We start from the raw sequence: 59,791 nt of genomic DNA, 5'->3' as shown, positions 1-59,791 counted from the left end.
GGTTGTTGTGGTATTAAAAGACAGTTTCCAATCATTTTAGCTGTTAGAAAATTTTGTTTTTCGGGGGAAGAGGAGGAGTGCATCTTAAATTCTAACAAAAGAAGTAAAGAAATGTTCTTGTGTTGATAGTTGATGGGACGGAACCCATAATATTAAATGGGAAAAGGAAGAGAGGAGTACTATATTTAATTTCCGGAAGGCATGACATTGTGTCCTGCCGTCTAGAGGTACGTCTCCACACCATACCACTCCTCTCTCTATATATGTTGCTCTCGCATTCACGATTCTCGCACCTTCCAATTCCATAGCTTCCTCAACTTCCATTCTCGCATCCGGTACGTTCTCCTTCTCCGAAACTTCGTTAAATTCACTCTTCTTTTATGGTGTGTTCATTTGGGGTTGATGGAAGGAGATGATTTGGGGGAGAGTGATTGAATGGATTTGAGGGAATTTGAGGATAATTTTTTTTGTGTTTATTTGAGTAGATTTGGAGGTAATTGAGAGTGGATTTAGAGATAAAGTTTGTGAGAATTAGTGTAGGATTTGATTGATGTGACAATTTTAAAAACTTTGTTTAATTGGTAGAAATTAAAGATTACCAAAATGCCCCTAAATATTAAGGTGATATAAAATGATATTTGTTTATGTTATATTTAATTATAAAAAAGTTTATAAAGAGTAAAAAATTAACATTAATTTTTAAAATTATTTTTATTATTGTAAAAAAAATTATTTTAGTAAAATGAATTTATTTTTAATTATAATATTTTTATTAGGCAAAAAGAAAAAAAAAATCAAGGAATCATATTGTGTTGATATATATTAGAAGTATGATTTTTCCAAAGGCTTGTTGCAGTTTTCTTTGCAGTTTCCAAAGGCTAATATTTTGAGGTTGCGGTGCTAATGTCACAAACTATAGGGTTATTCAAATTTCTAAATATTGAGTTTCCTTTCACAATGCCTGTTATATAATACTGAAATAGGTATTTTTATGGTGAAATAGTTATAAAGTATCTAAGTTTTGATTCTTTCAGGAAATCAATCATGCTGGTGCTGGTGGATTGTGGGCAGAGCTTGTAAACAACAAAGGTCATTACTTTCTTCTTTTTCTCGTCCGTCACCACCGCTAAAGCCTCCTTCCTCCTTAGGCCTCCACCAGCCGAAGAAGCTCAGCCACCTCCACTTCTTCTTCCACGACATTGTTGGCGGCCGCAACCAGACCGTAGTGCGGATCGCGGCGGCACCCACCACGGACAAGTCCTCGACGTTGTTCGACGCGGTAGTGATGATGGACGACCCGCTCACAGAGCTCTCGGATGCTCACTCCACGGTGGTCGGGAGGGTGCAGGAGATCTACGCATCGGCCATGAACTAAACTGGGGTTTCTAATGGCCATGAACTTCGCATTCACGCAGGGGAAGTACAACGGGAGCAACTTGGTCGTGTTTATGATTCACGCATGCAAAGGATAATTCAGACATTGTATGGTAAATCCACGCAAATCTCTCCACTTCAGCGGGTGACAAAAAATACCCCAATCTCGTAAATATGTGCCTTTCCATCGTCGTATTTACCTTAAAGTGAACATGCATCATTCCGCAAATTTGCGCTCTCATTCTCTCTTAAACAGTAAAATCAGCTCAAGTGAACAGAGCCTTAATGTCAATCAATCATCAATTAATCTCTTTCTTGCAGAGGCCGTGCAGGTTCTTCTCTCCTTGCTCGACTCTTCCTCCGTCAGAGAGGCCTCCATGTCCTCTCTCAAGAACATTGCCGCACTGTAATCACTTCTTTTTTTCGTTGCGTTTCTTCAATTTCGCTTTCTATTTCATCCTCACAATTCTTTGTGTCTTTCTCAGGAATCCTCTTCTTGTTCTTGATTACTGTGCCGTCGTGTCGCGTGGTGGACTTCGGGTGCGTTTTCACTCCTTCTAATCCTTTGCATGCGTGAATCATAAACACGACCAAGATGCTCCTGTTGTACTTCCCCTGCGTGAATGCGAAGTTCATGGCCATTAGAAACCCCAGTTTAGTTCATGGCCGATGCGTAGATCTCCTGCACCCTCCCGACCACCGTGGAGTGAGCATCCGAGAGCTCTGTGAGCGGGTCGTCCATCATCACCACCGCGTCGAACAACGTCGAGGACTTGTCCGTGGTGGGTGCCGCCGCGATCCGCACTACGGTCTGGTTGCGGCCGCCAACAATGTCGTGGAAGAAGAAGTGGAGGTGGCTGAGCTTCTTCGGCTGGTGGAGGCCTAAGGAGGAAGGAGGCTTTAGCGGTGGTGACGGACGAGAAAAAGAAGAAAGTAATGACCTTTGTTGTTTACAAGCTCTGCCCACAATCCACCAGCACCAGCATGATTGATTTCCTGAAAGAATCAAAACTTAGATACTTTATAACTATTTCACCATAAAAATACCTATTTCAGTATTATATAACAGGCATTGTGAAAGGAAACTCAATATTTAGAAATTTGAATAACCCTATAGTTTGTGACATTAGCACCGCAACCTCAAAATATTAGCCTTTGGAAACTGCAAAGAAAACTGCAACAAGCCTTTGGAAAAATCATACTTCTAATATATATCAACACAATATGATTCCTTGATTTTTTTTTCTTTTTGCCTAATAAAAATATTATAATTAAAAATAAATTCATTTTACTAAAATAATTTTTTTTACAATAATAAAAATAATTTTAAAAATTAATGTTAATTTTTTACTCTTTATAAACTTTTTTATAATTAAATATAACATAAACAAATATCATTTTATATCACCTTAATACTTAGGGGCATTTTGGTAATCTTTAATTTCTACCAATTAAACAAAGTTTTTAAAATTGTCACATCAATCAAATCCTACACTAATTCTCACAAACTTTATCTCTAAATCCACTCTCAATTACCTCCAAATCTACTCAAATAAACACAAAAAAAATTATCCTGAAATCCCCTCAAATCCATTCAATCACTCTCCCCCAAATCATCTCCTTCCATCAACCCCAAATGAACACACCCTAAGTGAATTGCATATGAATTCACCTTTTTATAAATTCCATGACATGTTAGGGCATAGAGTAATACTGATAAATGTAAAATTGGAAAACCATAATGTATTAAATATAGTTGTGATGAACAATTTTAGAGTTTTAAAGGACATGTGCATCTTGTGGTTTCTAGAATTTTAAAGAGACCTTGGCCAAAAAAAAAAACATTTTAAGATAAATTGGTGTTATTAGTAGGCTAACATTTTGAGTGGATGGTAAAATTGGAGATTTCTATCACCATGGACGTGAAAATCTTGGCTACCTGGTTTTGGAGCATGCCAATTTTGGTAATTTTATTTTCTTTGTACGTTTTTTTAAAGTTCACTCTAGGTTTAGTTGGTAATGTGTTATATTGTACTATAAAAATTAAACTATTTTTATTAAAAGCTGAATTATACTACTTTATGGTTCAATTTAAAAAAACTGAAACTGAACTTTTGAATTAGTAGTTCAGTTAACTAGTTAACTGCTTCAAATAAATGAGTTTTATAAGGTGACCAAAACTGTCTCAAATAAATGAGCTTTACAATAAGACAAACATATCAAACGCAAACATAAGAAAAACACACTTTTATCATAACTCAAATAAATGAACTATTATTTGTTTTCTTATTAAATAAAAGTTATTGAAAAGTGTTTTTGAATAAACAAATATCCTAAATTAAATTTCTAAAATTACAATTTTAAGTGTTAGTTTAACAAAAAATACTTTAAGAATTTAAATTAATTTTCAAAACTTATTCTGAAATAATTTTAAGACAAAAAATAAAAGACAAATTTAATACTATTTACAAATTGGTATGAATTATTTTTTTCTAATAAAACATGTAACTTAGTCATTTGTATGAATTTATATTTATATATCATACTTTTCATAATTATATATCATACTAATTCATTATTATTTTTCATTTAAGTATTTATTTTTATTGAAATTTATTATATTATTGCAATTTATAAATGGATAGATTTTGTTAAGGTTTTTCTGATAAATTTTTTTTATGTAACTTATGCAATTAAATTTTATCTAAGTTTTTAGTATTATAAAGCAAGCAACCAGTTAACTGAGTTAACTGCGGATATAAAAGTGGTATGGAGTCCACACCATACCACTCCTCTCTCTATATATGTTGTTCTCGCATTCGCAAGAATCTCCGGTACGTTCTCCTTCTCCGAAACTTCGTTAAATTCACTCTTCTTTTAATGTCAATCAATCATCAATTAATCTCTTTCTTGCAGAGGCCGTGCAGGTTCTTCTCTCCTTGCTCGCCGATGACTCTTCCTTCCGTCAGAGAGGCCTCCATGTCCTCTCTCAAGAAAATTGCCGCACTGTAACACTTCTTTTTTTCGTTGCGTTTCTTCAATTTCACTTCCTATTTCATCCTCACAATTCTTTGCGTCTTTCTCAAGAATCCTCTTCTTGTTCTTGATTGCTGTGCCGTCGTGTCGCGTGGTGGACGTCGGCTGCGTTTTCACTCCTTCTAACCCTCGTAAAGATACATGTAAAATGGGTTGCAGTAAACAGGTTGTCTTTTTGAAATTAGGGTTTTAGATTTGGTATTATTTGTTAGAATTTTTATTTTATATTGGACTTATTCCAATATAAAACAATATTGTGTTATTGCGGTGTTTTGTTGTGTTGGGTTTATAAATAAACTACTAGTGTCAACTTTTATGCCTTGTTTTTGAGGGGAAGAGAGAAACGAGTCAGATGGAAGTGGGAAAGATAGAAACGATACAGATGAGTGAAAATACCTGAGAAATAAAGTTACATGTGTTTGGTTGAAGAAAATATAAAAGAGACGTTGCGAGAGAGATGTGTAGAGATAAGTGAGAAATAAAAAAGTGGATGTCGCTGTTTTTAAAATTATTTCTCCATCTTTCTCTCCTGCTAAACAGCTTACATTAGTTTCACCCTCTTCATTTCTTCACAACCAAACTCACCATTAGTACCACATGATTATGCGACATAGATTTTCTTTTTTTCATAGTATTTGAGACCTTTATTAGATGAGTACTCCTCATATTTCTGGTGTTTCCTTTATTTGAAATGATGGTAAGGGTTTGTTTGTATAAGGTTCGCTGTAGACGCTTATAGGAAAGAAAAATGTTTATGGAGAAGTTTATCTAAACATATCCTTAGTCTATTATACTCTTATTGGATCCTCCCTTGTGTGTTATTTTCTTGATATGATGGTTGAACAAATGGTGATTCAAGGTTTGGAATGTGGCTGTCCCTCCCCCCTTTCATTGTCCATCTGGACAAATAATTTGGTGGAAATTGAATGGTTTCAAATTGTCCACGGGAGAAGATTCAAGGTTTGGAATGTGGCTGTCCCTCCCCCCTTTCATTGTCCATATGGACAAATAATTTGGTGGAAATTGAATGGTTTCAAATTGTCCATGAGAGAGGATTCAAGGTTTGGAATGTGGCTGTCCCTCCCCCTTTCATTGTCCATATGGACAAATAATTTGGTGGAAATTGAATGGTTTCAAATTGTCCATGAGAGAAGATTCATAGTTTGGAATGTGGCTGTCCCTCCCCCCTTTCATTGTCCATATGGACAAATAATTTGGTGGAAATTGAATGGTTTCAAATTGTCCATGAGAGAAGATTCAAGGTTTGGAATGTGGCTGTCCCTCCCCCCTTTCATTGCCATATGGACAAATAATTTGGTGGAAATTGAATGGTTTCAAATTGTCCATGAGAGAAGATTCAAGGTTTGGAATGTGGCTGTCCCTCCCCCCTTTCATTGTCCATATGGACAAATAATTTGGTGGAAATTGAATGGTTTCAAATTGTCCATGAGAGAAGATTCATAGTTTGGAATGTGGCTGTCCCTCCCCCCTTTCATTGTCCATATGGACAAATAATTTGGTGGAAATTGAATGGTTTCAAATTGTCCATGAGAGAAGATTCAAGGTTTGGAATGTGGCTTTCCCTCCCCCCTTTCATTGTCCATATGGACAAATAATTTGGTGGAAATTGAATGGTTTCAAATTGTCCATGAGAGAAGATTCAAGGTTTGGAATGTGGCTGTCCCTACCCCCTTTCATTGTCCATATGGACAAATAATTTGGTGGAAATTGAATGGTTTCAAATTGTCCATGAGAGAAGATTCAAGGTTTGGAATGTGGCTGTCCCTCCCCCCTTTCATTGTCCATATGGACAAATAATTTGGTGGAAATTGAATGGTTTCAAATTTTCCATGAGAGAAGATTCAAGGTTTGGAATGTGGCTGTCCCTCCCCCCTTTCATTGTCCATATGGACAAATAATTTGCTGGAAATTGAATGGTTTCAAATTGTCCATGAGAGAAGATTTGGATGAAGGCTTTCAAAATCGAAATTCACTTTACTAGAGGACAAAAAAAATGGCAGCTTACATGCTGGACTTGTTGTCAGAAGGTTTTTACCTTCACAGTTTGGGTAATACCAATTAGCAAACCTTCTAACCCTCATAAAGATAACAAGAAGGCAGCTTTTTTCCATGAACTTGACACAGATTAATAATCCTCGAACAGTGTGGCATATGTGTCCCAATTGCAATCATTCTATATCTGCCTACTTTTGCTAGAATTTAATTTATCAGACTGGCATGTAATATGGATGTTATCTGTGATGCTGCATTGGCCATGGTCAATTTAAGAGCCCGACAAGAGAGTTGAGAATAGGAGGTTTGATAATTGGTTTTACTTAACATTCAATTGATTTGTTCTACTGTCCTCCGCAGTAAGAGAGGTAAGGAAGCTTAAGGTGACGGTGACTATGTTTATTTTAATTTGAAAGATGATTTCCTAAAATAAAAGCTTGTCTGATTTTTGTGGGATTGGAGGTTAAGCTGGTTGACATAAAGAGAAGTTGTAAGTTGTATGATGGTTTTGATAATTGGTGTTACCTTAACATTCGATTGACTTATTTTACTGTCCTCTGCAGTGAGGAAGCTTAAGGTGACCATGACTATGTTTATTTTAATTTGAAAGATGATTTCCTAAAATAAAAGCTTGTCTGATTTTTGTGGGATTGGAGGTTAAGCTGGTTGGCATAATTTTTCTTTTGATAGATAAGCACCATTCCTCGGTGTTCATCTAATAGATGGTTCAACAAATAGTGATTCAAGGTTTGAAATGTGGCTGTCCCTCCCCCCTTTTATTGTCCATATGGACAAATAATTTGGTGGAAATGGAATGGTTTCAAATGATCCATGAGAGAAGATTTGGATGAAAGCTTTCAAAATCGAAATTCACTTTGCTAGAGCACAAAAAAAAAGGCAGCTTTCATGCTGGACCTGTTGGTAGAAGGTTTTTACCTTCACAGTTTGGGTAACACCAATTAGCAAACCTTCTAACCCTCATAAAGATAACAAGAAGGCAGCTTTGTTCCATGAAATTGACACAGATTAATAATCCTTGAATAGTGTGGCATATGTCTCCCAATTGCAAACATTCATTATCTGCCTACTTTTGCTAGAATTTAATTTATCTGACTAGCACGTAATATGGATTTTATCTGTGTTGCTGCATTGGCCATGGTCAATTTAAGATCCAGACAAGAGAGTCGAGGATTAGCAGGTTTGATAATTGGTGTAACCTTAACATTCGATTTATTTGTTTTACTGTCCTCTGCAGTAAGAGACGTAAGGAAGCTTAAGGTGACCATGACTACGTTTATTTTAATTTGAAAGATGGTTTCCTAAAAAAAAATAGCTTGTCTGATTTTTGTGGGATTGGATCCTAAGCTGGTTGACATAATGTTTTTTGAGAGATAAGCATAATTACTGGGAGTTCATTTAATAGATGGTTGAACAAAAAGTGATTCAAGGTTTGAAATGAAGCTGTCCCTCCCCCAATTTATTTTCCACATGGACAAATAATTTGCTGGAAATTGAATGGTTTCAAATTTGCCATGAGAAAAGATTTGGATGAAGGTTGTGAAAATTGAAATTCACTTTACTAGAGGACTCGAAAAAAAAAGGCATGTCACATGCTGGACCTGTTGATGATTTTAGACACACTGATGCCAGCTGTGGTCAGATGATTAAAGTATGTCAGTGCATAAGCTGGAGTTTTGTCAATATGATCACTATGAACTTCAAAAGTGTTACTATATATATAGGTGGAACTAACAAAGTTAAGGAATAATTGGAGCTAATTTATTCTTGGTCTATGTTATTATCACTCTTATATTGTTGGTGGGTACAGAAGGTATGAAAGAACATTTCTATCAAAGAAAATGTTTATGGCTAGGCCTATGGTGTCGGAACTTGTTATTTGAGTCATGCGAGAAATCAGATGATTACTGCTAGAATTCAGAAGTTAACGAGGAAGGAGCTAAAGAGAAGTTGTAAGTTGTATGATGGTTTGAGTGTGGGATTTTGATTAATTAGGCAAGGTATGTTGGAATTTTTGTACTTTTAGACCATTTGGTTTATATGGGTATGAAAACTAATATGCTGGATTGTGCAGCTTGATTTTCTGTTCCTAACCGTTTGAGGTTTGGCATTGTGCAATTCTGATTTCGTTTTTCATAAAGGGAGAGTGCCCGTGATGGAAATAATTTTTTTTTCCCAAGAAATACTCTAGGCAATGAAGTACAGTTTGATTGATCATAGGCAAACATTTTCTTAGAACTACAAACTTTATGACCGTCTAATGTAAAATGGGTTGCAGTAAACAGGTTGTCTTTTTGAAATTAGGGTTTTAGATTTGGTATTATTTGTTAGAATTTTTATCTTATATTGGACTTATTCCAATATAAAACAGTATTGTGTTATTGCGGTGTTTTGTTGTGTTGGGTTTATAAATAAACTACTAGTGTCAACTTTTATGCCTTGTTTTTGAGGGGAAGAGAGAAACGAGTCAGATGGAAGTGGGAAAGATAGAAACGATACAGATGAGTGAAAATACCTGAGAAATAAAGTTACATGTGTTTGGTTGAAGAAAATATAAAAGAGACGTTGCGAGAGAGATGTGTAGAGATAAGTGAGAAATAAAAAAGTGGATGTCGCTGTTTTTAAAATTATTTCTCCATCTTTCTCTCCTGCTACACAGCTTATTTTCTTGATATCATGGTCATCTTAGAATATTCGAGCTTATGGCTTTACCAGATTTGCTAAGTTTCAACTAATGCTTTATTTAATTCACAGTGGTTGTTTTCTGCAGGAACTAAATTTTGACTGGCAACGAGCAGCAACAAGCCTACTTGTTGCAATAGGCTCACATTTACCTGATCTCGTAAGATATCTTGTTTTTCTTTTTAACTATTGAAATTGGTTTTTGTTTGTATAAAAAAATTTAGTTCAATAAAGAATGGAAAGATAGGTTTACAGAGCCATTGAAACAAGTATGACAAGAGAAAGAAAGATCAGTTGCATGCAACCCTACTCTAGTACAGTTTTTTTTTACCAGTTGAATCATAAGTTAAGAACTGTTGTCCATACTCCATAGTTTTGCTTTATCCTTGTACTTAGAATTATTGAAGTATTTTTCCATCAAGCTAAAATAATATCTCCCATTCATTTTACTTTCATGGGATGTACCACTGCCTTCCATATATATTTTATATAAACTCTTTTTTGCACATCCCCTAGTTTTCCCTGGATTTTTGATCTCATGTCTTTGATCTACCTTTCCCCTGGATTGGTGTTGCAGATGATGGAAGAAATTTTTCTTCATTTATCTGGGACCAATTCAGCAGTACAGGCTATGGTTCAAATCCTAGCAGAATTTGCTTCTAATGATCGTTAGTAATCAATTTTAACTATGTACATCGGCTGCCAAATTTTTCTGTGGGATCACACATTCAATTGTAAACGCTGATGAGTTTTTCTTCCATATAAATCTGATACAGCCATGCAGTTCATTCCACGTTGGAAAGGTGTACTTTCCCGAATTTTGCCAATTCTTGGAAATGTACGAGAAATGCATTGCTCGATTTTTGCAAATGGTATGGTGATTTTTCTGTTACTTTGTTGATGGATATGTTTCTTCTATCTTTGATGTCTTTTATGAAGCACTAGATAGTACTCTTATTGGCTTCACGTATATGTAACCAATTTTGATACTCTTGGATACTTCATTGATACCTATTTGTCAAGTATCAAGGCTTATAATTTTTGTGTGAAAATCTAATACAACTATGCTGGTTGTTATATAAACATACAATATGGAACCATGGAAGCACTGTCCGTTTATGAACAAAAAATGGTGACTGTCCTCTTTATGGTTGATTTCAAGAACCAAATGAGATTAATAGTACTATTCCTTTTTGTAAATAATTGGAAGTGATTTATGATGACAATATTTATAATTTATTTATTTATGTATGTTCTTAATTTGGATGGAATTGAAATTATATGTTTATTATGTTTTAGGATTCATTAATAATATCTAGATACACATACTAAACTTAAACGTATCTTATTTATTATTAGAACAATCATATCACCATATTGAATGCATATCATGTACGTGCTTAGTATGCATCGTAGGTGACTTTCTTGACTTGGTTGAGATTGCTGACAAGGGCAGTTTATATCTCACAGGTCCAGCCTAAGTGAATTGCATATGAATTCACCTTTTTATAAATTCCATGACATGTTAGGGCATAGAGTAATACTGATAAATGTAAAATTGGAAAACCATAATGTATTAAATATAGTTGTTTCAGTGGTACAGGCTGAATAGGGATGTTTCAGTGGTAAAAAATGCTCATATTTACTGAGACGGTCCACCACCACCAGTACAACATCATACCCTTGGGATTTGGGCAACTTCACTAAAATCTATGCTCACATCCTCCTAAATGGCGTTGGGTATGGGCAAAGGTTGCAGCAACCCCTGTGGGGAGGATGACAAGTATTTATGTTGTTGGCACACCAGGCAGCTTGCAACGAAATCTTTCTTCATTCTTATCCAACAAAGTGATTGAGCTACCTTGCGATAAGTCCGATAAACCCTAGAATGCCCCCTGTCTGGGTCATGTGAAATTCAGCTATTAGTTTAGGTACCGAGGCTGATTGAGCTGAAATCACAAGCCTTCCCTTTTAGTGCAATCTGTCATGCTCCATGGTAAAAGCTGGGTGTGAGTTAGGGTCCCTTTCAATGTCTCCCATTATCTTCTTCAATGCTTCATCCGCCTCAACCTCCTTCAAAATCTCCCTAAAGTCTTGCCAATAAGGCCTGGCCACAACCCTCAACTCCTTCTCTTCTTCCGTACCCTCCTCTCTCTTTCGAGATAGCATCTGCAACCTTGTTGGTAACCCCAGACTTATACATAATTTCAAAATCATACCCTAGGAGCTTTGCAATCCAATTTTGTAGATTCTGGGTGGTGATGCGTTGCTCCAATAGGTATCTAAGGCTCCTTTGGTTAGTGTGAACCACAAATCTTTGGCCCAATAGATAGGGTCTCCAGTGATGTATAGCCATGACCAAGGCCATAAGTTCTTTCTCATATATCGATTTATTCAACAATCCCTCCAATCAGCTTGCTCTGTCCATGTAAACTACCCATTTTTAAGCAACTCGGTCAACGGTTTGGCGATCTTCCCATAATCCTTCACGAAATGCCTGTAGTACCCTGTCAAGCCCAGAAACCCCCTTAAAGCCTTCAACGTCTTGGGCTTTTCCCAATCCATCACAGCCTTCACTTTATCTTGGTCCATCTCAACCCCCCTTTCTGAGATCAGATGACCTAGATATCTTATATGGACCCTACCAAACTCACATTTTTTCCTATTAGCCACCCAACTATTCTCCTCCAGCTTCCTCAACACTAACCCGACATGCTTCAAATGTTCCTCCCAAGATGGACTATACACCAATATGTCATCAAAGAATACTAACACGAATTTTTGCAGATAGGGCTGCATCAGACTGTTTATAGCACTTTGGAAGGTTACAGGAAATTTGCCCAATAATCACTAATCCTAATCCCTTAATTTTAGGGATTACACATAATTGCAGGATTACACATAATTGCTATATTAATTGTGTAATAAATTCACATATTTTGACACCCCCCTCAAGCTGAGGAATAGATATTGGTCATTCCCAGCTTGCTTATAAGATCTTGGAAGATAGGGCTATTGAGACCTTTTGTTAACACATCAGCTACTTGTTGCCTGGATGGGACATATGCCATGCATATTAGACCTTCGTCTACTTTTTCTTTGATGAAGTGTCTATCTATTTCAACGTGTTTTGTCCGGTCATGTTGAATCGGATTATGTGCAATTTCTATTGCTGATTTATTATCACAGTACAGTTTCATGGGACCCTTCAAATCAACTTTCAAATCATCCAGAATAATTTTTATCCATAATAATTCACATATTCCTTGAGCAAGTGCTCTGAACTCTGATTCAGCTGATGATCTAGACATTACATTCTGTTTTTTACTTCTCCAAGTTACTAAATTTCCACCCAGGAAAGTACAATATCCAGTAGTTGATCTTCTATCCAGTATTTAGCCTTGTGGGTTTTTTTAATAAAGGGTTGTTTTGGCCTTGTGGGCGTTTTTGGCCCCAACCCACATGGGTTAGGGCCAAATCTTATCAAATGGACTAACTTGACAACTCTAGCTCTAACATTAAGTGTTCTCTTTTGTAAACGGAATGGAAACACATGTTAAATATTGCTTTTTGTTACTTGAGAAGTTGTTTGGTTTATATTTTATCTTATATATACAAAATAAGGCAGATGAAATTGTATTTGTACGGGTAATATTCAGGTTCACTGCAGAATATGAAATTATTAGCTTATGATTAATCATTATTTCTGTTAAATTGTTAGGCACCTTTGAAACAAAGACCAGAAAAACAAGACAGAAGAACCAGAGATAAACTCTCAAACTGAATTATTCACTTATTAGCTGTTAAAGAACAATGTTTACAAAGGAAAAAGCTTCCTTTCACACAAGTTATTCCCTGTCACCGAAGTCAAAGACTTTCAATACCAAAAAGATAGCCCCGTAACCGCTTCCAAATGGAAACTATTTATTGACTGTCTTAGAAAGTCTCTCCTTGAAAACAACTAAATAAATAACCCCTTTTATTTCTAAATGCCCTTGTGTAATATGCATTTCTCTATCTCAATATTTCCTTCCTAACAATACCCACTACTGCCAAAACAATCTTGTTCCCAAGGTTGAATTTTGAAAATTGATCTTTAATGGTAGAAGTGTTTTCCCTCGTGCCAGTCTTTTCTATATTCTTGAACACAGTTCAATGAAATCATGTTCATGGGAAACTGGAGAGAAGGCTTTGCTACTTGCAAAAATTGCTCTAATCTCAGTTGCAATTTCCTTGCCAACTCTATCATCAATGAATATAGATCGAACAATAAACTCAACTTCAACATGTTCTTTACCCTGGTACATTCTAAAAGTTTGGTATATCCATGAATCAATCTGTTGATGCACTTCATGCACAATTGGTGCTCAAAAAACTATAAGAGGTGTTAAACAAGAGGAGACTTCTTGTTGGAATTGCTGGGAGATGGTAAACCGTCAAGTCTAAAAGTATGTGCTGTAGAAGTCTGACCAATTCCATCAAATCCATTATGTGTGCTCTATTGAATCTTCGACCTTGCTTCTGGTGGTATATTCATTAAGTTTCCCTTCCTTCACAGAATAAGTTAATTGTTCTAGACTCATTGTCATTATCTCAAATAAGAGGATTATAATCAACAAGTACCAGGTTTTTCCCATTGGAAAAGTCTACTTTTCCCGTTTTTCTCTATTGAACAAGCAAGAGATTCAGATACTACATCATGATGTTGAGCCATAGTCACAACTTCAGCCAAAGAGTCTGCTTTTGGACCTATGTCATTCTTACCTTTAAAATACTCAAACTGCCTTTTGCCAACAAATCTTTTACTCATAACAGTTGTCAACTCCTCCCAAGATGGATTCATGGTCTTTTGGTGCCAGAACTTGAACTAGTGACTAGTGTTTCCCTCCATGTTGTTATGCGCCAGGTGGAAATCTTCCATTTAAGAGATGTTTTGTACCTCAGAATCTTTTACCTCAAGTTATCCCTCCTAAAGGACCAATTCCCACAAACATTGACAACTCCAACCTTTTAACCCAAGGGTGAATTGGTTCTTCCTCCTCTTTATTAAAAGCATTATTGTCCTTGTTCTCCTAATCATAGTTGTTATTCGGGACTGATTGTTCTTCCTTCTTCTCTTCTACATCGGTCGAATTCTACCACCCCTTCGGACCCCTTTTCATTCTTCTTGATAACTTTAAGCAATTCTTTAAGTTCTTTCATATTTTGTATTGAAGATCCCATATTAACAAGAGATAATATTAATACTCTACAAAAATAATATAATTTAAGAGGGGTTTATTGCCGGCGTTTTTTAAAACCTCCTTAAATTCCCGGCGGTTTTGTTAAAACCGCCTTAAATTCCCAGCCATTTTGTTAAAACCACCTTAAATTCCCGACGGTTTTGTTAAAGCAAATCATATTTGGAAAGATTTTTGTTAAAGCAACAAATAATACTTTAGCATGGGTAGTGTATGATTGGCCTACAACAATTTTGTTCTGTCTTTTTTTCTTCCCTTTATTCTTTCCATTGTTCGAATGTTCTGCATGATTCTTGTCTAGCTAATTATCAGGCTCAACTACATGCTAGCATATTCTTGGTGGGATTTTATGTTAAATCATTTCTATTCTACTGCTTATGATTAGTTGTTTTCACCCTACCTGTCAAGGGTGGCCAATGGGATTGTCTCAATTTTTAGTTTTAAAGTCAAGGGTGGCCAATGGCAACAAATTTAAGAAGTAATGTTAGAATCATCAATGTCATGCGGACTTGACCCTATGCTTTCTCATGAAACCTGTATTGCTTTCCATGAATTGCTTATATCAATTGTTGTTGTTAAATCCTGATTCAGATCTTGAGTTGTATTGGTGGCAGGATTGTAATTTCGTGAGATTCACAATCTTGCCCTTTATATTTCTAAAGAGAAAGTTATCTGACCAATTATGAGTGGTATTGGATTTTGAGCTTATGAATTTTTAATTCTAGTTCAATGATAAGAAGAATTATGTGAGACATCATTTGATTATTGTCTATGATTACAGAATGCATATGTAAATGGTTCACAGTCTTGATCATATGGTTTAGGTAGCTAGAAGAAATGTGGAAATTATCTCATGTGAGAGTAAATATTTTATATGTTTGTTTTTTCTTAATAGAAGTGGAATTTAATTTAACATATTGCCTACTTATGCAGCTGGTTATCTTCACATAATCAATCAAATGAAAGAGCTCATAACTGGCAAGAAGGCCTATTTGGTTATGGGAAATCCACCAGATAAACTTTCCTCGAGGTGAAATTTACTACATCCGTAGTATATATTTCAGTCTATCTTTTTGTAAAAACTTTCTAACATTAATATATTAACAATTAGAAAATTATTTTCTCACTGATATATATATATATATATATATATATATATATATATATATATATATATATATATACACTTTATTTTATCATATTTTCTCATTGATATAAATATTTTATGATATTTTTCTCATTTGAATAAAGTTATTGTTATTTTACTTAGGAGTGGAACATATATTGATCATTTTGTCTTAATAAAGTTAATGCATATTATTAATATATTAACAATTAATTATTATTTTATTTTTATATTATAGGTATCTGTTCAAAGTATACCAAATGATGAAGGTAATGAAGAACAACAAAATTGATAATTGTAATTTAGAAAATGTTTATTTGAATTTTTAAGATTCAACATGTTATTTCTTAACTTGAATAATTAATTGTATTTTTAACATTTACTAGTACAAGCCAAAAGATGGCTAATTATTTTCTCAATGCACAGAAAAAGAATTTTTCATAAAAATGTAAGAATTGTTATCCAACTTGATGCACAAAAGAGTAGCATAAATATTACAAATTGCCGTGCACATTGGTTTCTTTCGTTCGGTCAAAACCAATAAATCCAGTCAACAGAAACTAGTCCACATGCCTTGGGGAAAACTCAATACTTTCCCTAAATGATCAAATCTTTAATGAAAGAAACAATTGGAGTACAAGAACAAATGGGGAATCAATTCAATTTTTCACTGCAATATATTACATTAGTGGTTCCCTTCTATTAATTAAAAAATTGTCATGTTGATTTCAGAAATGTTCTTGTTGGGAAAAAAAAATTAAGTCCCACTTTAGTTAGAGATAATGTTAAAATACACTATATAAGTGGGGGAAATCCTTACCTATTAAGTTGGTTGAGTTAAGCCTAAAATCACTTTGTAAGATGTTATGAGAATTTATTATAGATCAATTAAAAGAGTTACTTGTATTATCCATGTACGAACGTTTCATGTTTTTTTTTTTTATTATTACCGGTCTGAGCATAAACACCCATATACCATAGTATTTATTTCCAACTTTTGGAATAACCACGGATTCTCCAATTTGGTTCTCTACATGCACGTGCCTTTTGAAAATTCAAGTTACCATTACTTAAGATTGGAAAGGGTGTGAAAAAGGTATTGTACTTGAACACAGGTGCCTAGGCATTCTGCTTCAAAAGGTTAACGAAAGAGCTTATGTCCGTGATAAAATAGATTGGATGTACAAGCAGGCAAACATTGCAATTCCAACAAACAGACTTGGATTGGCAAAAGCAATGGGATTGGTGATTTAATCTTTTTATTTTATTTAGTTTATTTATTTTTATCTTGTTGGATTCATTTTCCTTTCCTATTGCTTCTTAAACATACTTTCTATTTATTAAGGTTGCTGCATCACACTTGGATACAGTATTGGACAAACTGAAGGACATTTTAGACAATGTTGGGCAAGGCATATTTCAGAGGTTTATGCCAGATTTGTAGGACTGAGTGTATACCGTTTTTCTTTTTCAAAATGTTATTTGATGAAGTTTTGATGTTCAGATCTTACTGCTACACTTGTGAATTGTTTTCATCCTCCTTTCTCTCCTTTATGTTTTGTTTTCATGTTTTTGATGTTTGCAGTTTAATATATATCACATTGGAATTCAAAACCTTAAGTTTTTTAATGATAGCTTATGAAATTGTTGCTCCTTGTATAATAATGTCAACTAAAACAGTAACTATGCTTTTATATCACCATAATATTACTGGAATTTTTCTGTTTTTATTAGTAATTTAAATGGCATCAGAAACCGAGGAATCTATTTACATAGATCCTCTTTAGCAGGAAAAGAAAACTATAGAATGTTAATAGGATTTTAATCTCTTCAATGGTTTCTCTGTTTCCAAATCTTTTTATTCAATCACGTTATGCACATTTCCAAATGCCTTCTTGTTTTTCTCCCTTGTTTTTCTAGACTATGTAAAAGTCATTCATGTAGATAGTAGAGAAACTTTGTTGAGATGACTCCATATCCCTTTTCTTTTGTAAATTAACCTAGGCTAGATTTCTCCTTAGTGTCTTCCTTCAACCTCCTTCCTTTAGTGTTGGCTTAACCTCACTTAAGAGCTTCTCCTTCTTACCATCACCGAATCATATTTCTTTATACATAGCTTCCACACAACCATTCCTCCATAGATTCCTATCTAAGCATGCACATAACAAATAGCTTGAAAATGGACTCATTACGAATGGTATGCAAAATTTAAAAATATGTGTTGTATCCAACCATACTCGTACCATACAACCTCTGACAACATGACACAATCTTGAGTGTCAGTTTTTTCTACAAGTAACTTTTGTGTCGAAAACCAAGGAAGAATTGAACCGAGATCATTAGCCATAAGAGAAGTAGTTAGGACCTAATAAGAGGAAGTAAATTAAAGGTCTTGCAGGATTATTTTAATATTGTAAGAACAGAAAAACTAAAAGTTTTCTTTATTATAATTACAAAAATTATGATTATGGTAATTACGAATGTTTTAATATTCTACATCTATATAAAATATTTTATAATATTTTTTAGGTTTAATGTCTCATTAGATTCCTATTTTCGTCAAGAATCTCAAATAGGGACCTTGCTTTTTGGCGTCTCAATTGGGTCTTTTTTTTTTATAAAATTGATGCAAATAAAGGTTTTCCGTCAAATTCATCAAACGACGTTAAGGAGTGCATCACGTGGCAAGCTGACAGTGTAGTTTTAATATACGTGTTAATATACGTGTAATTAAAAACGTGTGTGAATTCTATTTTTTTAAATATTGAATTAAAAAATTAATTAAACAGAGTGGAAATATAATTAAAAAAGGGCAAAGTTGGGAAATTGTATTCTACTTTCTACTGAAAGTCACATTCTCTCTGCAATTGCAAAATCGAAATGAAATTGGGGAAATTTGAGTTTTAGGGCTCGTCAGTCATCCACAAAATTGTTGTCCTTTGAGTGGATTCGTGAGTGTTGGTGGGTGAAGAACATCGGGTTGAAATAACGGTGCATGTGCGATTGGAACAAGTTGAAGCACGATGTGAGCTGTGGGATCTTGTGTCGTTGAAAGCGCGAGACTGAAGCACGTGGTGAGTGGAGGTTAATCTGAAGGAAGGTCAGTTTTTGTGGTTTATTGTCTTACTTTTTATAGTTGGGAAAGTACAATATTCGGTTGTGGTCCCCCATGGTTTGGTTTGTTGATTGCGTTTTGATGGTCCCTCATGTATGTTTAAAGTTATTTGAGTCTGTGTGAGTGCATTTTGTTATTGTTTTAATATATTCTTTTTTGTCGTCATATGTTTTCATAATAGGTGTGTGTAGATATATTGATATTGTATTGTGCGTAATGGACGATGCTATTGTTTGTGTTTTCCACCATGGAGGGAAGTTCATTAATGATGATACCTTGAAGTATGAAGGGGAGACAATAACTTTGTCCTTTGACCCTGATATGTGGAGTTATTTTGTGGTTGTTAGTGTGATGAAAAGTTTTGAATATGATAATTTTAAACATTTATGGTACTGTGTAGGAGGGGGTTTAGTGTTGGAAAATAGGTTGAAAGAATTGATTGATGACACTAGTGTCATGCATATGGCTAACTTAGCTAGGCTCAATGATGATGTTCATTTATATATTGTGTATGTTGTTTCTGAGCCTGAAGTGATACATATGCTTGAATATGTTACTAATGATCAAGGAGAAGTTGAAGGTCATGGTGAAGTAGAAGAAGAGGGTGAAGAAGATGGTGACGGTGTTGAAGTAGATGATGAAGTTGATGGTGACTTAAAAGGGTGCATGAAGGTGAAGAAGATGGTGATGGTGTTCAATTAGATGGTGAAGTTGATGGTGACTTAGAAGAGGTGCATGAGGGTCAAGAAGATGGTGATGTTGTTGAAGTAGATGGTGAAGTTGATGGTGACTTAGAAGGAGTGCATGAAGGTGAAGAAGATGGTGATGGTGTTCAATTAGATGGTGAAGTTGATGGTGACTTAGAAGAGGTGCATGAGGGTCAAGAAGATGGTGATGTTGTTGAAGTAGATGGTGAAGTTGATGGTGACTTAGAAGGGGTGCATGAGGGTGAAGAAGATGGTGATGATGTTCAATTAGATGGTGAAGTTGATGGTGACTTAGAAGAGGTGTGCATGAGGGTCAAGAAGATGGTGATGTTGTTGAAGTAGATGGTGAAGTTGATGGTGACTTAGAAGAGGTGCATGAGGGTCAAGAAGATGGTGATGTTGTTGAAGTAGATGGTGAAGTTGATGGTGACATAGAAGGGGTGCATGAAGGTGAAGAAGATGGTGATGGTGTTCAATTAGATGGTGAAGTTGATGATGACTTAAAAGAGGAGCATGAGGATCAAGAAGATGGTGATGTTGTTGAAGTAGATGTTGATTGTGACTTAGAAGGAGTGCATGAGGGTGAAGAAGATGGTGATGGTGTTCAATTAAATGGTGAAGTTGATGGTGACTTAGAAGAGGTGCATGAGGGTCAAGAAGATGGTGATGTTGTTGAAATACAGGTTGAAGGTCATGGTCACGTACAAGAGTTGCATGAGGTTGAAGAAGATGTTCATGGTGTTGAAGTTGAAGTTCAAGTTGAAGGTCATGGTGACGAAGAGCAAGAGTTGAATGTGTGTGAAGGAGTTGTGGAGGATGAAGTTGATCTTTGTGGTTGGAGTACATCTACTGATGAAGGTGATGTACATGGAAATAATGAGTGCTTAGAGGGGCTAGTGGATGTGAGTGTTGAATGTGATATAGATGGTGAAATAAATGGTAATGTGGAAGTAGAAGTAGAAAGTCTTAAAGACAGTGATGATGTGAGTGTTGAATGTGATGATCATGATGATAGAGGTTTGTCAGATGGGGAGTGGAAATCTGAGGAATTAGTTACTGCAACAGATAATGATGAAGAGGTTAATGACAGTAAAGGTTATGAGAGGTTTAATGCTTTTTGTATGTCAAAAAGTATGGTGGACTTTACATGGGAAGTAGGGACTTTTTTTCCAGATAAGCAAGATATTTTAGATGCTGTGAAAGGGTATGCCTTGGAAAATGGGAGGAATATAAAGTTTGTAAAAAATGACAAAAGAAGATTGAGGATGAAGTGCTTTGGTGCAAAAGGAAAATGTCCATGGACCATATATTGTGCTTATATGGAGGTTGTGAAATCATGGCAGCTGAGAACTAAAAATGGCATTCATACATGCAGCAGGGAGTTCAACCTCAACTTACTTGACGCCAAGTGGCTGAGCTCAAAGTTGGAGAAAACAATAAGGGAAAATCCTAAAATGAAGGGTGTAGATATTCGTGAAAAAGTTCAAAGGAAGTGGAACATAGGTATATCTAGGTCTATGGCTTATAGAGCCAAAGGTATTACTTCTGAGCACATTGATGGGTTCTTTAAGGAACAATATAAGAGGATATATGATTATGCACATGAGTTGTTGGGAAGAAATCCTGATTCTACAGTTAAAGTGCATGTTGAGAATAATGAGGATGAGATAATTTTCAAGAGATTTTATTGTTGTTTGAAGGCATGCAAAGACAATTTTGTCTGTTGTAGGCCAATAATCGGATTAGATGGAGCCTTTTTGAAAGGGAAGTATGGTGGTGAGCTGTTAATAGCTGTTGGGAGAGATGGAAATGATTAAAATTTGCCCATTGCATATGCGGTGGTAGAAGTGGAAAACAAAGATTCATGGTCCTGGTTTTTGAATCTTTTGATTGATGATCTTGGTGGTCAAGAAGTATGTTCATCAATAACTTTTGTGTCAGACCAACAAAAGGTAATAATCATATTTAATTTGGTTTTTTCCTACATTAATTCATTAGTTATATATGGTCGTAACTGTTCTTTTTAATTTTAAAACCACAGGGTCTACTACTAGCCATACAAGAGTTATTCCCTGGTGTTGATCAGAGGTTTTGTGTGAGACACTTATATTCAAACTTTAGGAAGAAATTTTCTGGTAAAAATCTGAAACGGTTGATGTGGAGGACAACTACTGCTACTCATCCACAAAATTGGGAGGGGGAAATGAGAAACATTAAAGATGTCAATGAAGACGCATTCAAGCACTTGATAGCCATCTCTCCAAGGTTTATGTTTTGTACTTTTTTATTTACCTTTTCTAATTTATACCACTTATTGTATTAAGTATGTTTCTGCAAATGTTTGAATATTGATCATATCATGTTCATGTCAAACTACATATAAATATTACATTTTATAAATCATAGAGTAGAGTTAAATCTAGAAGTAGTTCATGTTCGTATAGATTGATTTTCACATGCATTTATCCTTTTCTTAGTTGCAGGTTTGATTTGTAGTTACTGATGTGAGGACTTTTAGTGCTTTGAGTGTTTTATTTTAATAGGTTGTTATGACTTTGTAAAATATAACCACCAATATTTCCAAGAATTCCATAATGCTAGTTTCAATGCAGACTCTGGATTATTAGAACTATAAGTCATTGTTGCATACATATACTCTTAACATTTGTCTATATTATATGGTGTAGATATTGGTCAAGGTCCAGATTCAGTCAAACACCAAAATGTGACACATTGGTCAACAATATGAGTGAGGCTTTCAACAGTGTCCTAGTTCATACCAGGACTAAACCAATCGTAACAATACTGGAAGAAATCAGGGTGTACATCATGCAAAGATGGGCAAAAAATAGGTCTAAGATACAGTCCTTGACAGGATCAATTTGTCCAAAGATCCAAACTAGATTTACAAAGGAATCCCAATCAACCAAGAACTGGATTCCTAGGTAAACTTTCTTTGCTTCTCAATTGTATTCTACTTTTTTCATTCGTAACTAAACTTTGTTCCTTTTTGTTATAATTTGTTCACAGCTGGTCAGGAAAAAAATTGTTTGAAGTCAGACACGTCTCCCATAGTGGAGACAAATTTGTTGTAAACATAGACGACTTGTCATGCTCCTGCAGGAGATGGAGCATCACAAGAATTCCATGTTGTCACTCCCTAGCCGCAATGAAGTTTTTGAATATTGATGGACAACAGTTCATTCTAGGTTGTTTTATGAAGTCCACCTATGAAGAAACATATGTATCAATCATATATCCCATCAACGGCAACAACATGTGGGACCTAACACCATATCTGGATGTCATGCCTCCTACCAAAAAAGTTATGCCTGGAAGACCTAAAAAGAAAAGAAGATTGGAACAGTGGGAAATAAAAAAGGATGATTCCCGATTGAGCAAGGCTGGTTTGCGCAAGAGATGCAGGCTATGTAGGGAGGTTGGGCACAACAGGAGTCGTTGCCCCAAAGCAACCCAACAACCTACCCATGAAGCTTGTCATGACGAAGAAGCTCAACCATAGTAGTGTCTATGAATGTTGATGCAAACTTTAAGGATATTTTGATGTAATAGTACACTTGAAGAACAATTATTATGCTTTTGGATGTACTGTTTCACTACAACTGCTTTTAAGACATATATAGCACTTTATATTTGTATTTGACACTGAACAGTGCATTGCCTTTTTTGACAAAATATTGATCTGAATTGAAGTGTTGCTTATGTTGAAGGCTTATATTGATAACTTGTAAATGCTGCTATTGATTGAACAAGATGTATTCTCATTTTAACATTTTGACTAGAACCTCTTATATGAAGGGTGTAAATCGAAGTGTTGCTTATGTTGAAGGCTTATATTGATAGCCTGTAAATGCTGCTATCATGATTGAACAAGATCTATTCTCATTTTAACATTTTGACTACAAGAGTGTATGTTAGAATAACGCCATACAATTTGCTCTCAAACCACATTCAAGCTGGTTTATGGAATTATTTACTTGTGAAACAATAAAAACTTAGGATCAATAATAGTTCCCTATTTATACGTAACAGAGAATGAGCATATTGATCAATAAGTGTTATGTTGCTTATGTTGTGTAGTTCAAGCAGAGAGTGCCTGAAGGGCTTATTTTATAGATGGCCAAGATAATAGATACAAGCACAAGCCACGAGAACTAAAACGTGTCACTCCTGTATTTAAGAGCAAATCTTGTAGTAGAAATATTACACACACCACTGAAATGTCCTTTTCTTCAACACAATGTTAAAAAGCCTAATTAAAACTCATTACAGCTACAAAACATCATCATAGTATGGCACTTAATCATAACAGGTACAAAACATCATCACATTAATTGAAGATAGTCAAATAATTTAATATCGAAATTACAATTATATTAACCACGCTACATTATGGATTTGTCATCCATATTGAAATTACAATAATATTAACCACACAAATAACACAAACCACCCCTATCAACAACTTTATCCATTTTTCCACAACCTTAACAGATTTTTGCAAATCAATCAACATATTCGTTACACCTCCCATTTCTTCTGTCTTTGACAAACACTCATGCTTTTCTTCCTACTTCAGATTTGTATAGCTTTTTTCAATACCATCATCACAACGCCATTTAAAGAAATTGCAACCACCGTTTTCATGTCTGGTCTGCAAAAAAAAAAGAAAAACCCAATCACAACGACTTTCTAGAAACATAAACAACTACTCACCCACGTTCTTTTACCTTGTACTTAGGGCACCCCCAAAATTGTTTGCCTCTGTTCTTAGCAGTTCGAGCTATTCTGACCATTGTTTTCTCTCCACACAAGGGTGACACACCACGAAAAACAACATTGGGGTTTCCATTCTGCCACCCATTGCATGTCGAAGAAGAAGTTGAATGTGAATTCTGCATTTCATTATCCATTGCACTTCTACTCCAAGAACAACGATTTTGTGGATGAGTGACGAGTCCTAAAACTCAAATTCCCCTAATTTTATTTCGATTTTGCAATTGCAGAGAGAATGTGGCTGTCAGTAGAAAGTAGAATACGATTTCCCAACTTTGCCCTTTTTTAATTATATTTCCACTCTGTTTACTTAATTTTTTAATTTAAAATTTTAAAAAATAGAATTCACAATCGTTTTTAATTACACGTATATTAAAACTACACTGTCAGCTTGCCACGTGATGCACTCCTTAACGTCGTTTGATGAATTTGACGGAAAGTCTATATTTGTATCAATTTTACAAAAAAAAGGACCCAATTGAGGACGAAAATAGGAACCTAACGAGACATTAAACCTATTTTTTAACATCCATAACAAATGGTATGCTAAATTTAAATTTAGGAAAGGTGTTGTATCCAATCCATATCAAATTTAAATGGTATAAACCTATTTTTTAACATCCATAACAAATGGTATGCTAAATTTAAATTTAGGAAAGGTGTTGTATCCCATCCATATCAAATTTAAATGGTATGCTATTTTGGTGGTATTTTGCATGCGTAAATCAACTTTGTAGAAAACCAAAAGAGTGAGATACAAAAGAATAATGGAAAATTTCATAATAGAAATTATACATTGACAATGACAAATTTTTTAATTAATTTAATATTATTGTTTTTTATTTTTTACTTTCTTCTTTTTTTCTTCTTTTTTTAAATGAATGTAAATGTGTCATCGGACTCATTCCATAATCTTTTAGATTTGTAGTATTTACAAAGTAGACAAATTTTACATATGTATTTCCCAAATATGGCATTGAATTAATTGAAAAGGAAAAGATAAATAATTTGAATAAGCGTCTTGCAACAATGTGAACCTAAAATAGGAAAGAAAGAAAAAAACAAAACAAAAAGAAGAGCAGAAACAAAGCTTTTCACAAAATGCTGCTTTCTTATCTCAAACTAAGACAAATGCAATTTCGTTCTCCACATTTCTCCAACGACCTGTTTTGGCTGAGGGTTATCTGGTCCTCTGTCCCTCTGTCCTGATGTGAAGTACAGCCACCCATTCCAAAAACCAGCTAATGTTGTTTTTATTCTGTAAGGAAGCTTTCCAATCACTGACCATGTCTGCAAACAGTATTAAGAAACAATATTACAAAGTGACACTTCATCACTTCAATGAACTCTTTAATCTTAGGGGACACATTTTCATTCAATGGCTTCATGAAGTTTATTGTTGCTTCTGAAAATCAAGAGTCTGTGGACGATGGACTGGTTGATTACATTTATTTGATCAGTATTCATAAAATTACAATGACCAATAAGCAATGTGAGAGAGTTGGAGGTATTAATGGATAAAGAGAGATGCACAATCCATTTCTCATGAGTAAAAGACTGAAAAATGTACCATGGTGTTTAAATCAAACCGGAAAACCTCCCCAACAAGCATCATCCTTTTTGTTACTGGGTGCTTTTCTGTGGTACCTCCAGTGATGACAATGGAATTGTTCACAATAACCCATGCACATTCTATGTGTGAATTTGCTTTTGGCATAGTTGGCAAAATTTTCCATTTCATGTCTGCTTCCAGCATGTAAACATCTCCGTAGACCACCTGAAATGTAACAAATTTAAGTCAAACCAGTTCACTTGAAATGATCATATATCCAATAAATGTGGTCCTCTCAGCATAAGTATGTGATTGTGAAAAAGACAATTTAAGCATACAGGTAAAGTCTAATTCCTATGTCATTCATCTTCAGAAAAACAACTACCAAATCATAATAGTTTCTCTTTAAATCAATTTTGATGTTGACAAACAGAGAAAATCATACCTCGACCCTGCGTGAACATTTGAATATGGGTGAACCAGGTTTGGCCATAAAATCACCCTCTTGTCCACCAATAACAAAAAGTCGATCACCGACTGCAACGCAAGCCCTGCACCAAATAACTATAGTTTGACAACAATGAATATGACACTATAGAAACACAGTATTCCTACACTCCAAAAGGTTAAGTGAGAACATCATATATAGTTAACTATTGAAAAGGTATTGCAGCCTAGTAGTAGAATGAGTAATTTTGTAACCTATGCGGTCCACCGCGTGGAACGGGAACTTCGTCTCGCCATTGTTGTTCCAATGCTTCTCCATCCTTCACAGCCAAACTCCAATGTTCAAGTCCAGGTGTATGGCGATTCTCTTTGCTACCACCCATGACATGGAGTCTTCCTTTCCACAATTGAGTAGCAGGAGCATACCTGGTACAAGAAAGTCTCATGTTAAAATCGTCCATTTCACAATGTTAAATCGCAGTTTGCTACCACAACAGCATCATGGCCACAATTGCATTTATCTATAATTTCCAGAACTCAAAAAATAACATGCAATTCACAGTTTCAAACAGAAAAATGAGTAGAGGGAGTGCAGTTGATGCATATGTTCCAAGTTGTACCTGGGTTCGGGTAATGGTGGCAAAGGTTTCCATTTCTTTGTGACAGTGTCTAGCGTAAAGGAAGCTGTCGTAGGCCCTCGGCATTGGGTGCCATATTGTCCTGAGACAATGTATATATACCTCCCATCTGTGGCCACACCCAAATGGGAATTAGCCATTTCCTTTGGCATTTTAATCTCATATACCCACTTGTTGACGTTGAAATCGAACACATCAACATGGGAGTGCACCTAAAGAAACAAAATTAACTCGCGAAGCTCATTAACAAAAAGTAGTTTATTTGTGAAATGATTAAACAAGAAGAAACACTCACATGGTCAAGATGTTCATATCCTCCAAACACATAAAACATATTATTAATCTGTACAGAGTACCCATCTAGCCGAGGCACCGGAGCCGAAGGCATCTGCTCCCAATGCCAATCGGGAGCAGGCAAGTCTGCAAATGTAGATGAAAGGAATCTATCAGGACCCCTCCTTTTTCCACTCGTCCCACCTTTTCCCTGCAACAAGAAAAATAACAGATGTTGAAAGAAGGTTGACTTGAAGAGTGTTGAAAGAAGATCCAAGCTTGAGGAGGAAAATAAGAAAAATGGAGTGCGTGAATAGAAGAGAAAGAGGTAATTTGAAGAAAGAAAGGGTTAGAAAAGGCTCACGTGGTGTTTGTCTTTGGTGTGGGGTGTGGCGGTGGAATTGGGGATGAGGAGGATGGGGGCGTTGGTGTCGACCCAGTTGGTGGCGATGGAGAGATAGTGGGAGGAAAGGGAGGTGCGGAAGAGGTTGGCGACGAGGGCGAGGCCGAGAAAGGAAGAGAGACAGAAGATGATGATGATTTTGGAGGCGGAGTGAGGGTTTGGGTGGTTGTTAGGATGGTGGAACCTGGTTGGCGTAGCCATTATGTGATTTGCGACAGAATCATCAAAAGAGAGGCATTTATATATTTGCTTGTTGGGAGAGACAGAGAGAAGAAAAGAAGAGAAATTTGGATGGCAGAGGAAACAAACAGCGGTTGGTTGGCGCCAATGGTTTTGGCTCTTCGTTTCACTCATTATAAAAAGCAACGTTTATTTGGTTCTCTCTTCACCGCTACACCACGCGCCCCACCGCCAAAATCTTCCCCTTCCTTTTTATACTTTGCTATTCTCTTTTCTTTTCTTTTTTTCTTACACCGTTTATTATGAATTAATTCAAACTTCTTTATAATCTAATTCAACATTTTTTATATACAAGATGAATCTCATTCACTTTTATTATCATTCTTTCTTTTAACTTGCAAAAAACTGTATTTATAACAACAACAAAAACATAATAATAATAATAATAAAAGTAATCATTCATAATTTTTATTTCTAATTTGACGAGAAAAGAAAAAAATATTTGTCTCACAAATTTATTTTGTGTTTATTTAACTTTTTTTTTTTTTGCTTTAGTTATTCTATGTTATTATGCTAAAATAATACAAACATAATATAATTACCTATCCCTCCTTGTCCCTTGATAATAATGGAATTTCCATTTTAGGAGAGAGACAATTCCCAGAAAGTTGAGTTATTTTGTTCCATTTTATTTGAAGGAAAATTGTATAGCAGTGACCTATATTTTAACCTAGTATTAAATTTAAGTACATTTATTTTAATTTTGACAGAAAACAAGGTTTATTGGGTACAGAAATTTCTATATTTTTAGTTTCTAATGAAAAGTGGCGATAAAGAAATATTTTGTAATTTGTTATATACCCAAATAAAACATTTGATTTAAAACCTGAATTGAAAACGTGGAGATATGAAAATAAAAGAATAAACAGAGAACATATTTTTTGAGTTCGCGAATCACGTCATAACACGGAGTACTCATTGGCTCGATAGCGAAGTATTGTGAAAGTCAAAGAAAAAAAAAGCAAAATGAAGGTATTCGATGTGGGGATTGTGCATCAACAAATTTTGAACTTTCCACACTCTTTGTCAACATCACCACACTAACATGCTCATTTCAACGCGCCACGAGCCAAGATAATTAGAAATTACACAAGTACATGATAGAAATTTGGAATCAATTCGTTGGTTTCTGATTTGAAAGAATGTAAACACAAAACAAGAGTTTCAATCTAATATGTGATTTTTATTTATAAAAAAAATTATATTAACTTTTATATTTTGAAAATTAAACAATTTTGATTCACTGTTAATATTTCTTTTAATTACAAATAGAAATATTAAAATGATTATCATGTCTGCCATCTTATTATTCACAAGTCTATCATGGATGAGATCATAATCATGATCGTAAATAAAATAGTATTTTGGTTATATAATTTTGTAAACAAGGGATATGTTTTATCTACTACATGCCATTATTTTTTAATTTTGGTAGTTATAGATTATCTTCATGGAGTATTTTGATCTTAAAGGTGTCACAATACATTGTCGTTCCAATTTGCTTAATATATAACCTTGTATACATTATTTTTTCATGAAATCCCAAAGCTTATATAACATTAAATATTTATCTGTGTTAAGTTTTAGACATGAATATATTTATTGTAGACAGGCTTATAAAGGTAGTCATGTAATCATTTACCACATCTTCAACAACTAGTTCTAATTAATAATATCATCATATTGAGATATTCTATATTCATTATATTTCATTAAGAAAATTATAATTTATTTATCAATTATTACATATTGATACAAGATCTTACCTACGAATCTAATAAATAATGCATTACTTTCCTACCTTATATCTCTTGCATTTTTCATTCTTTTCATTTTAATAATTATAATTTTCATTGTTAAATATATCCATCATTGTGAATTTTGATATCTTACTTCTGACACTAAAGTCTATTTATCATTTGCTATCACATGAAAAAATATTATTAGAAATAAGAATAAGGATAGAATAAAGCAAAATTTGTGGAGAACTGCACTAAACCTATTATAAGAAATTACACTGCATGAAATACAGACAAATTATATCTATTATGAAAAAAATCTAAAGAAATTAAACTACTTATACTTCTCCCTTCGTGTAAAAGCCAACAAAACTAATTTATCATTATAATGACTACCCTAACAAAAAACATAAGAAAATTTAAACTGTGTATGCTGAATAAAAGACAAACATGTGTCATTTTCCTTTGAGAGCCCAAGAAAATAATTGTCGATCCATAAAACCTTAACAAACTAAAGTAGAGTTTGTCTCGGACCAAAGATGCTTAAAACCCTATCTCCAACCATAAATGATCCCCATAAACAAAGCATAAAGAGAAGTATGCATCCTTAAAAAGAAAAATAACTACTAACGTATTCTCCTCGAGTAGTCAAACTAGGACAATTCCTAGTTGAACCATCAATATTAAAATATGAATTTCTATTGTTAAATTGATGTGTTGTGAATGAGGATGTGGTAATTCTATGCAGGGTTATTTGTTGATTTGATGTTTGTATGGTTTCTCATATGAAATAGATGATTTCAATTAGAGCTGTCAAAACGGGTAACCTGGCCCGACCCGACCCGACCCATCACGGGTTGGCCACTTAGTGAGCCAACCCAACCTGGCTCATTTATTAGCGAGCCAAAAAAATTCGAACCCAACCCGACCCACCACGGGTTGGTGGGTTAAACGGGTTGGCTCATTGGCTCACTTAATTAACTTTTTTTTCACACTCTTTTTCTCAGATTTTTATAACATGTTACTTTGATCGATCAAATTGAAACAATAATAATTGGACCAATTGATATAAAAGAAAATGAAACAAAAAGAAATATATTGTTATATATATTCTAAGCTATCAAACATAAAATTTTGCCAATTTAATTTAATGAGACATACACAACCGTTTGACCAAGAAATTACATATAGTCATTAACAAAAATATATAGCACAAGATAAAACTGTCATGCTTGTAGATAGGTCTAAAAACAAGATAAAACAAATAATATATTCCTGAATTATCCAATCTATAATATTATTCATCTATTAAATTGGAGTTCTGAATGGATAAATCCACAGTATTATGCTCTCTTGAAACATCTCCTTCTTTATCAGGTTGTGCATTTTGAATAATTAATTTGATTTCAATAAAAAAAAATAAGATTTGAATAATTAATTTAATTTAATTAAAAAAATAGGTGGGTTGGTGAGCCAACCCGACCCACCACGGGTTTAACCCGTGTGAGTCGGGTTCTTAGTGAGCCGGGTCAAAATTGGCTCGCATAAAAAATTTTGCATTTTTTTCCAACCCAACCCGTGGTGAGCCGGGTTGGCTCACGGGTTTCAACCCATTTTGACGACACTAATTTCAATGAGTTTGAGTTTTGGGGGTAAATAGTGAAAGACGGTCTATGCATATGTGGAAAGGTGTTTATGGTTTTGTTGTGTCTGTTATATGAGATAAATTCGGGTTTGATCAAACAATTCAAGATAGGATTAAATAGACATGTCCAATGTTGAGTAGACGTGCGAGAGATGGGACAAACTTTCAGTAGGGATTTTATAAAATCTATGTGGTTATTTATTTTAAGGATGTTTTATAGATTTATGTATTTGCAGACAAATGAATTTGAATATTTGAGTTGTAAAAGTTAATTGGATTTAATTTATTTGAAAAATTACTCTCAATTGTGAAATGTTTTTATTTTAGTGCATTTTAATGACACCTAGAAAATTGGGGTGTTACAATTGTAACCACTTAAAGGATTAGAAAGAATCCTCATAAGTTGAACCATCAAATCAAAAGATGAAAACCTCAATAAATGAGAATGAGATTCAACATCATATCCGTATAAGTCCATGACTCCTCATAAGAGGATAGAGGACCTTCCTAGGAGGATAACTAGGAGCACGATAAGAAGGAGCATAATCTCTTAGTTTATTTAGCATTTGCTTATGATGACTATATGTTGTCGACTTTTGTTTGAGTTGACTTGACTTGATGAGTTGATTTGTTGACATTTTTGTTTGTTTGTTTTATAAGATTGGCTAGGACTATCTTAGAGGAAAATAACACTTATTTTGAAAGGAGAATAAACTATGGCTTAGACCACACACGAAGGGCCTTTTTAGAGAGCTTAGAGTTAATCTTCCCTTTTAGAATGTAAATTTCATAAGGAGAGGCTTGAAGGACAAGCTATGTCACACCTCTCTCAAAGGATTCTCCTTTTAGATGACCTAACTTTTGTAAGAATTTCTCTGGTATTTGTTGAAGTGCCTGAAAAACACTAGAAGAGGGGGGGGGGGGGGGGGGGGTTTAATAATGTTGCTGGAAAATCTTTTTCGCAACCTTCTATCAGGATACGACAAGCTTGTTATAAGACAAGCTCGTTACAAGACAAGTTTGTCTAGTAAAAACCTTAGCTTTGGTTTTGAAGTTTAACTAAATAACATGAAACAAGGAATCTGTATGGAAAGCTAACTCTAAGCTAGACTAACACTTAGCAAAACAACCACTTCAAAAACAACAAACACTAAGATAGAAAACCCTAAATTAGGAGACCAACCTCAAGATAGAAAATAGTCAGCAAACACTAAGGTAGAACATTGAACATCAAATACTAGGATAGAAGACCCCAAGACTAACCTTAGGATAGGAAACAAACATGAAACACTTAAGTAGAATATCCTAGATTAGAAAATCAACCTTGATTTAGAAAAACACTAGGGTAGAAAACTGTAAACTAGAAAGATCAAATAAAAATCACAACCTCACAAAATAAAGAACAAGACATAAATGTTTAAAACACTAAGGGAAAAACTGCAAAGGGAAAAAAGATGTGGATGACCGTTTAAGAAAGAGTCAAATATAGAAATTCACTAAAAGATCAAACTAAGCTAAGAAACTCAGCAGAAAAGAGGAGAAGAAGATAACTCAAGACTCTAATAGGGAAAACAACATAAGAAGAAAACACAAGACCTAGAACCATAATCCCCAAACATAGAAAACCTACAAAAAAAAACTTAGAACTAGAATCCATAACATAGAAAAGCTTAGGAAAACACTTAGGATCTTAGGTAATCGAAAAACATGTTAGTTAAAACACCCATACGCATGGCTTAACGCTATTGTACCTAAAATGTCTAAGAGAGTTGGGGTCAAACGCTTCATGCTCATCATACTTGAAAGAAGTATTCAACATAACTCTAAAAAACAAAATAATCGAGCCGATGTCTGTGACAAAACACATTAAAAGACATTATATATTAAAATATAAAAAGAAAGCTCAAACAAGTTAAACGCCATCTGTCTAAGAAGAGACAAAACTAAAAGAAGTGTTTACTTGACTAAACGATACCATGAACTTAAACAATACTTCATTCAACGATGAAGTCTCTATACAACATTTGGTATCTTTAGAAAATAACTTAATTATAAAATATTACCTAATGATAGAAAATCAAAAACACTTTGTTGTTCCGATCTAGAAACTCATGACTACTCGAAACTAAAATTTAAATGTAAAAATGAAACCACTACCTATCTTAATTGATCTTCCCCTAAATTCAAACGGTTAAAATCTACTTCTCAACACCTCCATATCCTTTGTAAATTTTCAAGAAAAAAAAAACTTTTGGTTTGTATAACAAGTATTGTTTAGTAAAATAAGAAAAGAAAATAGTCTTAGTATAAAAAAATTTAATTTCATTAATTTTGTTGAATTTCATTATTAGTAGTTAGAGGTAATTAAAGATATGTTTAGTTCTTAATAATTATCATACGTGTTTATTAAAAGGAAACCATTGTTAATATGCAATTAACCTTAAATAAAACCTTTTAACCTTCTTTGTAAATGTAAAATTCTTAATGATTCCTTCAAAGTTAGTTACATGTTAACGTTACTTTTTTCTTTAATAAACATAATTAACCGTTATTAAAAATCAAACACACGCTCAATTGTGTTAATTATTAATAGAGTTCAAACAAAACTAATAAAATTAAAGTTATATTAATGTTGTAATTTTTTCTTTTACTGAAAAAGACATATGTAAATACTTGTATGGAACCCACTATTTATCCAAGCAAAAACTCATAGTTAGTGTGTCTACAAAACCTCCATTTCATTTAATAAAATAAGGGTAAAGTGAACATTTTCTTAAATATATGGGGTGAAGAAAGAATTCTGATGTGCAAAAACCAATTTCCCTTAAAACTGATGGATGTGGGCCGTAAAATGAAAGCCCAAAATGTAGAGCAACTGCGTTCAGGAGAGCGGAACGTGTGGTGGAAACACGATTGTTGCCGCTGCTTCTTGGTTTTTTTGTGAATTTTGTTGTGTTGGCTTCAACTGAATCTGCGGCAGAACAGAACAGAGCACCCTCACCTCACTTCCCTTTGACCATTCAACCTTTTCCTTTGCTTCGATTTCGTAAGTCCCGTCTTTTACATTTTCCCGCATCTATTGTTCCAAACTCTTCTTCGATTCCAGGTTTCTTTTTCCTTCTCCGTTTAATCCCTCGCAATTGCGTTTTATCTTATCGGCTTTCCGTCTTATCTTTGTTTGTGAATATGTAAGATATTCCAAGTTTGGCGTGTGTTATTATAAAATTCGATTTAAAGCAAACGATAATTTTTCATTTGGGTTATCAGGAAATTGTGAGAGGCACTTATTGGTGATAACATGATCTTGATTCGGAAAATATGCTGTTTTGAATTATATAGTAGAGGTTATCCAGTTTTGTGTCATCGATTGGATTATTGTCTGTACTTTAGCTGTGGTGTATGTAGTTGATGTGCTTGTGGAGCTACATGATTCCCATTGTGTTGCGTGATGGATATTGTTGTTGCTGTTGTATTATCATTATTTTTGTTGTTGATATTGTTCGGATACAGGATTAGTTTTAGATCTATGATTGCTTGCATTCGTAGTGATTAAGAAGGTACCATTAAAGCCATGGCTCTTCGGCATTTAACATCTCATCCCATTTTCCTTTGTCAAGGGTTCTCTTTGTTGATATATATATATTTTATAATGAACATATAGATTGAATTTGAATTTTTTTCAGCTACCAATTTACATTTTTTTAAAAGCTTTACACTTTCTTATGAAGTGTTTAAAGCTTTTTGGAATGGTAGGTCATTATATCTTAATCTTGCAAACATTTATAATTATGTTAGCGTTTCCTCTGGTACTGCACATCACTCTTCTTCATGATTGTTCTGTTGCATATCTAATTTGGTGAACTCTGTAAACTTCACTTGTATGCTTATTTCTGTAACTTTATGTCCATTACTTAGTTTGATGATGTTACTTATTTATTATCTATTTGCATATTTTGTGGAATCAACAACAGCGTGACCGAGATGACGGGGGGTGTTTTTCAGCTACTGAGGAGGAAACTCCATCCTCAATTTACTGTAAGCCACTGACCCTCCCATCATGTTGATTGGATGCTAGTGCAATTAATTTTTGGGTTCCTATATATAGTGGGGATCTTTAGAATACAATTAGGATGAGGAGGGGGAGGAGTTCCCTAAATATGAAAGGCTAATCTCAGACATTTTCTTCACAGTTTTCTTGAAATATCTATATGGATTAGTCCATGTGCTAGGTGTTTTCTTTACCTTGTCAATTATGTGTTTGGATTAGCTTATTTTGAGATTGATTTCTTTGCCATCTTTTTGAAAAAGTTTCTAGAGAAAGTGACTATTTTCCCAAACAATCAGTAGCAAAAAAATGCTAGAGGGTGCATAAGTTAGATTTTATGAGTGGTTTTTTTTGCTTCGCATGGAACAACTTCTGCTGCTATTACTAATAATTGCTGTATACTTACTGCAGAACTCTTCCGTGTTGTCACCCATTATAGCAAAGAAAGATGGTGCTGGCTCTACTGGCAGTAGGTCCTTGAAAGTACTTGCATTAATTGGAGCTGGTGTGTCAGGCTTTTTCAGTTTTTCTACAGTGGCAGTAGCTGATGAAGCTGAGCATGGCCTGGCATGTCCTAGCTATCCATGGCCTCACAAGGGAATTCTTAGTTCATATGACCATGCTTCGTAAGTTTGGCTTCAATTTTCCCTATATTTTGTTATCTTTTGTGCAGCAATAATGTTTACCGAAGATACTCAATCTTATCCCTCATGAGTAACATGTAATGAAGTTTAATATTTTCCCCTCTCTAACTGATATTTATATTTCATTTTCATCCAATCCTTAGATCAGCAGTTCATCTGTCTTTTCTCTTGTTATTTCATTTTGTTTGATGTGATATGACAGGGTTTGAATCTTGTATGTGGCTCTGCTTTTCATTGGTCCTCCGTTTTATCTTTATCCCATCCTTAGCTCAGCAGTTCATCTTTCTTTTCCCTTGTTATTTCATTTCTTTCTTATGTGATATAACATGGTTTGAATCTTGATATGGGCTCTGCAGTACATTGGTCCTCCATTCATATTCAACATCAATTAAGTTTTTCAATTAACATAATGATATCACATTCATTCAAATGCCCATGATCTTTGAGGAATATATTACTGTCTGCTATATGATGTGTGTTATCATCATATTTTTTGCATTACGTAGTAAGGACCAATGTGATGACACTTGTATATGTGAAGTACCAACATGGTGGTTTGTTCTATTTATTATACATTGATTTAATTTTGCCAAAGATTTAATTTCCTGATTTAAGTATATTAGTTGTGACAGGGTTCATTCTGGTGTATACATTTTCAGCTGCTGTCACATATCTAATCCAGATTCACCTTAAGACTATATTAACATCCATAATTTAATATAGTTAATGGCTTAAATTCTTAATGTTTTCAATTAATTTTACATGGGCAGGATCCGTCGTGGTCATCAAGTTTATACAGAAGTCTGTGCTTCCTGCCATTCTATGTCTTTGATATCATACCGTGATTTGGTTGGTGTTGCTTATACAGAAGAAGAGGTAAAGGCTATGGCAGCTGAGATTGAAGTGGTTGATGGCCCAAATGATGAGGGTGAGATGTTTACACGCCCTGGTAAACTTAGTGATCGTTTTCCTCAGCCATACGCTAATGAAGCAGCTGCTAGGTTTGCTAATGGAGGAGCTTATCCTCCTGATCTAAGCCTTATTACCAAAGTAATTATTTATTTAACAGTAATGTCTTTGGAATTTTCGTATGTAAGTCTACCAGAAATATATATTCTTTTTTATTTTTCAGGCCCGCCACAATGGTCAGAACTATGTTTTTTCCCTTCTAACTGGTTATCGTGACCCTCCAGCTGGTGTCTCGGTAAGTTCTTTTTTCTTAGCTTTCTTGAGTGTTCTATTATATTTAGTAAAGTATTTTTATACATTTTGCAAGTTGAATGATTGAAATGCATTGCCCGTAATAATTAGTTCTGAACCAAAATAAAATGTGTTGCAAATCTGTTATAGTGGTTTTGAAACAAATGCATGCTCAACAACTGTCAAATATATATTCTTTTTCTTTCCCTTTTATGAGAACATATTTGTATGAATGGTGTAGTGGTGGGTAGGGAAGAGTTGAAAAGCCTTTGGATCTATCTTATGATTTATTTTGTGTAGTGTTTCACGGAAAGTTTGTAGCACACCTTTTGATGTCCCTTACATATCATATATGCCATTTTCAGGTTCAATCCATTGCATAAATGGTAAAGCACAAACAAACACGCACAAACATGCACATACGTAAAACAAGAAGTTCTTATAGTAAGAGGAGAGAATGCTATCCTTTAGATTTATGGTAGATTGTCAAAGTTTGGACATAAATGCAAACGACTTGTTCACGCAATAATGTGGCCACTAAATAAAATATGATTTTTACCATCCAAATAAATCTAACAGTCAAGATGGATTTTCCTCTCCTCACCATAAATACTCCTCTCACTGCTTGTGCTCACGAGACACCATTTGTAAGCAATGGTATCAAAAAATGACCATGGTGGTGTCATGATGGAAAGAAGAATTCTTGTGTGTCCAGCATGGTGGTGGTGACTTGGGTTTAATCTGGAGGCACATCACCACTGGCTTGAGCCGTAGTGTAAATGATTCTGCCCTTGTATTGTTGCAAGGAAGAAGCCTCAGGTCAGTGTGATCCAACCCCAGACCAACGAAACCCTAATCTGGCTTTTTAAGCTGTTTTAGGTCTTATATCCAACCCAAGTTAAATAGACTTTCTCAAAAAAAAAATGGTTGGGTCAGTAACTAAGTAGTAGTTATCCACTGAGTACCGTCTAAAATAGTCCTCACTTACTTGGTGGATGTCCATTTAAACATTACCCGTTGATTATTTATACATGGGTACTCACATATTTTTAAATTTTATTCTTTTGGTAAAATTTAAATAAAATTATTTAATAGCTATTCATTTTAAATATAAATGAAAATAAAGAGTATAATTAATGAGGATCTTAATAGGATTTAGCTTGAAAAGGTAATGATTATTAAGTTTTGTTTAATTTTTTATGGATGAATAACAAGAATAAGAACCTAGGAAACTTAGCACTAAACACAAATTTAATCCAAGAGGATCATATAAATGTGACAGTTTGTTTCCAAGAGATGAAAATGATTAAGCAAACAAAACAAGATACAAAAGACATGAAGAATAACTTGTAATTGGCAGATTTTAGAACATAGGAACAAGAACAATTAGGAAAGACAATCAAAAACGAAAACAAAGAAGCAAAGTTACTTATAAAAGTGGAAGAGCGTCACTTCAAGATGTTCATCTTCATGATAAGCTCAAGGAAGAATTGCCACTTTACTAGAAGTCCAAGAGAAGATCTAAAGTAGTTGATCAGTGATACAAGGGTTCTCTCACAAGCTCAAATTTTCATGAATTCCAAAGTAACATTACAAGTGAGATGGTTGGCTATTTACAAGCGGTACGAAAATTACAATTCTAACGACACTAAAGTTGTGTCTCTAATTAAATGCAAATGAAGGATTTAGAATCTACTTATATTTGGTTGAAATTTTTTAAAGAAAAAGAAGTGAAGTTGTAAATATAAAAATAAAAAAATGATTTAAAAGAAGCTCTCCTATTGGTGGAAAATGAGAGGCATGCTTCCCTTGCTTGTTCATGCTTTCTTGAACATGCCTTCCTTGCCCTTAGTTGACTCTCCTTGGCCATGAAAGTAGAAGTCAAAATTGGCTTCAGTTGATATAGGTCTTCTATTCTTCATGTCCTCTTGTAGATGCCTCTTGGACATGAATTTGGGTTGAGAAAGCCCAATTAGATATTTACTATTTACACTACTCAGAGAAAAATAAATCTTACACTTATCAAGTCCAAGAAATAAAGAATAAGGAGAAAGAAGGACCATTTTGTTGAAAAAGAACAATTTGTATTTTCATGCTACTTGTGATTTTTCTAGAAAGGATGTGTTCTTGCTTATTTTCTTATTGTCTATTCATGAACTCATCAATAATCCAAATAAAATTATATCCTAAAACATTGGTACAAACAACAGCAGTCTTTCTGTAAAATAAATTCAAATAAGTTATTTCTTGTGATTCTTCTGGGAAGGATGTGTGTTCTTGCTTATTTTCTTGTACAATGCATTATGGAGCTACGTATGAATTTTTTTTCATCCCTGCATACAACTGGACCCAAAATTAAAAAAATCTAACGTACCTTTGCTGCAAACCACAACCTAGTCCTCCTCCTTTTAGGATCAGCTACTATAGCAGCTGCTGTCAGCCACTGGTGTGACCCCGCTTTTGACTTGTTTCACCATTGCCTGTGGCCTATTCTGTTGTCAGAGCGATATGTTCTGTCATCATCGGCAATTGCAGTGCCACCCCCTGCCCCATTCTCCTGATGCAGTCCCACCTGACCCAAACTTGCAAGGTCTTCACGTTTTTCATTTTTCTATTTCCTCTTTCCTCTTTTGTTCTTCAGCGCCACCCTCTCTTTTTATTCTTTTTTCCTTTTCTATCCAATACTAATTCTTTATAAGTCTGAAACACCTGAATGTCTACTTTCTAGCACCCCAATCGCAATCAAACTAAGAAATTTAGGACACTTTTATCGTCTTTTGTTTTCATTTTAAGTTTTGAACTTGACCTTGGTGGTGTTTTGCTTTGATTTTATTATTTAAATTTTTAGACTTATAACTGTTATTGAATGTACGGTTGTCTTTCATTATTTATGTATTTTAATTATATTTCTGCATTTTATTTATTTATGTACATGTATATATTGTATTTATTTGTCTGCAGTGTTTCTTCCATAACCTGTTATGACTTCCAATTATTTCTGTAATTGAGTTTTGAATCCGCAATCTTATTCCATATCCTGTTATGCTTCGATTTATTTCTGCAGTGGATTTTTGAATTGTGGATATTTTCCATTATCTAGCGCCCATTAAACTGCTCATGGGTCGTACATACATACCCATCTAGTGATGAGCTTTTATATACTTCCTGTAATTTATAATTCTCGTGAAATCAACATTTATAATTTTGCCCCTGTAGAATGTTCTAATATTGTATTCTTAAATTTTATTCATGGCTATATATAAAATAATAATGTAGATAAGGGAAGGACTTCATTATAATCCTTACTTTCCTGGTGGAGCAATTGCCATGCCTAAAATGCTTAATGATGGTGCTGTGGAATATGAAGATGGTACCCCTGCTACAGAAGCTCAGGTAGCAAATTTGTTTGTGTAGAATGGTCTAATAAATCTTACAAATTCATCGTTGTGGACATTAGAAAGAAAGAACTCAGCTTTTTCTAATGTTTTGTTGCAGATGGGGAAAGATGTTGTGTCATTCCTAAGTTGGGCTGCCGAACCCGAGATGGAAGAGAGGAAACTGGTTTGTTCCTTTAATATTATTATGTTTCCAACAGATCAATAGAGACCATAATAACTATATCATATGTTTCTGACTATACTTTTGTATATGCAGATGGGATTTAAATGGATATTTGTACTGTCTCTGGCACTACTTCAGGCTGCCTATTACCGTCGCTTGAGGTGGTCAGTTCTAAAGTCTCGCAAGCTGGTTCTTGATGTTGTCAACTAGCTGCCCCATGTTTGATTTTCTCTTAAGCAAAATATACTGTTGGCAATAATTTGTCAGACAGATGATTAAGGTTTTTCCTCATTTCAAATTCGTTCAGCTAAGTTAATGGTTTAGTGTAACGACAACCGGAACTGTTGTAATTTTGTTTGAGATAAAAGTGTTCCATGCACGAGATGCGTTTACCTTTTCTCATCCATCTCGGACCCGTGTATTGTTTCATTTTACGAGAGATCTTTCTATTTAACTATTGAATTTTATGGAACGAACTTCCCTGACATTGGGATTCATGCCGGTCGTAAATTAAGAACCATGGACATAGGAAGAAGATAGATTGTTTTATCGTTTGTTTGTTTGATATTCTGTTTCGTGTATGCCAGTGGTGTTTGATTAGTGCTATTTAGTAGCAGTTGCTTAGAATAAGCTTATGTTTCATAGTTGCAAGAGTTATAATTCTTTATTCTTAAAGAGGGATGGTTGCATGAAGGAATGTCACTTTTTCATATAATTGTAATATATCACTCATTGATATTTCTTTTTCGGTATTATGGCTTTTAATATTTAATTTGGTGATTGAAAATTTTAGACTTTTCGTACTTTTATTTAGATTTTATTTTCTCTTTTAAAAAGTATATCTTACATGGTTTTTAATTTTTTAAAATAGTGTTACTTTCACAGTTACCTCACCTTGATCTAGTTAGCGACCTATTTCTTCCTTCTATCTTGTGTATGTGTATAAACACGAATTATGGATTTTAAGAAAAACACTTGTTAATAGTATACTTTGCATACGAAGTTTAATCATAATATAAGTCATAATTAAAAAAATTATTTAAAAATATAGAATTCAAATTTAATTCAATCTTATACAATTGATTTGTAAAATAATTTTTTTATTCATCTATCAATTATAATTTAATTTTATGTCTAACTGATGTTTACTCATTTATTACGAATTTAAACAACATAAGCTAATATTTATTTCACATAAAGTCCATAAAAATACTAAGTATATCATTTAATTACTTTATATATATATATATATATATATATATATATATATTAGAAATTAAGTTTCCATTTTAAGAATCTTGATTAAATCCATAATTATGAAACTCTGGTTATGTATTTCAAAATATGAAAATAAGTAGATGTTATGTTTTAGTCTATATGACTTTTTTTTTATCAATTGATGCTCCTTATACTTCCTCTATTTCTGTATAATAGTACTTTAAGGTAAGCTACCTATCATACCTTCTCAATTTTCTCTTTCTAAACAATTTTTAATTGAAATATAATTAAAAAAATATTATCTTCAAATTTTAAAATTGACGTAAAAATAATGATTGCTATTTTATTCAATTAAATTAAAAGAGTAGATAATCTACTATGTAACATTATAAGAAAATCATTAAATACTAATCAAATTTAGAGACAAAATAATTAGTTATTATATTGACTAAGTTAGACACAATTTTATAAATTAAAAATAATTAATATCTAAAGTAGTCTCTATTATTAATAAAAAAATTGTAATTTATTTATGAATTAGAGTCTAGATTAGTCTTCCTACCAAAATTTTAACTACTTAAAGAAATGAGTCAAATAATATCATATAAACTATTACAAATACCAGTTAATCACAATTACATATAATATTTTTTTCTCATAATTGAATTACAAATATTAGTTAATTACAATTACATATAACTTTTTTAATATATAATTATTTGTGAGCGTTAGCTCAACTTGTATAAATAAAATTAATGTCCATTAACTAAAAAATAACAAATTTTAAGAGAGTATTTTTTTTATTATTAACAATTTTAAGTGCTGGTAAATATATTTTTCACGGTTGGTAAAATTGTCCGGAAAATATTTAACTTATGTTAATCTTATTTATTTTTAGCAATTATATTTTTTGAGTTAGTATTGATTGATATTATTATAATTTTATACATCTTATTATTGATTTAAATTAGTATCGGTTAGTTTGAAACTAATATAATATATATTTTAATATTTATTTATGTTAATATCAGTGGACGTAAATTTATGTACTATTAATTTGTGGATCTTTGACAATGAATAGAACAATATATTATTTTTAATTTAAAAGTCTATATTGAAATATGTACACAAACACTCACTCGTATTCTTCATCCACTACAGTTGTTTCAATTATTTTATTTGATTGAAAATGAAGACATTTTATAAGAAATTTACTTTTCTAAATTAGCATGGAATAAACGAAAACAAATTAAACTAAGATTAAAAATTGTTCTATGAGCTTATAGTGGACCGATCGGGTATAATGACAAACTGGATGGATAAAACCGAACGGTTAATGTACAAGAAAGTGTCGCACGGTCGTGCCGTCCTGACAACAGTTGACAAGAATTAATGTTCAGTTAATAGTACATAAGTGATTAAAGTTTACATTAATGACTATTAAAAAATAAATTAATAAATTCTTCTAAAGTCTATAAACAGGAGTTTAATTTCAAGGTAAACTCACTTTTATTCACATTGAATTACAAAAGACCTACGGATAAATATTCTGACTTGAGCACTTAGGCGACATTCTAATCCCAATTTAACCGAAACAAAAATATATTTTATTTAATTGAATCCTATTTTGAAATAAAAAAACAATTAACATCAATTTAACTCATGCTAAAAAATTTAATAAAAAGAAGTCAATTTAAATATTTTTAGTGAATTAGCGTAGATTTAGCCTACGTTCGTTAGAGTATGCTATGTGAACACTAATTAAATTAATGTCTATACTTTTAAAATTTGTTTCACATGAAATACAAATATTACACTATTAGATCATCAGCCTCAATTTCTATTTATCGGTATCAACTTTTTAATCAACACTAAATATATTTTTTTCTAGTATTTATAGATAGAAACAAAGATAACAAAATTTTACTATAGATTATTAGAAGAAAGATTTTAAGGAACAAAGATAACAAAGATAAAATTTTACTCAAGAAACCCACGTCTATATCTGCTCGAATAACATTCCTATAGTTGATTAGAAGAAAGATTTAATTAAATAAAAAACAGAAGCACATAATTTAGACAGATCAAGAAATCAATATTTTCTGAGTGTAGTAAAAATCAACACACACCAACAAGAATATTTTAAGGAATTATAAAATCAACACACACCAACAAAATGATTAAGGAAGCAAAAAGAAAGTCACAATTTGAAAGCAACCTACTATCAAATATCTATGTAGTAAAGACGTAGCTATATTTCCAAATTTTTATACCCAATGCAATGAAAACCCCCTTTACATACCTCCAATTCAGAAAAGACAAAATTTAATTAAATGTACATTGAAAAAAAATCAGTTTATTCAAACGAATTTGGAAACATGAAAGACAAGTTCCTCCATAACCTGGCTAGAGAGTTAATTTCTAGAACGGAAAAACTATACCAAATCTTACAAAACACAAGATCGGATGTATCATATTTATTTTTTATTATATTATCAAATTTATAATTTCAGATTATACATGATGAAAGTCATCTCAATCATAAAAAAATGCCAACCCCGTGAATTTTAGCATAAATTGGAAAAAGGGAATGCAGTTTATGGCTAAAAGTTACCCAAATGGAAAATTTTATTATTAGTTTCTTTGATAGTATGGGATGTTGCATCATATATATGAAATCCCCAATGATATAGATAACATTTTTAGGAGCAAATAAAAATAATATATTGTTCCAGCCTTCTGTTTTTAACAAACTTGCTTAAGGAAGAGAATGAATATTCACCTCAAGACTAGTGTTACCACATATTTAGATGTTTGCATCGTGTATTCCTGAGTTTACATATTTAACTAAATATTCATTATTACTTTTTCCCTTTTCTATGTCAGAATAAAAAGAATCACAAAGAGGAAATAAATGAAACTTATATCGTATTTAAGAAGATGCATGTAAATCATGAAGGACAGAAGCTAGACAAGTATTATGTGTAGTCTCACTCACACCGGTGAAGCATTGACGTGATTCAATAGTTATTCTCAAAAACCTTCTCCTTGTTTTTGAACATGCAAAATAATTACATTTTATGTGAAATACAAATTCCCACTGTACACACCAAACTTTGTTGATTTGATGCCATGAAGCATATTTTAACTAGGGAGTAATTCGATAACAAGTAGTACTGACGATGAATAAAACTTAATTCATCACATACTACTGTCTATAAAACCTGCAAACAATTATTGCACTAGAAGCCCTGGTATCTTTAAAAAGGACGTTTTCATCTTCTGTAATTGACATAACCAGTTCAGAAATAAGCTTATTTCATCCAATTAGGCCACTCACAAAAACATCATGGTCCTTGTAACAATGGCTTTCTTGCTCCCTGTCTACTGAGGCTTTTGAAAAACAGAAATAATGGCCCCTTAGCTTTTTGCTGACAGAAGCTCTCTTCCCTGAAATTGTTGATTTATCATTTTGGTGACTTGTGCAAGACGGTCCAGCAACATCATTGTCAAGACAAAAACCCTTTTGCTTATCTATGGATCTAGGGGATGACAATGATGATATAGAAAATGAGCTAGAGCTTGATCTTCTTGAAACCTTCACATGTACCAGTCCTGAAGCAAATCTCTTCTTAGCATTTGGACTTGACTGGTAGCTCCTTACAGATAGGTTCCTTTTGTTGTTCTGAAGTGCTGAATGCCTGAAGAACTTTTGTCTTAGTGGAGTTGGAATTTCATCTGTGGTGTCCCATTTCTTGCATGAGTCCACTGAACCCTCATCCATCGATTTCCTTATCCCCTCACCTTTCTTATCCTTCACCAGTGGCCACTGAAGGACTCGTTTCAACCCGGCAGCCACTGATGGCCTTATGCTTGTTGTTGAGGGTCTGTTCTCTGCTGCTGAGTCATATGCAGTATGGTCTGATGAAGATGAACTCATTCCTACACTTCCCTGATCCGTACTAGCATCTGATGCATTCTCAATTCCTGTGTACAAGAACATTTGAGTGTCAGAGATTCTAAAAGATGTTCCAGGACTGCCTCCAATACTATGCATTTTCATGTGTGAAGCTGCGGCTTTTCTTGAATTATAGCCTTGATTGTGGAACATTCCCCCAGCTGCAACCAACTTCCTGATCAGTATATTTGATGCTGCTGTGTTTGGACTTTGCTTAAGGTAATCAAGTGGGGTCATGCCATTACAATCACTCAAATTCACATTGACTGATGGAGCAGTCATCAGGAGCTTAACAAGATCGATGTGGATTTTACCCATTGTGCCAATGTGGAGTGCAGTTCTTCCATCAGTGTTCTTTACATTGATGACTTCCTCTATGTGAAATTTTTTGCAACATACTAACTGCCTTAAAAGTTCAACCTGTCTGTCCAACCTTCTGAATGAGGTAGACTGAAAACCAGACACAGCTTTATGGAGGAAAGTGTCTCCCCCATTGTTTCTCTTAGAAACCAATGCAGGACATGCGGAAACTAGAGCCTCAACTGTAGCTAATTGGCCCCTGTAAGCAGCCACATTCAAAGCAGAGTTTCCCTGATGGTCTGTGGAGTTTATTATGTCAAAGGATGATGTGAGATACTTAACCACCTGCATAAGTTCCATGAAGAGTTTGATACAATGTAAAACCACCACAACAAATGACACGATAAAAATGTAATGGTACAATTAAGTGGAGTGGACATTATCTTCCTCCAAGTACACCTCCATATGCTAATGGTCTAGATATGATCTTTGTTCTACTTTGACTTAATTCAATAAGTAATCTGAGTATTCTACTCCAAGTTTCTGTAATAGCATCCACCCAAAGCATCTTACAGTCAATCAACAACCAAAGAAACATCCTATACTTTTTTACAGTCAGTCCTCACTTTGAACCCTCATATATTAATTAATCGGGTTATTTTAAACCATGTCTTCACTAAAAATTCAATGATCCTTGACATCAATAAAAAAGGGGAAGAAAAGTATTAACAAATGACAAAGTCATTGAAGTGACTACTGACAAATGATAGGGAATAAAACAATCACTGTATATGTTAGGGTAAACTTAAATGTGATAGATTTAATTGGGTTATTTATTTTGTTTAAGAGGTTTGTCAGTTTTAGAGTGCAAGGGTCATTAGTTTAATGTTGTAGTTATTGGACAATAATATAGAATAAATGGTGGCTTAATGGTAGAGTTTATGGTTTTGTAGGTGAAAAGCCAACATATAATATATGAGTCTATAAATTGTAAGTGTCTAATTCACAAAGTGTGGAAAACACCATAAGCATATTCAAAAATATCTAAGTGAGTGCCATTTTCTAATAAGCTGGCATCAGAGCATAGGGAGCCTGAGTGTCCAAGTGAGAAAAAGATTGTAAGAGAGAGATGGCGAGCTTAGCAAACAGTGTGTGCCTCACACAGTTGACAAAGAAAGTCAACTTTGACAATTAGCAAACAGTGTGTGCAAGACGTTTGGGATGTTGTAGCAAATAGCTACGAAGAGCCCGCAGAAGATGTGTAGCCCACACTGTGGCTCAACTTGCCGCATTAAGAAAATTAAGAAAATCACGGGTGAAGGATCAATCAGCCTTGTACATACTATATCGAGCTATTGATGAGTGTGGCTTTGAGAAGATAGTGAATGCTAAATCTTCAAGAGAAGTGTGGCAAATTTTTGAGAAAGTTTACAAAGACAATAACCGTGTAAAACAAGTTACACTTCAAACTCTCAGAGGCGAGTTTGAGAGTCTGAGAATGGAGGTAGAGAACAAGGCGAGTTTGAGAGTCTGAGAATGGAGAGTAGAGAACAAGTGGATGAATATATATCTCGAGTGGAGACGGTAGTGAATCAACTCGGAAGAAATGGAGAGGAGTTGTCTGCCAGTCGTATTGTGGAGAAGATCCTAAGGTCACTTACTAAGGAATTCGAGAATATTGTGTGTGATCGAGGAGTCCAAAGACTTGACCATGCTCTCGGTTGAAGAGATTGTTAGGTCTTTGGAGGCACATGAGCAGCGGAGGAGAATGATGTTTGAGCCACTTTAGGCAAAACTTGATCTGAAGGGAGGTGCTCGGAACACTCGAGGTCAAGGTGGTCCTGGAGGAAGAGTCCGTGAATGAGGAGGTCGTGGCCAAAATGATGATGGAAGTGATTATGAAGATGACAAGGAGCACACCGATCAGCAGAACTGACGTGGTCATTGACAAAGTGGTAAACTTAAATGTGATAGATTTAATTGGGTTGTTTATTTTTGTTTAAGAGTTTTGTCAGTTTTAGAGTGTAAGAGTCATTAGTTTAATGTTGTATTTATTAGACAATAATAAAGAATAAATGGTGGCTTAATGGTAGAGTTTATGGCTTTGTAGGTGAAAAGCCAATATATGAGTCTATAAATTGTAAGTGTCTAATTGACAAAGTGTGGAAAACACCAGAAACATATTTTTAAGTGAGTGCCATTTTCTAAAAGTATATACAATATTAGGGACTAAAACAAGGGTTTTCTCTATCCTTCCCTATTTGGCAAACAAAACTATACTGTGATTCTTAAAGTGCCTCTTACTAGTACTACTCCTGAAGAGGCCCATGAGAAGGAAGTCAAAGAAAACAGCACACAACAAGTAGCACCGTTTTGATGCATAGAAATGGAGCATTATTTAAAAATCTCAACTTTAAAGAGAACAAAATCAGCAAAATCTCACCTCAACCTGCCCTCTGCCTGCAGCAGAATGCAATATAGTAGAGCCCTGAGCATCTCTATAACCCAACACATCAGAGCAATTAGCAAGAAACTCCTCCAAAATCTCCAGACTACCCCCTCTAGCAGCGGCATGGACAGCCCTATTGCTCATCTCCCACTTGTAAACAGGAGGAATATCCCCAACATGCTCCTCCAAAACCCCACCTTTGCCTGTGACAAACCTTGGAGAAACTGCAAAATCAAAAATCTGCCTAAAAACCTCACAATTCTTGCCCCTGGAAGCAGCATAAAAGATATCAGTGACATTATACTCCCCCTCTCCGAACACCAACAAAGGGTTCCTCTCAAGAAGTTGTTGCACAAAACTCAAGTCCCCAGCAGATGCAGCGGTGTACATTAACCACCCTCCATACCCAGCACGGATGAGAGAGTTCTTGTTCTTCCCTCTCTTTGACTCGCACTCAAGAAGCAACTTATGTGCAACCTGTGAACGGCATTTTGCAACATCACTGAACTGTTCTTCATCGTCCCACACAACTTCAAGGCGGCGAATTCTGCGCAATGAAGTGAGCTTGAAGAGGTGGTTGTTGTCGATTTTAAGAAGCTCACGAACCAAGTCATAATGTCCATTTGCGGCAGCACAATCTATTGGGGATGCATACCACCACTGATCCCCAGTGCTCTCCCACCTCAGTGGGAAATATGTAGTTGCCATTGTGGAAATTTCAAGCACTGCTCACAATTAACAACCTGAACAAAAAGTATCTGGGAAGAACAAATGCAATCAGCTGAATCTCACAGTGAAAGCGAATACAATGATACTAATTTACATGAGATTTTCTCAAAAGAAGAAGCTGGATCTGTGGGAGGGTGATGGAGCAACAGAATAAAGCTTACAGGGAAATATGATAATCGACAACCAAGTATGGAAGAATGTAAAAGGGGAGCAAAAGATCACACGCCACAAATTTAGAGAATGACTGAAGAAGACGGGAGAATTGACTACTAAAGTAACCACTTAACTTTCTGAATATTCCCTTTAGAACATGGATTAATTAAATATGATGAACATCGTGTTGGTGAGAAAGTGTACTTAATCTAAGTTCCACGTCACCAAAATTTTATTTTTATATTTATAATGTTTTCTTAATAAGAAATATTAATTTTTTTTTGTGTTCTTTTTGTACATAAGAGAAAAATGAAAAAAGAACTTCTACGGTGTTTTTTGTCCGGAGTGATGTAGTGTTTTTTGGAAGAAAGGAGATGAATTTATTATATACATGCTTTTGTTTATATTTGCATATTGGACTTTATTTAAATTTTTGTTTATTTCTTATATTATCATTTGTAATTGCCTATAGCCCAGTTTAAACAAATAAAAAATCTCACGCCATTAACAATAATCATAATCATATTTTGAGTTATTGAAGCATAGAATAATTTTTGTTTCCCCAAACTCTCGGATGAGACGTTAGTGACCTACCCAGTTCAGCATGACGGGCTCACTCACGTGGGTTCATTCCTACCGGTAATGCATGTGAAATAAGAGCTCACTCACCAAACTTTGCTTAGTTCATAATCAATGCTTGCTAAGCAAAGGAAAGCAAAGGGTAGAGGTAAAGATTTTGGTGAGGGGTTATATATGGTTAGGTGCTTAGCTTGAAAATAGCACCAACCAACCAGTGATGGGTCTTGGAAGTTGGAATCACACATGTGAGATGCAGCTTTAACTTTCATAATTTGAAGGTACTGTTACATTAGAAAAGGTACATGCAGTTGTGTCTGCTTTTAATGACAGTGATGCATCTCATGGATGGATTCCCCTGTTTCCTTTTCTGCCTTTTTCATGGCCAAAAAGGATAATGACCTCCACCATTCTAACCAAATATCTCTCTATCAATCTACCACAAAAACTGTGTATAGGTTTTCTACCAGGATGTAGGTGAGATATAGGTTTTCTAAACAGTTTTTTTATTAATAATTTTATTTCAATATATAGTAATATTTTTATTATGTTTAGGTTTTCAAATTGAATGCACACGTTAACTAAGACACTTAAATGCAAAACTATTAGACTATTCATTAGCACTCACTTGTGGAAGTAATTCACTGTTAGAGCCGACAAAAACTCGTAATACAAACAACGAAAATAAGTATTGTAAGATCCGAAAAAATGAGTATTAGAAATAAATTAATTTTTGAGATTTTGGTAATAATTAATATTCTTGTATGTACATATTTATTTAGATTATATTTATATTTCTGTTCATGGATAAAAGGATTTTTTATATTTTATTAATTAGGTGTAGAAATTAAAATAAGATATAGAGATATTATTATTGAAGAAAAGGATATTATTAGATATTATGGCTAGATAATAATAATATATATTATTGATAGACTTATCATAATTAATGAGAATAAAAATATTAAGATATAGGGAGAGTGCGAGCATTTGTGTTTTAGAAACCTTAAAAACTTTAAATTAAAGAGAGAAGCAAAGGAGATAGATGTTTGAAGAGAAGAGAAATATCAACAGAAACTCTTAGGGTAAAGGGAAGATTCGTTTTGTGGTTGTAGATAAATCCCTAGTATTAGGTAAGGTATGGATAATCTTACCTTTGTTTGTTTATTATTGTATGTTATATGTTGGTTATTTTGGATTGATAATCCTTGATGATACATGTTTATATGATTATGATTATGTGTTGCTATTGTTGGGCAAGGGTTTGTGTGTGCATGGGCATAAGGTTTATGTAATATTTGTGTTGGATTTTCCCTATGAATGTATGTATGGTTTGTTGGGTTATTCCAACAGAGGGGTTGATGCTAAGGAAGAACAAAATTATGATGCTTAGGAGTTTCCATGCAAATATATGTTGTAGTGTGGAGAATAGGTCAAATAATGTGGGCCATTATGCCTCACTTTCTTTTAGTGGAGATAAGTTAGATTAGTAGGACACATTAAAGTCATTTGAAGAGAGGAAAAAGCTAAGTAAGAGAGTAAGGAAGAGAAGAAGTCATTCTCGCATAACATAAAACCTACACTGGTTTTTTCGTCGTTGCGAAGTCGTTCACCGTTGGATCGAGCTGATTTTTGGACATTGGGTTCCAAATGTATGGTTCTCAATTATGACTGTTCTCAATATTTGTTTGATGGTAGACAACAATATCATGATTTAAAATATTTTTTTAACTAATCCAAAGGACTCATACAAAGGTGTTGGGTACCTAAAATAATTGTTCTTTTTTTTATTTTGCAGATAAGTTCAAAATTCAAGAAGTCCATGTGGTACCTTAATAGTGGTTGCTCAAGGCACATGATAAGAGATAGAAAGAAATTCTCAAACTTCTTGAAGAAGGAACAAGGCTATGTCACATATCGTGACAACAACAAGAGAAAGATCCTTGGAATAGGAGACTGATAAGCCGTCGTTGAAGCTATCAAATTAATACTACTTTTCAAGACAACTTCAGTATTGCCAAGTAGTATTCAAGAAAGTAGACAGGGTTGAAGTAACCCTGAGTCGTCTCCCAACGAACACGGAATTGCTTTTGAATATCTGTGATTCTTACGAATGCTATGCAATGCTTATGAATAAAAGTAATGGTTGAAGAGTGTTTAAAGAATAAATAAGAAACTTAAAAACAGTTACGATGAAATAGGCTAATTCCACTGCTTTTCCAAGATAGATTCATCATCGGTTATTCACGGATAATCGTTCAATTGATTATTGTTTAAGTTTCAAATTAATTAAAGTACATTCTTAATTAATTTGAGGGCGATCATGCATTTAACCAAAGTAAATTCTCAATCAAATGCAAAACCTTTCTAGATTATTCACAATAAATTCAACCAAAGTACATTCTCAATCAAATTCTATTGTGTTTAATCATGTCTATTCTTAAATCTCCTAACCAAGTTAAAAGTTAATCAATCAAAGTAAATTCTCAATTGATTATAGTTGAAATTATTACTACCAACCAAAGTACATTCTCAATTGATAGTGAAAACCATTTAATCATATGAAAGTTCCTAAATTAAATCAAAGTAAATTCTCAATTAAACTTAGAAACCCTAGAACTCATATAATCAATATGCATGTAGATTCAAACACATTATGATGCAACAATCTTTACTTTTAACAAGATAGAGAGATGAAAGACATAGAGAAAGAACAACTTAAATTAATAATCAAAATAAACAATTGCATTAACTAAACGTAACCTCAGAATCCATCATGGAATTACAGCAGAATAGCCCTAGATGCTTAGCTCTCCATGAATGGAGTTGAATACAAGATGAAAGAAAAGTGAGAGGAGTATGAGAGAATGAATTTTTTTAAGTGAAGTCCATGGGTCTCTTTATATAGGCTTGATTGGGCTTGGACTTTGAATAGTTTGTTGATAAGATATTTTCTGTTGATATATTATATCTTCCAAATAACTAAAAGATTTGAATAATTATAACATTATTTGGAAGATATTTTCTGTTGATATTCTTTAATTAAATTAATTTAACAACTGAATTTTATCTTTTAACTTTTCTAACTTTCTAAAATTGTCCAAATGCCCTGAAACTTCCCTTATCTGCACTTTAACCCCTTCTGAATTTCTGAAATTGCAAGAAAGCCCCTCAGTTGACCAGACTTTGACCAGAGAAGGCTTATTGACCAACTTTGACCAGAGGAGGACGCACCCAATGGGAGCTCGACACGTGTCAGGCTCCTTCCTTCCCAAAATTAGGGTTCAGAATTGGGGAAAGGGCTTCCCCCTTTTGCCGTCTGCGTGCCGTGAGGAAAAGAGGAGAGGCTCGAGATTGTGGAGCTTCCACGGTGGTTGTAGTGGCGATTTCTTGTTCTGGGTTTTGCTGTGTGCAGGTTCCCATGGTGTTACGGTGATGGTGGATGGAGGTTGGCGTTGATGGAGACGCGTTTGGGAGAAGATGAAGATGGTTTGCGCTTGAGAAGAGTGGTGTCGCGGCGGCTGGCGTGGAGGAGATGCTCGCGGTCTGGGGAAGGCGGTGCGACATGGTGGTTGCCTCTCGCGAGGAAGAAGAAAGGTTGCGCGATGAAGGAGAAGGTGCTCTCGTTGATGGCGTCCATGGCGGAATTGTGATTTGCGATTGGGTTCCGAGAATGGAGAAGATGAACGGAGGTCGCGGCGTGGTGGCGACGGCGGCACGGCAGTGGCTGTCCGGTGACGGAGCGGCGCGGCGGACGTTAACGGTGGTCGTGGAGGTTGCGGCAGCGGCGGACGTTGACGGCGGAACGGCAGTGGCGGCTAGGGTTTGGATTAGGGTTTCTCTTTGGAGAAGATGATGCACATGTGTTAGGGCTGAGGTGGCGAGATGTGGTTGGCTAGATCTGTGTGGGGAGGATTTGGACACGTGGCATGATCTGGTGGAGTCTAGCTTAGGAGGGGTGTGAATAGGAAACTTAGGGAGGTGTAGTAGAAATGGCTTAGTGTTTGGGCTTGGTCTTTGGCCTGTTTCAGAAATAGGAGTGTATTTAGGGATTTTAGGGGGTGCAAGGGTAAAGTCTGCCTGTTTGGCCCATCTGTACATTATTTTCCAAATAAAACCTGATTTTGGGCCTTGAATTGCCAATTGAACCAATAGACTTTATAATCTCAGCTGCACAAATAAACATTAGAACATCCAAGAATAATTTATGCGCTAAAACTTACTTTTTACGTCTCTTTATTTCCCAAACCCAATAATTCCAATCATCACAAATTCACTTAAAATAAATCATTTAAACATAATTATCCCATCAAAATTTTAATTTTCAAACATAAATGTGGGCATAAATATGCACTCATCACACCCCCACACTTATCCTTTTGCACTCCTGGGCAAAATTGATTAATTCCAAGACTTTGTTCTGAGTCATTTTATTCCATATTTGCACTTGGATCAAAAGAATGAGCATCACCAGACATAGATCAATCATTTAGGCATTACTTTGTCATGGACATGCAAATTGAATCACTTTATTCTTCACACATGAGTTAACCTTTTTGAATTCCCAAGAAAATCAAATATGAAAGACAACACTCAAATCAACATGTATCTATTTCTCCTCAACTCTCTCAAGTGTTTTTGGCTTGTGTTTACACTCAAAATACCCATGTAAGTAGACACCCTTGATATTTAGCAAGACTCTAACATTCATATACTTCAGAAAAGATGCAATTATTGATCATGAGGGCTTTTTAAAGGTTGTATTGAGGCCAAGGCAAAGGTAGGAAATTTTTCTGAGTAATGATATTTGATTTCAAAAACAAATCTATTTCTTGCTCTTTTAAGGAAGATTTACTTTTCTTTCTTTTTTTTTTTTTTTTTTAAACTTCAATTTTTCATCTTCCTTTTTACCTTTTTTATTGTTTTGTGGGTGAGATACTCACCCACACACTTATTCATCACTTTACTTCTAACAGAATCCATTACTCCTTCTTCTTTCCTAAGGTAAGGAACATATGATTTTTCTTCTTTTTGTTTCATTTGACAAAGACTATGAACAAGAAAAAAAAATAGGCTTAAGGCTCAAAGAGGGTTCCAATGGATTAATGTTAGGACAAGTTTATTTGGCCAAGTAGCTAAAACAAGCAATGCCTCAATCATATCAAATCATGCATATTCACCTCAGTTGCACAACACAGAATCAAGATAACTATTAGAGTATCAACAAAACATGGGCAAATCACACAAAAATAGGTATGGCACATGGTGGTCCATCCTTAACATTAAGTTCAAAACTCACATGGTTCAAATTTCTTTCACAAAAGATTTAATTAGGAAAATTCTCAAGTCAACTCAATCAGCAAATCATAAAAGCAATCCACTCATATCATCATGACTCATTTTTTTTCTCTTGAATTCATGATCATTCCAGTTACTGATTCAAACTCTCAAATCCAATGCAAATATTTATTAAAAACAAACAAAATAGACAAACAAAATAGGAAACAAAATTAATTGTTTCCCCACACCCCCACACTTAAACTATGCATTGTCCTCAATGTATGCCTTATATAAAATGCAAAGAAAAAGTATGAGGGAACTTACCTCCTTCATGGTGGAAGGAATGCTAGTAGGACTTCATTGGAAAAGTCATCATGGATAGGAATGTTATCTTTTCCCTTTTCAATCCTACTAAGATGGTCAACTACTACATTATGTGACCCACCTCTGTCTTGAATAGGAGTCAACTTGTCCTTCTCGTTCTTGACCATTGCGATTCCATATTTCTTGGGAACCACATGTATAGGGCCCACCCAAGTGCTGTCAGAATTTGAATATATAAGATCTTTTTGTAGCAACTTGGTGTCCTCCTTCTTTACAACCCCCATCAGTTGAGGATTTAGTCTTCCTTGAGGTTGTCTCACTGGTTTAGCATCATTCTCCAAAACGGGTGGCTGTACCACAGATGGCAACATCTTACTGCCTAAGGTATTCTCAGCCACCTCAACATCACACTCGGACGCCACAGAAGTATCATTTATTAATACTGCGTCCTCAATGTCACCTGCTTTACAGTTTCCTTTTTCGTCCAAAATTAGGGACGACATATTTGGAAAAGAAAAATTGTTTACAACATCACTTGATAAGTCAATACAAAACAAAGAATGATCTTTAATCGGGTGCTTCCCAGCTTCCAACACGTTGAACCGCACCTTCTCGTCTCCTATCTCCATTGTCAATGATCCTGCATGCACATCTATCTTGGTTCGTGCTGTCATCATGAAGGGTCTTCCCAAGATAATAGTTGTTGGACTGATTCCTTCATCATCCTTCATGTCCAAGATATAAAAATCTGCAGGAAAAATTAATTTGTCTACTTGGACAAGGACGTCCTCAAGCACACCTGCAGGGTTAACTGTGCTACGGTTGGCCAGTTGAATGACCACACCAGTAGTCTTAAGAGGTCCCAGAGATAGAGAAGTAAACACTGATAAAGGCATTACATTTATGGAAGCCCCTAAATCTAGCATGGCATTGTCAAACTTTGAATTTCCAATAACACATGGAACAGAAAACATACCTGGATCCTTGCATTTTCGCGGTATTTCAATATGCTTCTTAATCAAACTTGACACATTTCTTCCCAAATTCACAACCTCATTATCCCTAAAACGCCTTCTATTTGTGCAAATTTCTTTCAAAAACTTGGCATATTTAGGGATTTGCTTAACAGCATCTAGCAAGGGAATGTTGATCTCCACCTTTTTGAAAGTATTTAAGATCTCTTGGTCTAATTCCTCCAATTTTTTGTTTTTCGGTTTCAACCGATTTGGATATGGTGGAGGTGGAGAATAAGATGAAGAAGAATTTTTAGAAGAAGAGTTAGAGGATACTAACCTGGATTTATCAGTGGTAGTCTCAGGTGATGGTTCACTTGGTCCTCCATTGTCATCAATTTGCACTCCTTCTTTCTCCTTATCTTCATCCTCTTGGGCTCCTTCATGGCCTTCTACTTGCTTACCCGTTCTCAATGTAATAGCACTTACATTTTGTGGGTTGATCACTGTTTGTGCAGGTAGTTTATTTGACTCCTTAGCCTCTAATTTTTCCACCCTCTGAGTCAACTCTACAATTGATTTCTTGATTTCTGAATTTTGGTCAAGTATTGTTTTCATGAAATCTTGTAGTGACATTTCAGGTTGAGGGTGCTGCCTTTGTTGAGGTGGAACATAAGGTTGTTTATTCTGTTGATACCTATTGGAGGACGAATCATGATAATTCTGGTATGGTCTATTTCCTCCAATCATGTTTGCAGCAAAAACTTGAGATGGATTTTCCACAGTGGTTTCCACCAAGCTAGGACATTCATCAGTATAATGGTCAGTTGAAATGCAAATTCCACACTTCTTAGTAATTTGTGGAGTTGAGGTTTTAAACAAGCTTGCAATGTGATCGAGTTTGCTTTCTAGCTTATTTAATCTTTCATCTATCTTCTTCCCATCAACTGCACCATTTTCAATTTCATGCACTCCATTCAGCAAAGTTACTGAATTTTCTCTTGTGCCATACTGTTGATTGTCTACTGCCTTTCGTTCTATTAGATCTATACCATCTTCTGGTGACCTGTCTAAGAAAGATCCTCCGCTTGCAGCATCTGCCCATGACCTATCAGTAGGACTTAAGCCTTCATAAAAGCTTAGAATAAAATCTTCCATTTGGAGTTGAGGGCATGAAGAACATAGTTTCTTGAATCTTTCCCAATATTCACTAAGATTCTCTCTATCTCTCTGTCTTATATCTTGAATTTCTCTACGGATAGCTGACAATCTGGATGCAGGAAAATACTTTTCAAGAAAAAGTCTTTCAATAGTTTCCCAATTTGTAATCCTTGCAGAGAGATAATACCACCAATCTTGAGTTGCTCCTTGAAGAGTAAATGGAAAAGCTCTCATTTTGAGGCTCTCTATTGTGATCCTGGGAGATCTAAAGTTTTCACACAACATGTGAAATTGTCTTAAGTGCTTGTGTGGATTCTCCCTTGATAACCCATTAAACTTTGGTAAGGCATTTAACAGGTCAGGTCTCAGCTCCCACTCCTCATTAGGATATTCAATGTTACTTCGGATAGCTGTATTGTGGGAGGTGGCTAATTGTCTGATGGTTCTTTGTGCCATATTGTTTGGGTTAGGATCAGGTAAAGGATTGGATGGTATGTTTGTGATTAGAGATAATGAAGGTGGAATGACTTCAGATGTATGAAGTGTTCCTTCAGTAGAACACCCAAATTTCAATCTTCTCCGCAGCTTACGCAAATTCCTTTCAACTTCCGGGTTAATTTGATAAAATTCTCCCGGGTTAGCTCTGGTCATGCACTACGCAATTTGCTGGAAGTTGTTCCTCTGTTACTTCTCTTTTTCTTTTGTTTTTGCTTTAGATAAATATTTCAAATAAGAGATAAGAGAGACTTGTTGGGTCCACTCCCAGGAAAGAGAGGTGCGTCACAATGGACAACTTAAGTACCAAGTCTTTCCTAGCCAGAGTGTATTCAAACTAGCCTCAAGTATTTCTCAAGAGAAATTCTTAATAAAAACAAGAACAAAGATTTTTTTTTGCTAAACCAAGAATGACTAAAGACTATAAAATAACTCAAATTATATTAAATGTATGTGCGTTAAATAAAACAAATAAAAAAAAACTAAAAATAAATAAAATAAAATAAGAATCAAAATATTTAAAATACTAACCGTATTCCCCGGCAACGACGCCAAATTTGATAAGCCATCGTTGAAGCTATCAAATTAATACTACTTTTCAAGGCAACTTCAGTATTGCCAAGTAGTATTCAAGAAAGTAGACAGGGTTGAAGTAACCCTGAGTCGTCTCCCAACGAACACGGAATTGCTTTTGAATATCTGTGATTCTTACGAATGTTATGCAATGCTTATGAATAAAAGTAATGGTTGAAGAGTGTTTAAAGAATAAATAAGAAACTTAAAAACAGTTACGATGAAATAGGCTAATTCCACTGCTTTTCCAAGATAGATTCATCATCGGTTATTCACGGATAATCGTTCAATTGATTATTGTTTAAGTTTCAAATTAATTAAAGTACATTCTTAATTAATTTGAGGGCGATCATGCATTTAACCAAAGTAAATTCTCAATCAAATGCAAAACCTTTCTAGATTATTCACAATAAATTCAACCAAAGTACATTCTCAATCAAATTCTATTGTGTTTAATCATGTCTATTCTTAAATCTCCTAACCAAGTTAAAAGTTAATCAATCAAAGTAAATTCTCAATTGATTATAGTTGAAATTATTACTACCAACCAAAGTACATTCTCAATTGATAGTAAAAACCATTTAATCATATGAAAGTTCCTAAATTAAATCAAAGTAAATTCTCAATTAAACTTAGAAACCCTAGAACTCATATAATCAATATGCATGTAGATTCAAACACATTATGATGCAACAATCTTTACTTTTAACAAGATAGAGAGATGAAAGACATAGAGAAAGAACAACTTAAATTAATAATCAAAATAAACAATTGCATTAACTAAACGTAACCTCAGAATCCATCATGGAATTACAGCAGAATAGCCCTAGATGCTTAGCTCTCCATGAATGGAGTTGAATACAAGATGAAAGAAAAGTGAGAGGAGTATGAGAGAATGAATTTTTTTAAGTGAAGTCCCTGGGTCTCTTTATATAGGCTTGATTGGGCTTGGACTTTGAATAGTTTGTTGATAAGATATTTTCTGTTGATATATTATATCTTCCAAATAACTAAAAGATTTGAATAATTATAACATTATTTGGAAGATATTTTCTGTTGATATTCTTTAATTAAATTAATTTAACAACTGAATTTTATCTTTTAACTTTTCTAACTTTCTAAAATTG

At 34.4% G+C, this 59,791-nt stretch overlaps 5 protein-coding genes across 9 annotated transcripts; 3 read left to right on the top strand and 2 right to left on the bottom strand.

Moving 5' to 3' along the window:
- The first annotated feature begins 4,071 nt into the window (after positions 1-4,071).
- LOC108329020 (protein SHOOT GRAVITROPISM 6) lies at positions 4,072-17,102 on the top strand. 4 transcript variants are annotated; one of them, XR_008247207.1, is made up of 10 exons: positions 4,072-4,208; positions 4,291-4,382; positions 4,462-4,576; positions 9,212-9,283; positions 9,701-9,791; positions 9,900-9,995; positions 15,297-15,393; positions 15,728-15,758; positions 16,605-16,734; positions 16,835-17,102. XR_008247207.1 is itself a non-coding variant. In XM_017562992.2 (9 exons), the coding sequence occupies exons 1-9, from the start codon at positions 4,179-4,181 to the stop codon at positions 16,931-16,933; spliced, it is 822 nt and encodes a 273-aa protein (XP_017418481.1). In that variant the 5' UTR covers positions 4,072-4,178; the 3' UTR covers positions 16,934-17,102. The 4 variants fall into 4 exon arrangements, 3 of the variants coding, with proteins under 3 accessions (XP_017418481.1, XP_052729489.1, XP_017418483.1); XM_017562992.2 differs by lacking the exon at positions 15,728-15,758; XM_052873529.1 differs by lacking the exons at positions 4,072-4,208; positions 15,728-15,758 and having other exon boundaries at positions 4,548-4,576.
- A 1,718-nt stretch (positions 17,103-18,820) lies between these two features.
- On the top strand, positions 18,821-22,987 carry LOC108328650 (uncharacterized). Its single transcript, XM_052872591.1, has 5 exons — positions 18,821-19,253; positions 19,307-19,597; positions 19,654-21,263; positions 21,353-21,576; positions 21,999-22,987. Exons 1-3 carry the CDS (start codon positions 18,821-18,823, stop codon positions 21,126-21,128), a joined length of 2,199 nt encoding a protein of 732 aa, XP_052728551.1. The 3' UTR covers positions 21,129-21,263; positions 21,353-21,576; positions 21,999-22,987.
- Positions 22,988-25,068: 2,081 nt separating this feature from the next.
- LOC108328234 (kelch repeat-containing protein At3g27220) lies at positions 25,069-27,704 on the bottom strand. The gene is made up of 7 exons (XM_017562067.2): positions 27,383-27,704; positions 27,041-27,229; positions 26,728-26,957; positions 26,363-26,533; positions 26,106-26,211; positions 25,679-25,885; positions 25,069-25,398 (listed from the first exon to the last, which is right to left on the bottom strand). Exons 1-7 carry the CDS (start codon positions 27,620-27,622, stop codon positions 25,231-25,233), a joined length of 1,311 nt encoding a protein of 436 aa, XP_017417556.1. The 5' UTR covers positions 27,623-27,704; the 3' UTR covers positions 25,069-25,230.
- A 6,223-nt stretch (positions 27,705-33,927) lies between these two features.
- Positions 33,928-40,992, top strand: LOC108329409 (cytochrome c1-2, heme protein, mitochondrial). 2 transcript variants are annotated; one of them, XM_017563595.2, is made up of 8 exons: positions 33,928-34,091; positions 35,017-35,080; positions 35,502-35,716; positions 36,505-36,784; positions 36,867-36,938; positions 40,211-40,327; positions 40,430-40,495; positions 40,589-40,992. In XM_017563595.2, the coding sequence occupies exons 2-8, from the start codon at positions 35,027-35,029 to the stop codon at positions 40,703-40,705; spliced, it is 921 nt and encodes a 306-aa protein (XP_017419084.1). In that variant the 5' UTR covers positions 33,928-34,091; positions 35,017-35,026; the 3' UTR covers positions 40,706-40,992. The 2 variants fall into 2 exon arrangements, with proteins under 2 accessions (XP_017419084.1, XP_017419085.1); XM_017563596.2 differs by having other exon boundaries at positions 33,955-34,151.
- A 3,632-nt stretch (positions 40,993-44,624) lies between these two features.
- On the bottom strand, positions 44,625-49,446 carry LOC108329714 (uncharacterized). Its single transcript, XM_017564060.2, has 2 exons — positions 48,415-49,446; positions 44,625-46,316 (listed from the first exon to the last, which is right to left on the bottom strand). The coding sequence occupies exons 1-2, from the start codon at positions 49,126-49,128 to the stop codon at positions 45,033-45,035; spliced, it is 1,998 nt and encodes a 665-aa protein (XP_017419549.1). The 5' UTR covers positions 49,129-49,446; the 3' UTR covers positions 44,625-45,032.
- Positions 49,447-59,791: the final 10,345 nt, after the last annotated feature.

Source organism: Vigna angularis, chromosome 2 (genome assembly GCF_016808095.1).
Source record: "Vigna angularis cultivar LongXiaoDou No.4 chromosome 2, ASM1680809v1, whole genome shotgun sequence".
Lineage (NCBI taxonomy): Eukaryota > Viridiplantae > Streptophyta > Magnoliopsida > Fabales > Fabaceae > Vigna > Vigna angularis.
This window is presented reverse-complemented; position numbering and strand designations above follow the sequence as displayed.

Coding starts and splice junctions, on each gene's coding strand:
- LOC108329020 (XM_017562992.2), top strand. CDS start 4,179: ATGTTGTTCTCGCATTCGCAAGAATCTCCG. Junction 4,577..9,211: donor AAATGGGTTGCAGTAAACAG/GTTGTCTTTTTG, acceptor TGTTTTCTGCAG/GAACTAAATTTTGACTGGCA. Junction 9,284..9,700: donor GCTCACATTTACCTGATCTC/GTAAGATATCTT, acceptor TTGGTGTTGCAG/ATGATGGAAGAAATTTTTCT.
- LOC108329714 (XM_017564060.2), bottom strand. CDS start 49,128: ATGGCAACTACATATTTCCCACTGAGGTGGGAGAGCACTGGGGATCAG. Junction 46,317..48,414: donor CAGGCAGAGGGCAGGTTGAG/GTGAGATTTTGC, acceptor GAACTTATGCAG/GTGGTTAAGTATCTCACATC.
- LOC108328650 (XM_052872591.1), top strand. CDS start 18,821: ATGGACGATGCTATTGTTTGTGTTTTCCACCATGGAGGGAAGTTCATT. Junction 19,254..19,306: donor AGTAGATGATGAAGTTGATG/GTGACTTAAAAG, acceptor GTGTTCAATTAG/ATGGTGAAGTTGATGGTGAC. Junction 19,598..19,653: donor ATTAGATGGTGAAGTTGATG/GTGACTTAGAAG, acceptor TTGTTGAAGTAG/ATGGTGAAGTTGATGGTGAC.
- LOC108329409 (XM_017563595.2), top strand. CDS start 35,027: ATGACGGGGGGTGTTTTTCAGCTACTGAGGAGGAAACTCCATCCTCAA. Junction 35,081..35,501: donor AACTCCATCCTCAATTTACT/GTAAGCCACTGA, acceptor TACTTACTGCAG/AACTCTTCCGTGTTGTCACC. Junction 36,785..36,866: donor ATCTAAGCCTTATTACCAAA/GTAATTATTTAT, acceptor TTTATTTTTCAG/GCCCGCCACAATGGTCAGAA.
- LOC108328234 (XM_017562067.2), bottom strand. CDS start 27,622: ATGGCTACGCCAACCAGGTTCCACCATCCTAACAACCACCCAAACCCT. Junction 26,212..26,362: donor CCACGCGGTGGACCGCATAG/GTTACAAAATTA, acceptor TATTTGGTGCAG/GGCTTGCGTTGCAGTCGGTG. Junction 25,886..26,105: donor AATGTTCACGCAGGGTCGAG/GTATGATTTTCT, acceptor GTTACATTTCAG/GTGGTCTACGGAGATGTTTA.